Source organism: Crassostrea angulata, chromosome 5 (genome assembly GCF_025612915.1).
Source record: "Crassostrea angulata isolate pt1a10 chromosome 5, ASM2561291v2, whole genome shotgun sequence".
NCBI lineage: Eukaryota > Metazoa > Mollusca > Bivalvia > Ostreida > Ostreidae > Magallana > Magallana angulata.
Genome location: NC_069115.1, coordinates 37601338 through 37673426, shown reverse-complemented (window position 1 = coordinate 37673426; position 72089 = coordinate 37601338). Strand labels below are relative to the sequence as shown.

At 32.2% G+C, this 72089-nt stretch overlaps 2 protein-coding genes across 2 annotated transcripts; one reads left to right on the top strand and one right to left on the bottom strand.

Moving 5' to 3' along the window:
- Window positions 1-14779: 14779 nt before the first annotated feature.
- On the top strand, window positions 14780-41666 carry LOC128185399 (allene oxide synthase-lipoxygenase protein-like). The gene is made up of 16 exons (XM_052855001.1): window positions 14780-14998; window positions 18304-18348; window positions 19651-19773; window positions 20527-20577; window positions 28557-28651; window positions 29695-29824; window positions 35142-35231; window positions 35449-35560; window positions 37680-37797; window positions 38510-38602; window positions 38695-38782; window positions 38939-39032; window positions 39178-39278; window positions 39631-39795; window positions 40631-40785; window positions 40895-41666. Exons 1-16 carry the CDS (start codon window positions 14780-14782, stop codon window positions 41037-41039), a joined length of 1824 nt encoding a protein of 607 aa, XP_052710961.1. The 3' UTR covers window positions 41040-41666.
- Window positions 41667-45040: 3374 nt separating this feature from the next.
- Window positions 45041-56835, bottom strand: LOC128186365 (uncharacterized). Its single transcript, XM_052856169.1, has 5 exons — window positions 56731-56835; window positions 48699-50427; window positions 46357-47289; window positions 45612-45680; window positions 45041-45177 (listed from the first exon to the last, which is right to left on the bottom strand). The coding sequence occupies exons 2-4, from the start codon at window positions 50395-50397 to the stop codon at window positions 45631-45633; spliced, it is 2682 nt and encodes an 893-aa protein (XP_052712129.1). The 5' UTR covers window positions 50398-50427; window positions 56731-56835; the 3' UTR covers window positions 45041-45177; window positions 45612-45630.
- Between the last annotated feature and the right edge of the window lie 15254 nt (window positions 56836-72089).

Genomic DNA, 72089 nt, shown 5'->3' with positions numbered 1-72089 from the left:
TGTTTGTAACATGTCTGTCTGTTAAATTGTTATAATGTTGCCATCGTTGAGTCTCGTCCAATAATGTGGAATCCTGCATCAATTGCCTGTTTATTTCTCTGGAACTGTATACTGGTGGACCTTCGGGAATACGGCAAACCTACCCTTCGTTTTAGCTTACAGCCCACAGCGCGCCCCAACCTTTTGCCTTATACACTTTATGCCAACATTCCCTCACCCGGTTCGTACTGCACACGACCGATGCAGATCCAGACGAATTCTCTATCACCGTAAAATCTACACGGTCACAGAAATATAATACTTTGTTTCTCAGTGTTTACACATCTAATATTGTACGATGGTCAGCTATCAATGTTTTGTAATACGTCACAAGTATGACGCAGCTACGACGGAAAACCAAATCGTTGCTTGCAACGAGCTCGTCTCTAGTTTTGTCTATCTTTCAAAATCATTTAGCCAATAATGTAATGTATAATGTCATAATGTATAATGAGCATGATGCTTTAATATATAATGTTGACTAATTGTCTTAATGTTGCATAATGAGTGATGGATGATATAATGGTCATCAATGGTTGACATTCATAATGTAATGTATAATGTAACACATAATGTAATGTATAATGTAATGCATACTGTAATCTATAATGTAATGCATAATGTAATGTTTTAATGATAGGGCTAGCCATTTTACATACGGCAGTCCTAAGGCCGTGGCCACGTTCGCCAACAAAATAAAACATATAGATTAACATTTTACATTTGCCTTCAGTGTCTATGATAATAAAATTTATTTTCTTTTGAAAAATAAATCAGACTATTATAGCAATGAACAAACCTAACTGTACTATAAATAAATCTGGGAAATTTCATTCCCCGTATACATTGTAACGTCATACTTTTTTCTCATTGCGTCACATTCTACAACGGTTGTAAACAGATCAGCTGGGTAGACTGAGTGAAGAAAAATCCCACCCACCCACTCCACGTTCTAATTATAGTCAATATTAAAACTTCTACGTTTCTACATTTTTAATAACGCTTTCTGCCGTAGTTTTATTTTTATTTTCAGATTCCTACCAGAATACTCCAATAGATGATTTTCTGTTATTATATTAGACACTGTGTGTTGAACTTTGCAAAGACGGGAGGACACCTCAGTCCTGAGATCCTGTCATCGTCACGGCCTTGGAAGAAATAATGGTGTTACTTGGACATTGTAATTTCAATTCTTTGCGAATTTTCGCGACTCTTTTGGTTTTATAGATTTGATAGCAAATAATACTGAGTATCTGTTCCCAGTACCAGTATTGTTTTGTCTATCGGCGATTTTTCGCGACGCTTTTGGTTTTATAGATTTGATAGCAAAATGATACTGAGTATCTGTTCCCAGTACCAGTATTGTTTTGTTTATCTTTCAAAATCATTTAGCCAATAATGTAATGTATAATGTCATAATGTATAATGAGCATGATGCTTTAATATATAATGTTGACTAATTGTCTTAATGTTGCATAATGAGTGATGGATGATATAATGGTCATCAATGGTTGACATTCATAATGTAATGTATAATGTAACACATAATGTAATGTATAATGTAATGCATACTGTAATCTATAATGTAATGCATAATGTAATGTTTTAATGATAGGGCTAGCCATTTTACATACGGCAGTCCTAAGGCCGTGGCCACGTTCGCCAACAAAATAAAACATATAGATTAACATTTTACATTTGCCTTCATTGTCTATGATAATCCACGCAGTAAAGTATTTTAAACGAACCAATATATTAACATTTTTTCTTTGTATCTGTCATCTACATGTATGTGTCACAAAACACCATCTCCTCCCAATTGTAAGTATATAAATGCATTGCAAAAACTAGGTCAGTCCAAAAATAATAAGTAAAACATGTTTTATTCTTCTTCTTCATAATATGTTAAGCTATAAAACAGATTATCTAATCATTTAACATTTTACGTGTATTTTCTGATTTACAGTTCATAACGAGAAATAAATTACAAAAATATTTAGAGAAGGAAACGTTATACATACTCTGCAGGAAATATGTTTTCAGTCATTTTAAACTCAATGCACGCCATATACTCTGACGTTCACAGAGTAAAAATTTCAATAATAGCACATATTGAATTAAAACAGTAACATGTTTACACAAGCCGCAATTAAAATACAACCAAAACTACATTTAGCAAGATACACAGGTTTCGTATTCTCCGAAGAGCTGACTCGATTAACACTCCAGATATTTAGATTTGTTAAATGTGTATAATGAGTTCTCGGAATGTACCTTTGAATATATTTGAAAGGTGAATTAACGTGACTCTTTAGGATGGTTGTTTTATCAAAATGCGTGCATATCAAATTCGCCGACAGAATTATTTTCCAAGTACTGGTATAAAAGATATATGTCTTGGGATGGTTGTTGTATCAAGAAGCATGCGTATTAAATTTCGCTGACATAATGATATACCAGTATAGAAAAATAGCTTGAATTCCCAAAGTTTCGGATTTAATCACTTTGAAATTAAAAAAAAAACTGTCAAAAGAGTGCAATATGATCTTTTCTTTCAGGATATAAAAGCATAATCCAATCTATATTCAATTAAGCTCTATCAAGTCTCCTATCACATGTTATCTGTTTAAAATTCGTCACGTAGTTCGTCTGTCTCTAAACCCGTCTTTATTAACATACATACAATCTTCTTTTCTACTAAAAAAAATTAATTGAAAACATTTAAACCAGTAAAAAACCCTACTTTATTAAGAGATTTATATTAAGAGGTTATGATAAAATGGACAAAGGCTTTACTTCTTTTAAAATAATTGTTTATTTTTAAAGATTTGATTTTAACGCATCGATTTGTTTTTGGCATTGTATTTTATTAAGGAGAAGAAAGATTCATTCAGATGCTTTTAACTTTTTAGCTCACCTGAGCTGAGAGCTCGACTGTGCAATTCTTATCACTTGCTGTCCGGCATCCGTGTTTCTATCTCTCCGCCTGTCTCTCTGTAAACATTTAACATTTTCGACACCTTTTCACGAAGTACTGATTTTATTTTTTACATAACTTTGAACAAAACATTCTTAGGTAGGATAGGTTCAAACTTGTTAAAATAAAAGATCTCGCTTTTTTTTTCCAAAGAACAAAATTAAGAGATACTGTAAATTGATTGGTATCTTTCAAAAAGCTTTTGCTCTCAAACCAATTGTCCGAAAAGTTGTACCTTGTATGGAATCATTCTCAGGTAGGGTAAATTCAAGTTTGTTCAAATCATGATCCCCAGGGGGTGGGGTTTAGCCATAATGTATAATAGGATATTTTTAGAAAGGAAGGATCATTCTTATTAACGTAAATATCATAATTCATTGTTTTACAAAAATACGAGCATCTTGATATACATGTATTATTGATTTTCATTTGCTTAGAACCTAAACATTTTTTGTGTCCCACCAGGGGCTCAAATGTTGATTTAGGATCATAGATTTTCCATTAAAATATTTTAAAAAATTGAGATGCTCTTTCTGTAATATTGCTTTGAAATCATCATGTTAAAAAGTGAATCAATGTTCAACAAAACAACATATGAAGCGAAATTTTTAAACTGCAGTTTTTTTATGCATCTGTTTTCTACTACATTGCCCAGATATTTTGTATATGACTTCATAAATCGAGTTCCTTACGGATTTTTTATGTCTAGAATTGTTAATATAGATGTTTTCAATGCTTTGACAAAATTTGTAAGTCAAATATCGAGTTACAAGCGGATTACTGCGGTTAGACTTAATATTCTTTGTTTTATAAAGAAAGCTCGAGCCCTGTTAATGTTTACATATTTGTTGTATTGGTATAAGTTTCAATCTAATGTTGCTCTTTGTTGTGATGAAATTATTTATGAACCAATTGAATCAGTCTATCTTGTTTAGTCTAAGTTATTTTGATAAAGAAATGGCAATTTCTTTACATTACAGTATTTGTAAACAAATATAAGACTCGAGCTTTGTTTACATAACAACGACTTCTTTCCTCTGTATCGCGTTTGTAACATTACTTCTAAAGTCTAAACTTTGGTGAAATACAAAAGTAAACTATTTTATAATTAGAAATCAAAAATAAACTTTTATCTGAAATCGTGTCCAGGTCCCTTTAAATACAAACATGTCGTTCTTCGTTAAAACATGACTCGACATGGCATAGAGCAACAATTCCTCACAACCAACAAACAAACTAAATTCTTTTACTTTATGAAGATGATTAAAGTGCTATCAAAATTTTTTGAGACAATCTAAGTTTATTTTTTGGCATCTCTTATTAATATATTGGTACAATAAATTGATTTAATCATCATATGATAGCATATTATATAAGTTATTACAAAGTTTTATGCCCTATATTTTACGTTTTTTTTAAAAGTAGCATTCGTTTGTCTACATGTACGGCATATCTAGCAGGGTTAAGTAGAGTTTTCTTGGTAATTTTTTTTTAATGTTTTTATTGTTTACAATACTTTATTAAGACATTACTCATGATCAACCAACATTTTAGTCGCAGTTGTAGAGTTATGTGCAAAATACATGGCTCGCAATTTTTGAGAGTTGATTTCAATCAACTCTCGTATGCAGTTACTCTGACAAACCGAAGGTGAAACAGTGTTTGGACCAAAGCACAAATCATCACCGCTGACAAGACTTAGATCTTGAAAGTAATAGATAAATTCGGTGTACTACATTCTGTACCATTGTTTAAAAAACGTATTCATAAATACCTTAAAAATAGTCAAATTTTATATAGTACGAACAATTTGTTTGTTGTTGTTTTTTTTGTAGTCGTATGTATTCCTACGCCAGAGTTCAAAATAGTCTCGTTCAACCAGACGTTTGGCTGTATCCGTTAATCTCCGACGAGCAAAGAGTCTTTCTGGTACAATCGTAACTACTCGGCCATTTCCGCTGACGATAATTCGGAGACAGCCGAGCGTCTGGTTGAACGACACTAGAGTTCAATATTGCTTGGATCCAGACATGTACAATTTAAGAAACATTTCGATTACTGATACACAGTTTGATGGAATTAATTCTATCTTTAAATGTTACACAACATGATTCATATGGGGTTTTCTCGAAATTATTGTCTGAAAAGTTCGAGAATTCATATTATAAATATGTGCGTAATTCAAATACAGATTAGAAACTACTTTCCAAGCAAAATATCGTTGATTTTAGAATTGATAATAATCAATAAAATCAACTCCCGACAGTACTTCCGTACTTTGACTTATAATGTAAACAAGACTCGTGCCATGATTTTGCTGAAATTGTTTAAATTAACCATATTTTTTTTTCAAACTGATTTTTCTATCTGCTGATTAGCTGAAACATTAATATATTGTTTTTAGTATTTGTTACACTCATTTTCGGTGTATAAGCCTAAAATTCAAAATGTAAACGAAAAACTGACTTTACATTACACAGATTTGTGAGCTCTTTATCTCACTTATAACGGGACGACTAATGCTCAAATATTAATTGACGATTATATACATAAATAGAAATGCTTCACAAAAGCATTATGAACATTGAAAACAGAAAAAATACATTTTGATTAAGATTGTGACCGCCCCCTCAATATATCTAATATCTTTATTTATCAGTGTTAAAAGTAAATATCGGGGAAGTATTTCTTAATTATGTCTGTAATGGTGATAAAAAATACCATTGAACGTATTTCATTCATTTCATGCTTCAGTAAATCTTATTTTGGATTCCAAGGTTTTTAGATAAGGTAGAGATATAACCATTGAGGGTTTGTTGAATTCTTCTATAGGAGGTTATGAGTTCTTATAAAATAATATTTATCTGATTTATTGAAGGAAGGAAAACGCTCTGACTTAAAATCCTCCGATACTGAATGAATTTGCATAGAAATTTATAACCCTACTTTTCACATCTTTCTATGTTGTACGTATCATCCCAACAGTTCCTTTTGGAAACATATTACGAATTAGCTGGAGAAAGTATCTGGTACAGGTTTATCCAATCAAATCAAGATTGTAGAAGACATGGATGTTGATTGTATTAACATCACAAGTTTTCACAAAGTCAATGACATACGCCTGAACTTCTTTTAGATCATCACTATTCACGAGGCAACAAGGATCATAAAAAACACGAACATACTTATTGACCCGATTCTACTGTCCGAGGATGTCTCTTTTTTCACTTCGGATCAACAGACATTCAAAGCTCTATAAGCGACCACAAAGCAACTTACATTTTTGTGAAAACCAGCGTTAACTACAACAAAGCTTATAGTACACGTAACGTTTGGCTATATAAACATGCTGATTTTGATGAATTGAGCACACCTATTTCTGGTACAGACTGACATAAGTTAACCACAGAAGCTAACGATAGTAACCATGTCACTGCAGAATTACAATGATATCTATACTACTATATTAAAATAATAGACTCGAATTTTTGGGCTTTAATACCGAGAAATTGGAAGAGTACTCTCTTTCGTTTTATATATTTTAAACATCATTGGTAGTTAAAGATTACCGATTTGTTTTTTATTTTTTTCTCAATCAAGCTTCGCTAATTATTAATCAACAAAAATTCCGTTAGAAATCCGGAAATCATTTGGATTTTTATGATTTTACAATCTTGCACAATGTCATGTGCATTACCTTCAAGCTTAATCATGGTAGGCTCTTTATTTTATGTTTCCAAATATCACATTTATATAGATAAACTCAGAAACAATATTAAATATACTTGTAAATTTTCATTGTTCATCAAAGGATATACGTGAGATAACTCTATACTGAAATAAATTCAAAGTGAGTAAAACAGTCGGTGTAAAAGTGTTGAATTCTTCCAGTCCCTGATTTTTCATTCGTATAAATTAAACTTTTGGTGAAATTTAAGGTATTTACAACCTCAAAATGGTTTGTTATAAACAATTTGACTGTTATTTACACAGCATCTTCATTAATTATCTCCAGGATCGTTTAATTTCGGAGTGATTCTGCAATTGTTTGCTACATTACGGGTATATTTGAGGCATTTTAACTGTGGCAAAGACCTGCGCCGAAAGCTTGGTTATATAAATGTCAACAATACGGTGTGTCGATGTTTCTATTTCGTAAAAGTCCTATATCATATGCAATGTCAAACCGTGCACGCACGGGTCAAAGTCTAGTTACAATAAAATAAGTTCAAACCAACCTTGATGCATTACATATATCATACATAAACTGGTCAACATGCATGTGGGTTTTTTTTTTAATTTCATGCATGTACTTACCTGAGATTATGATGATGATTAATTTTATATTCCTGCAATTGGCACTTTAAAAAAAATGCATTAAAAACCTAACCTGTATCATACCTATTATGTTATTACTAAGAAGTATTTGCATATTCTTGATAAACGTTTTCTGGATATCAATGATTAAATCAAACTAGAGCAGAGCTCGTGGCAAAGCCACGAGTAGGTCTTCCGTTTTTCCCCGAGTTGAAAATGTATGTGATATGGTGTCAATAAATTATAATGACTAGAGATACAGTTCTGCTTTTGTTATAAAAATGTGTTGTGATTGAAAGCCTGTATATAAAACGTGTTTTGAAAAAGAAAGAAAGAAAATGTATTAGGAAAATTATCTGTCGAACACAGTTTATGTAATCGTTTCAAACATTCTTTAAAAAATGAGATGTTTAATGGCGAGTTAAATTTTCAGAGGATAGCAAGCATTGTTACATGTACTCATGATTCATGTCAGGAATTGTGTTTTTTGGGAGTTGATTTTAATCATATCTCCTATGCAGTTACTCTAGCAAACCGAAACTGAAACTGTGTTTGCACCTAAGCACAAATCATCGCCGCTGACAAGACTTAGTTCTTGAAAATAATCGATAAATTCGATGTTATGTACGCTGAAGCATTTTTTAAAAAGGAAGCTTATTTATAAATACCTTGAAAATAGTCAGATTTTAAATGGTACGAACAATTAGAAGTTTTTTGTAGTCGTGTGTATTCCTACGCCAGAGTTCAATATATAGTCTCGTTCAACCATCGGCTGTCTCCTTACATCTCCGGCAAGTAGAGAGTCAGTCTATATTTAGAGGTCGCATCATCAAGCTATCACGTGACCTGGTATCTCTTACTTGTCGGAGATTAACGGAGACACCCGAGCATCTGGTTGAACGATGCTAGAGTTCATTAACGAGTTCATGAACGAGACTAGAGTTCATTATTGGCTGGATCCATACAATTTTTGAAATATTTGGAATGCCAAAACATAGTTTGATGAAATCATATCTATTTCAAAATATTACACAACATGATTCATTAGAGGTTTCTCGTAATTCTTGTCGGAAAAGTCAGAGAAAATTCATATTATAAAAATGTGCATAATTCAAATGCAGATTATAAACTACTTGCTAAGCAAACTAGCATATCGTTGATTTTAAAATAAATAATATTCGATAAAATCAACTCCCGTCAGTACATCAGTGCTTTGATTTAAAAACCAAACCCGCCTACAAAATACGTAACCTTTTTTCTAAGATAACTTCTTTATTCAAAAATATTTCTAAATTTTTGAAAACTATGTGCAAGTTTAGAATTGTTACGTGATGACAAAATTTACAGACCCTGAAACGTACTACTAGACCAAAAAACGTGCGACTTACATGCGAGAAACGTTTCGTGTAAACCGTTTAGCGTTTCGTGTGATTGTGAAGCGTTTCGTGTAAACCGTTTAGCGTTTCGAGCAAAGCGTGAAAATCGTTTCGGGCAAAGCGTGCGAGAACCGCGTAAAACATTCATCAGAATTCATTCGGAACTCTCTGACAATTTAATTGTTTCAAAATGGCGCCCGTGTTTTACATTACTTTAAACTGCTTTTGATTGGCAAAACTCTTTTGTACATGTAGGTATTTTCATGAAAAAAAATCTACAAGAAATGATGAAGCGTTTAATAGGCATTTACTCCAGAAAAGTTGTTACGTAGTGTTTTGACTGACTTTTGTCCAATCAGATTGTAGAAGGCGGAGTTGAGACATTACCGGTCGTGACTTAATTTGAGAGAGAGAGAGAGAGAGAGAGAGAGAGAGAGAGAGAGAGAGAGAGTTAACTGGTTAATGGAGTAAATTACAGATGACGCAGATGAGTGAACTATCTATCAACTGTTACAATAGTTATCGTATAAAGTGACAAATCACGGTCTATAGTATGTCCCAAGTTATTGCTTCCATCAATTTTTGATGATTTTTAATAAAAATACACATACCTGTGAAAGAAACACAACTGAAATTGATGAAAGGGAATACATCCAAGATATCTTCATTGAACAATTTTCACTCATAAAATTTCACAGGAACGAAAACAATTTTCGAACGGAGATTTATAATGGGAAATGTTTACATCTTTTCTTCATTCGGAAGTAATCGGGATACCTTGCGCAATTTTTTAACGTTTTCATCCGGGCTTATTAATGGCTGATGCAATGCAAAATCCCCGTAGACTTTCAGTATTGGGATGTAATCTGAAGCGGTAGAGGGGCGTTTCAACACATATAATCTGGACATTATCATATAAGTGGATGAACGTAGTTTGAGCACAAAGGTATTTACTATTATTGAAATTTCAAGCAAAAGGTGGTGGAAGAAAAAACTCGGGACATAGTATAGTATATCTTATAAATTTATGAAACTTTGAAGTGTTTTGAAATTCTTCAACCAGGGAACAACTATGTCTATAGATAGATCAGTAATATGATAAGGTAATGTCAAACATCGAAGACTGTACGAATATTTAAGAAACTGTTTTTATTACAAATGTTACCGTTAATAATCAAATCAAAGTTTGCCGAGTCTTTCTGGAATTAAACATATATATACGTTGTAAATTTACTTTGTATAAAAACTTTCTTCATGGTTACTCAGTGTCAAACATTCTTTACCTTAGATGTTTTACTTTTCCACTAAGCATCCGCCTTCGTTGTTTTTTCTTTACACTACATCTAAATTCATCATGTTCATAAGTGATCATTCGTTCGCATTTCAAAATATTCAATGTCCGTATTCTCGGACTCCATGCTAGGAAATTTAGTTGGATATAATGATTATTCCTTTATCGGCACCACTTAGAATTTACTCAATTCTCTCTCTCTCTCTCTTTTCTTTCTCTCATTCAAGTCACGAGCGGCAAAGTCTTAACTCCGCCCAGCTACGATCTGATTGGACAAAGGTCAGTCAAAACATTAGGTAGAAACTTTTCTGGAGTAAACCCCTATTAAACGCTTCAATGTACTTCGCTGTAACTTCAACGATCATGTTTTGTTAAGCATATATATTTTTTTTATTTATTTACATCGATAACTCTTTCTGAGACCATTCGACTTTGTACAAGCAGCACACATAACCTCGGACATCGGGTGTCTCCTGCACCTGGCTGAACCTGTCAATCAAACTCTGTGTATTTGTTTTCATTGGATGGTCAAGCGTCTCTTTTTTTTTGTCAATAGCCAATGGAAAATTGATGACTTCAAGGTAATCGGAATCAGTATTTGATGAAGCATACAATTTAAATGACAAAAATTTATTAATTATCTGAAAATTATTTAAACCACTGTTAACGGAAAACAAAGAGTCTTAGAAGTAATTAACACACAGGGATTTGCCTACAATGTACACAGTCATGCAATTACTAGTCATCATTATGGGAATCTTTACGCATGGTATTTAATTCGAACAGATTATAATAATCTATACACTGTACGCCGTTACACATGTACGAAGCGCCGGTAATATATACGAATATTGAGTCAAAAATTTAAATCATTTTTATTTCTTGTTCTTTTCAATACAATGTGAAATTACTTTCAGTAAAAAATTCCGAAATACTAATTACAACTTTCTTTTTTGTGTAATCATTTGAATTTTTTCGGAGGTACATGTATATATATATATATATAAATATGTACAGAACATACTTATTTACGCGCGAATGATACGACATAGGAAAAAATAATCGGTTGTTCGTAGAACATTTTTATCTTACGAATGTGACTAATTTAATTTTAAATATTTTTCAACAATTTCAATGTAAATAATATCAGGTGTATTAACTGTTTGTGTTTTTACATCGTAATCTTTGAAACCAATAAAAATACTAATGTTAGCAGAAAAATCAAATCCCGCCGAATACTGAGAAACCCGATTTCAGTTTGCAATCATACGGATTTTATTTTTGGTATTGACTATTGAGTTACGGTAACTTTTTTTTCTGGATGATTTTATTATTTATTATTTTGTGTAAAAGCGCAATTTCAATTGTTACTCAATTATATAACAATTGATGACCAGGGGCTATATATGTTCCGAGCTGTGTGCGCTGAAGCGACACAAGATCTCGGTCGCACGTGGCGATTGAATTTACACAGACTGACCGAATAAACAAACGGATGTGAAAGTGAAACAAAATGTTACACATGAGAAGAAGCCACCAAAAACGATTTTCGATAGATCTTGACAATTAAAAAAATCCAGCGCAAGCTCCTGTCAGCGGGGCGGGAGGGGGGGAGGCAGCAATGAGTTCGCTTCTACAAAGAAACGAACGACCATGTAGAAAAACTGCCTCAATTTAGGACATTTTTTTATCGTGCTAGCACCTACCGCAAACATGTTACATGGAACTTTAATTATAATTTGATTTTAAACTACCTTGTACGCTTTCTGTAAATCAATGCTTAATCAACTGTACAAGTTTAATGAATTTATCTTTTCATCTTAAACGAATATAATAGTTGAAAACATAATAAAATATAGTTGTGTCCGTGCAAAATATGAAACATGAACGCGTGATAAGGTACATGTAGAAGAACACGAACCGACCGCGGATTACTTGTCCACTCGCGCCGGTTCTCCTCAGCCATGTGCGAGGGATGATCATCATTTAAAGCTTTACTATTTGTGTGTGTGTGTGTGTGGGGGGGGGGGGGGTTGATTTAAAACGTTATTTGTGCAGTTTTTAAAATATTTGACATAAAACACTGTGCCGGATAATTATGCCAGTGCCAAGGTGGCATTTTTGCACCCGCTTAAGCTGCATATATCGAAAAATTCAAATATGCCATATGATAGATCATTGCTTAAAGAGTTAACAACCAGTTATCAGTGTATCTCACCTGTCAGGTAAGATATTTACCTTTCAAAAATAAATTCCAATAGGAAAATAATTTTTCCCATATGAAAATCAATATTCCTATAGGAAATTTGAAATTTCCTATCGGAATATAAGAACTTCCTATAGGAATTTCAATTCCGATAGGATTTGATAAAATCCGATAGGAAAACTTAATATCCTATTGGAAAACTACATGTCCAAATCAAATTCCTACAGGAATTACCATTCTCCTATAGGAAATATAATTCCTACAGGACTTTTAAAAAATCCTATAGGATTGTCAATATTTCCTGTAGGAGAGTCAATTCTCCTATGGGAATTATCATTTTCCGATGGGATATTAATTTTTAAAGGTAAATATCTCACCTGTCAGGTGAAACACACTTAAAACAAAAGTGGTTATATACTGTCTAGACAATGGTCTATCATTTGGTATACATGGATTTTTCCTAAACTGCATCTTAAGCGGGTGCAAAAATGCCACCTTGGCACTGGCATAATTATCCGGCACAGTGTTATAAACAAACTAACCATTAATTTATGTCTTACGATGTTTACGATTTGGAGTAATATCGCTCATTAATGTTCATTTACACTCAAATGTTCAATTGAATAAATAGAAGATGGACACACTTTTATAGCATAAAATTAAAACAGTTCCTGTTTTTACGGCTATATTAACTCAAACACGTTCATATGCATGTAAGTGTGCGTCGCGGTGCGAGAATCTTGTGTATTAAATAACCGCGTAATTACCTCTAAATAGTGCAGCCGTGGCTGATTTCATCGTAAAGGTACATGTACAACGCACAGACAGGCACAGCTCAGAACCCAGGAATATTTGAAAAGTTTTCAGTATAATGACCACACTCTATCAAATAGAAGTTATTTATTTTAAACTTAAAACCCACAATTGATCTGTGTCTATTTTTGCATTAGATTGAGAATGACATTGCTTTTATCAATTAACTGAACGATTTCTTAATTGACACCCAATCGTTTAATCCATAAAAAACAAAACGAAACCAATTCTTGAGTTCGCGGCTAAATAAACTCATACGTGTATATGAGAGACACAGCTCTCGTGTATTAGATAACCGCTGACCGCTAGGTAGTCCAGCCGCGAGCATGGTGACCGATTTTCTCGGCCGCGGGCGAGGGAGAGCTTACGTAATGGTACACAAACACACAGCTCTGATTCAAGGTAGATTTTAAATGCATGGAGTTAATAAATAAAATGTAATGCATAGAGTTTTTTTAATTCCATATTTTGTGGTTTAATAGAAAAGAAAAAGAATGTTTTGTTTTTCAATTGCCGTTTTTAATGATTGTGCACTATAAGAACTTAACAACATTGACTTAAACTCTTAAAAAAAGCATGTACTCCAACAAAAAAAAATATTCTTATAAATTAATGCCTCCTGTATAAACCAGCATACTTTCTGCGGCAACTTTATGCCAGTTGTACGCACGAAGACTTTCGTTAACTTGTCAAATGAAAATAGGTACCTGTCAACATGTAAAGCTTTTTACACTCATACTACACAAATCACTTACAAAATAATATTGTTACGACCTTTATGAGATTCCAACAAACAACTTTTCCAGCGACAGCCATATCAAAATCCTAACCGTTTTTGAGTTAAGCAAAATGTTTTAGGGGCTATTGGCCCTTAATTTAAGGGACCAGCCCTTTTGTATTGGTGTCAAATGAAAGCCCTTGATATTCTGCACAACTTTTATTCTACACGTTTTAACAAAATATTTTTCGTTAAAAAGATAAAATGGAAAATATGTCTAAATTTTTGCACTTTTTTGAATCCTGTTTTTTGACCCCCTACCTTTTCCTAAAAAAAAAAACGTAATCTAAAAACAAAAACCGATGTGCACCACTACAATGTCTCTGCTATTCAAATTCGTTAGATTGTCATTCCCTGCATAATAGTCTCGGAGCCTTTGTCTGGAAACCAAAGGCCCTAAAAAATTTTAAAAGGGGAATAACTCGTTAACGGAAAGGGAATTTTAACTTTTATGAATTGATGAAGATAGTGTTTTGTAAAGTCCATTAGCCCTGAAAATTTGAGTAAAAACCGTTCAGAAATTAGCACGATATGAAGCCTCAAAGTTCGCGTCTAGGAAGAAAAAAAATAAGAATAATCTTAACCCGCACAATAATAGAAAGGTCTTCCGTTGGAAACGGAAGACCTTAATAAAAGATTAGATCGAAAGATGTAAAAAATGTTAGCTGATGATTGACAAGTTTATGTATAAGTGGATCTTACAATTACTTAAAACTCGGTAGGATCCTCCCTCAGTTCACTAGTATCCAAATATGATTCGCGATAAACTCAATGTTTAGCCTTTCTTTTGTCTGCGTAACCATAACAATTCGTTGCCAATCCAATCCGCTATGGTTTCAAGAATATAAAATACAAAGAGAAACAAGCATGCCATTAATCAAATAATAGTGGCTAAAAGAAGAATTTCTTTCCTTGAAACATTTTTTTTTCAATCAATCCGTACAGTCCTCTCAATTTTAACTGTGTAAAATTTTTTTCGATAATGTGGCGGGAAAGTCGTTTACTTTTGCGGTCTCCATTAGTTATTCAGCACATAAAGTGCCATGCTCGAAATGTATCACTCCTTCAAAATGATAAGGACGTTGATAATAGGAAAATGAATTTACAAAACGCAAGAAAAAAATACAAATTGGAGCAAAACACTTTCAATTTATCAGAGGACCAAAAGGATCAAGTCGACCTTGTCAATGTTCCGCCGTTGGTAAGTATTTACATAATTTTGTGATTCATTTTTAATCAAATTGCTTAAACGCTTTAAACAAACAACTTTGATAATATTAACGATCATGTTGATGATGTTAGAATATTAAAATGTTATGAAAAATGTGTCTTTGTTGCTTTTACTATGCAAACTGATTGAATTAAAATGTTTATAACATGAAAATATAACTAGAAATAAAACTGGACTTTGAACGGGATATTGTTGTACAAAATATTTCATTGTTGATAATTTTCTCTTTACTAATTAAAAATATATAGCCAAACTATATTTTTGTGTTCCTTTAAATGGGATCTAGTCTCGAAAGATATTATTAATAAGACTAGACTTTGTTCCGTTAACATTGCATATCGGACATTTACGAAATAGGTACATCGACACACTATATTATTGACATTTACATAACAAACCTATACGCATACAATATTGCTATTATTTTCACTACACTTTCCTTAGTTTGAGTAATCTAACTGTGTCTCGAGAAAGGCCCTCACCACATTTAAAATGGCTCCCTTATACCCGTCATGTTGCAGAAAATTGCAGAATCGCTCCGGAACGATTTTGGAGAAAGTAAATGAAGTTGCCTTGAAAATAACAGTCAAATTCATCACAACAAACCTTTTTGGGACGGCAAATACATTTCAACTAAAAATTTTAATCCATAGAATGGAAGAATTCAACACCTTTTCTCCAACGTACACGTATTTTCTTTGTAAAACTGGGTCCGTAGGACATTATTCATTTTTACGACAAAACATATTCTATCTTTACTCTCCTAACAAATATAATGTAACTTTTTTGCATGTAATCAAATATTTTTGTAATCAATAAGACAAAAGTAAGTACTAAGTTAAAATGTATATTTGTTATTTTATGCTTTCTCTCATAAGAAATCATTAATATATATGAACAGAATATATAGTAAAAGTCCAATGAAAATTTACCCGTATTTGTATTTTTATTTCTTAGTTTATTCATGCAGATGTGATATTGTGGAAACATAAACTAAAGATCCCGTTAGCGTTAATGTATTGCGCAAGCTTAAGATTATAAAATGCAAAAAATCCAGGTGATTTCCAGGATTTTTTGAGGAATTTTCGTTGATTATTAATTAGCGAAGCTTAACTGACAAAAAATAAAAACCAATTTGTAATCTTCAAGAACCAATGATGCTAGAACAGTATTCTTCCGATTTCTCGGTATTAAAGACCAAAAAATCGAGTCTATTATTCTAATATAGTAGTATAAGTGTAACTAGATGATCAGAAGACTATTTTTGATATGTTAAATATGTATTTTTTTGAATGTCGAATGGCCTAGTAATATAAACAATAATTGCATTATTTCAGGTTGGTTAATCAAAAATGAATATCTGTTTATAGTTTATTTTGTCAATATTGATTTATCAGGTAAAATTCAATTATATCTTACTAACATCGTATCACACATGTTGAAATACCAAATGTATAGTCAGTTTCTCTAATGCAGGCGTTTTCGTAGTTTACTGGCAATATGTGTTTTTATATATATATATATATATATATATATATATATATATATATATATATATATATATATATATATATATATATATATATATATATATATATATATATATATATATATATCATCAAACTACAAAACGTTGTATGAAATGCGTTTCTTGAGTTTTCGATCATCCTTAACAACATCTTTAACAGACTGATCATTAACATGACTCAACATTTTTCTATTACTTTCCCTAATTCAAGCAATAGGGTATTTAAATTTCTGTTGAATTGTAATATTTTGTTCATTTATACACATGTATGTACTTTTAGCCAAAAGAATTAATCTAAACACCTTATTAAGATATTTGGTACATTAATTACTTTCAATAAGCATGTTAATGTAAGCAAAAATGCAAACGAAAAAACCCCAAACAAATACTTGTTCCATACAAAAATTATTGTTTTAGACGACAGGTTTGCACAGACGACCGACAAGGAAGGTAGAAAAATAGAAAATTAAGCTATGCATTTATTGTTATATATTATTTTTTTTTTTTTGGTAACATATGAAACTTTAAGTCCTAGACAAAACAATTTCAGTAAACAGTTAGTAAAAAACCTTATACGTAATATTGTACGAAGGTAAACAAGTATGTCATTAACATACTAAAAAGTCAAGATAATATGATCAGCGTTCCTCGACTAGTCAACACACTGTTTTCAAACATGACTTGCAATCCTAGTATAACGATACCAGCAACCGGCTATTAGAAAGTTTTGCATTTGCATATTTTTGGTAACGTACATGTAGTATTGTCAGTCTTAGACAATGCTTGTTACGAAGCGTGTTTAGCTTTTATCTTCTCACATGTGAGTATTCATCAAATAAAAGGGTCATGTTTGCAGCATTGTAAATAAATGTGAAATAGGATTGACCCAATTTGCTTTGCACGGATATATTGCGCACCTAAATGAAGTGATTGTTAAGACCATAGAATACTCAATAATACGTCACAAACACCCAAAACCGCTTAGGACGCAATAGTTATTTTACGTCATCAATGCGCATTTTTCATAGTGCAAGTGCTGGCTGACCTTGCAAAAATGCTAAATATGTACTCTCTTCAACATTATTCAACATGCAAAACTTTCTCTTGGAATATCACTGTTGTAAGTTTATTTATAACTATTTACATGGATTAGTTAACAGAGTTTGACCAGGAGAAGAAACCATTTGCATTCTAACCCGCTTTAATTCTCGCATTGAATTAAAGTAAAATCCTCCCTTTGTATAATTTGTAAATTATCTTATCAATAAAATGTTTGAGAAACGCTGATATTTGTTTGTTTCCTAAATCAACCTGAAAATGATGTACATAACTTCTGAGACTTTCCGTACAACTTCTAATGAAAAATTGAAAATAGAAGTAAAAACACAACACTTTGGCTATGCTCCCGTAAAAACAAAGTCGATGACATGGTCATTTTTAAATGATATTAATTCAAAATCATCATATAAGTATCATATTTTGATTTGGATAGAAAACTTACTGCAGATTTTGATTTTTTTGTCTCTCACAAGAATGCAATCCCTATTATGTTCAACTGAAAAAAGGAAGTAATGCAAACAATTTCTGAATCAATAAACCCAACTTATTGCGATGCATATCTCAATGTGGGGACAAATGGAAAACGCGAAAATATAACTATCATCATTTAAATTCAATTGGTTTATATGTTTTTTATATTAACTTTAATAGAAATTTGTATTGTTAAAAAGATTTATTTCAATTTTAGATACACAAAGTTCCAAAGGAAGAGAAAAGGTCATTGGTACATGAGGTAAACATTCTATGTTAACAAATACTTTATCGAAGTATAATCTAAAAATATAGATGTAGCAACATCTATATTTTAACGTTATACTTCGGTACCATCTTTCAAAGCGATAAGCCGAAATCTACACGACATATATGATATCGTTTTAGTCGTGTAGATTTCGGCTTATCGCTTTGAAAGATGGTACCAAGACAGATATGCAGATAGCAATGACGTTCGAACTATATACATGTACGAGGGTTGTTAGAAAAATTCGCGGACAAGTTCGATTGACCGTTTCATCGCCGAATTTTGACAAACAAGACTTTAAAAAATGAGTCAAAAACTTTGACTTAGTGAACATCTTGGAGCACTTGGCCTTCATTTAATTTTTTGTGCACACAGGAAACTCTCCAATGGAGACCAAAAGGTTCCTAAATGCTGCTATTTTTATAGGACAAAGGTTTACAATTAGAATAACAGAGGTTTAAAAAAGTAAAAACCGATTTTTTAGCCTTGCCCCCCCCCATACCCCGGATCTTTGACCTATGGATTTCGCTTTTTTTTCTTATCTAAAGTCGAAACTGCGTGGACAGAGATATTATACAAAAACTTGACAAATAATGATATGAACGTGCATTTTATAAATCGGTTAAATGACTTGAAAAGTGTGTGGAACTGAAAGGTGTTTACTTTTCAACAATAACATGTTTGACTTTAAGTTGTTTGACGTCACCTGACATCGTGGAAATATGAAATGATGCTCCGTAAACCTACACCATGCAAAGTAAAAATTGCCTAATCTTTTGAAAAAAATCAAATTTCTATGATTTTTTGCATACTTATTTCCATTTAGTAATCATTTCATAAAACATACAAGTACCTTCAAAGTACACAGTAATTGTGGCGTGAATCACTTTGTCTGCAAACTTTTCTAAGAACCCTCGTACAATGCTCTTTAAAATATTTTTTTTTTTTGTGAAACTCGTATACAGTAAATAAGAACATGAAAGAAGCTACTGCATGTGAAAACATGATTCTGCTATTAAATGTTCTTTGAATTTTATGCATGTAAAATTTGATGATTTCATGATTTAGGTTACACTTTCATTTCATGGAAAATTACAGACTTTAAAAAACAAACTAACCAAATTGGATCAGGGGTAGACGGTGGACGATTAGAAATCCTTTTTAAATAATTGAAAACGAAGATACTGCAGCTGTAATTTAGACTTACACATTCATGGATTGCTAATTTCATAGCTTTGACATTTTTGTTGTCAAAGCAATCTTTTTTTTTAAATGTTCATGTGTTGTTGTTTCCAGCTACGGTTTTTATTTGAAAATGTTTTTTACGGAGAATACCAAAAACATTTTGGAAAAGGGAACTTGACAATACAGGAAATGATCAATCATTTTAGATCTAGTTGGATATTGACGGAACCAAAGGTAAGCAACGAAATCAACAGTGCATTAGTTTCACAACCGCGTCGGTAAGGAAAGGAAATTAAAAACCTACTATACTTGCACTGTTAATATTAGTGCGGAAACCGCTAGATCATTGAGGCACATGGAATATTTGCAAGCTGTGGATAACCTATAGACACATTTCTTTCTTGTTGTTCTACAGTATTATATCTGTATTAATTTTTTCGCTGAATCATATGATAAAATAATTATTGTTTTTCGGTCAAAACCTCGCTTCAGGATTGGTAAATATTGTACGTCCTGGATAGTTAAATCATCTTATTGACCTCAAAAATAATAATAGTTGTATATTATTGAGCGAGAGGTCGGCAATGATAACACAAATTAATTCAATAGGAAAATCATTCTACTATGAGATTGTGTGGGTTCTCTCCAGATATTCCGCCTTCCTCCAACACCAATGACCCCCTTGCGTTAATATAACATCCGTGCCAACGAGAGATATTGATAATTAATTGTAGAACTTGTTTATCAAACTTTGTAAAATATTAAATAGAATTCAGTTTAGATTGTAAAGCATCAACATTTCTTTATGATATTACCATTTTCTTTGCAATTAATTACAAATTATATTATTCATATGTACAGGTATTATCGACAATGTTAATGACATCTAATCTAATAGTGGTCACGAAGAATATATATTTAAAAACTTTTAAAAAGAATATCTGATTGATATTGGTATATGTGGCAATCAATATATTTATCATTTAGGGATGCGAAGTATGGAGAACAGAGGCAGTAGATGACTGTCATCAAACACCTGTAAGTAAGGAGAGACCATTCAATCTATATGATCTATTTGAAAATGCAATGAAAAATAATTAAAATTTTTTTTTATTTGGTTTGAACATATTTTATTGTATAATATAAAATACATAAACAAATGTTTCGGACACAAATTCTGACAACTTACTAGATGAACAAAATTACAATAACAAACAGTCAACCATCTAAAAAAAATCCATAAAACGAAATACAAATTTAAAGCAGAGCAACACGGACCTAAAAAAAACAGAGGTAGGATCAGGTGCCGAGGAAGAGTGGGCATGCTCTGCTGACCGGGTACACTCGCCGTTAGCTCTTTGTCGTAATCGTAAAAAAGGAAGTCCGTAGACAATAATGTGTTTAATTATGGTTATGGTCTAACAATTAGTATGCAAAACGTCGGTCAGCATGGGATCCAGTGGAATATTGTATTTTGCTGACAAGGTCGTTGTATCGACCATAGAAATTACGAAAAGATGAATTTAAACGAGACTGATAGTCCTGTCTTTACCATAATAACTTATTTTTTAAATAAGATATAAGCAAAGCGTGTTCATGTACTTCGTCGTCACGATCTCAATCACATAACCAATAGATAGTTTTGTACAATGACACTAAGAACAATTTGGACATATCTCATCGAAAGCAAGATTTTTGTCTTGCCTAGATGGCCGAGTCAGTAGCGCGGTGGCCGCTCACTGCTAAGTGCATGGGTTCCAGAGGTCGTGAGATCAAGCCTCGGTCGGGGCGGAGGTGGAGCTCCAACATAAGTGAATTTCCCTGTGCTTTATATATATCTATATCATTCACAATGGGCAGGTACATGTCTATGTCTTTCTGAGAGTTACTGCAATGTTTGTGCTTATTATATATGTGTATCTATGCAATGTGTATCGTTCCGATCCTCTCGAATTGTCGTTTAACTGTATTCCAGCTGTATCTCAAGCGACTTTGTAGTGCGCGGCCAGCGCCCCAGGTTCCGTTCGTCATCGAAAGCATTATTTTTGTCTTGCCTAGATGGCCGAGTCGGTAGCGCAGTGGCCGCTCACTGTTAGGAGAATGGGTTCCAGAGGTCGTGAGTTCAAGCCTCGATCAGGGCGGAGGTGGAGCTCCAACATAAGTGAATTTCCCTGTGCTTTATATATAGTTATTGCAATGTTTGTGCTTATATATATATATATATATATATATATATATATATATATATATATATATATATATATATATTGTAAGCCAATAAGACAAATCAAACGTCTTTTCCAATAGTTTATTTGGTACAAGTCCAGATCGTATGGAGGATCGTATAGTGGCTCTCTCGCAAGAGTGCCGTCAAGTATATTCATATGATAACATACATAACACACATTTACGTACAAAATAAACAAATTAATATTCAAGTAAACAAATTCCATAATTGTTTGTACTATAAAGTTCTATAATATATCATGATAAAATCCTGAAAACTCACAAAATAATTTATAATAAGATATAAATTGCCGCTGTCTTTAGATTAATGTCACAGTCTTATTTTTAAGTTAATATTATGTTAACATAAATTTTAGTAATGTTCAATTATTGTTCCTTTATCGGCACCTCTAAATAGATGTACATCCTGGTTTTGTTTACACTGTCCTTAATCCGATTAACAGTTTGTTTACTACTTTGGAAATGTCTCGGAAAAGTCTTGCACTTTCACATCCTGATCAGATTCCAGGTCAATGTACTTAATAGTAAGTACATTGTAAAAGGTCAATATATTATATCGTAAATATCTTATTAAAAAAATGATCAATATGTTTATTATTATTAGATTAAAATAATTGTCTCAAACCCTATAGGTTTACAATATATATATATATATATATATATATATATATATATATATATATATATATATATATATATATATATATAAAAAAAATAACAGAAAGCCGATTCAAAACTCTACCGGTTTCATTAAAATCTTCAGGAGTTTTGAACAATCACCATAGATACATAAGATACATACATTTCAAATGATCATTGTGACGTCATATAACATCAAGTATATGTTGCGCTTTTCAGAGTTCATTATGACGTCATAGTATAAGCGTTTTATAATAGTACGGGAAAAACATAAAATATATTCAAATATTCCATAATTGTACAAGAAAAACATAAAATATATTGAAACATTCATAATTATAATGCATTCAGTTTTGGTTTATATAATGAAATGAAATGTTTTTCTTTTGTTTCACGCTCTTTTTCGGTTGTTGCTTTATAAAATTTATAAATAGGACACACTGTAAAGTTCGGAAAAATGTTCTTGGCACAGTTTCTGAGATGTCCGCTAACAGCCGTGCACTGGCATTTTGTTTCACGAATTTGTTGTCGGTGGACGGTCATTCGATGTCTGAGGGTATCTCCGGTTTGACCAATATAGTTTTCTCCACATCCTGCACATGTAATAACGTAGATTAGATTGGAACTTAGATGTCATAGTATAATGAATGTTTCAATATATTTTATGTTTTTCTTGTACAATTATGGAATATTTGAATATATTTTATGTTTTTCCCGTACTATTATAAAACGCTTATACTATGACATCATAATGAACTCTGAAAAGCGCAACATATACTTGATGTTATATGACGTCACAATGATCATTTGAAATGTATGTATCTTATGTATCTATGGTGATTGTTCAAAACTCCTGAAGATTTTAATGAAACCGGTAGAGTTTTGAATCGGCTTTCTGTTATTTTTTATTATTTATTACTTGTGTGGATTAACTTTACTTATTTTGGATTATATATATATATATATATATATATATATATATATATATATATATATATATATATAAATAATAAGCACAAACATTGCAATAACTCTCAAATTGACATATACCTGCCCATAGTGAATGATAAAGATATACATAAAGCACAGAGATATTCACCTTTTTGGAGCTCCACCTCCGCCCCGGCCGGGGCTTGAACTCACGACCTCTGGAACCCATTCTCCTAGCAGTGAGCGGCCACCGCGCTAACCACTGGGCCATCTAGGCAAGACAAAAATCTTGCTTTCGATGACGAAGGGAAACTAGCGCGCTGGTCGCTCACTACACGGTCGTTTGAGATACAGATTCCACCTGTATCTCAAACGACCGTGTAGTGAGCGACCAGCGCGCTAGTTTCCCTTCGTCATCGAAAGCAAGATTTTTGTCTTGCCTAGATGGCCCAGTGGTTAGCGCGGTGGCCGCTCACTGCTAGGAGAATGGGTTCCAGAGGTCGTGAGTTCAAGCCCCGGCCGGGGCGGAGGTGGAGCTCCAAAAAGGTGAATATCTCTGTGCTTTATATATATATATATATATATATATATATATATATATATATATATATATATAAACTATGGATGTCATTCATTTCATCGGTGACTTTGATTTAGAATGTACACGAATTATACATTAGTTTACTACGAAAGCCGAGAAGGATCATTCGAGATTCGAGATTCGAAATACGAGATTCGAAATACGAGATTCGAGATTCAAAATTCGAGATTCAATATCTAAATTAACCAATCAAATCAAGGATCTGAAAATATTTATCCTAGCGACATCAAACTGTTCTAAATAAAAATCATACGTACATGCTCTTATATACAAATAAATGCTATGTTCACTTCTCCCTACCTTACTAAATAATTATTTGTATTTATTTCTACACAGAGTATCTAAGTAGACTAGTAATAATGGAGTGTGCTTCGCAGATTTAAGTGATTTTGTTTGCCCTGGTGCATTTCCACCTGATGCGTTTGAACCCTAAGGTATTTCACCACAAGTAATAGTTTAAAACCCGTGTTTGTTCACCCCTTTTGTGTAAAAATGCGGTTATGGTAGAGAACTTCATAAGCGTAGCTAATTTTTTTTGTAGGGGGTCCTAGGCCAATTTTAAAAATGTTTACTATGTAAATTTAATAAGCTCCAATTTTCCCGAGGAGGGGGTCCAGATCCCCTGACCCCCTCCTTTCTAGATCCTCGCATGAAGATTAGTACATGTATCTAAATAATCTAAATATAAATAATCTGTCCTGTTTCACTAATAAATATAAGCATTACTTATCGTTTTTATGTATGCATACAGTGATACACTAGTACTATGATTATAAACAAATCATTGAGATATTATCACATCATACGGAATTATTAATAAATACATTTTTTTCCTTTTCCTCAGTAAACAACTTATTATGAGTCTTACTTTTGGAATTGTTTTCAATATAGAAGGATACCTACTCTCTACAATTAAAGGTAGGGATGATAGGGTGCCAATTTGTTCACATTGCCGATTTCTTGTGCAGAGAACAGTAAAACCTTTTATTTGATTGTGCATGAATATTTCAAAATTAATTGTTGTACATATATTTTGTTATAATTCATTCATTGATATATCAACAAGAAAGAATAAAAGCATATGTTTCACAGCCAAGTTAAGTTTCTCTGTAGTTTCCTACCCCCCCCCCCCCCCGCACCAAAATTGACAATAATTACATATAAGTCATACAAATGTTTACTTTTTTGTAAGTAAATCTCTAAAGATGTAAATAAGCACTGCAAACAAAGATGTGTGTTTTAAATATACTACTACATTACACTTAGCCAGATAAAAGGTAATCAAGATGAAGCTACAAGGGGTGAGTGGTGCAAATTTACCAATTTGTCGCCATACACACAGAACACCAAATACAGAAACTGTGAGTGGTGTGTGGAATGCATAAAAGATGGCGGCAAATTATCTCAAATAATCAGTGCAAAAAGCCACAAATAGGCTGTTATTTGTTACATATCCTGCCAAAACATTGATAAAAAATGTTATCGTCCCATAACATAGCCGATTAAGTTAATGTGTACATATGGTCAACGTACATGTAATTCTAATATATAAGAAGGCGGACGTATCAGGCGGGGATCAAAAAAATTAAATTTCAAAAATGATCGGTTGAATTACATTAAATGCTTTGAAAATTGTTTTTAACTATCGCACGGGTCAAAATGCGTGATAGAAGCTATGTACAGTTAAGTTGGAAACTTTCAATTTATATCAATATGTACATGTAGTATTACCTATTATAACAAATGAGAGTATAGCACAACTGCCACAAGCAATACATGTCCTTTACCGGCACCACCTCCCTCCCCATAAAAAATGAAACAATTGTCGTTTTATTTGCTAAAATGTGTGTGGTTCAAGATTTTTCTAAAAGACATACCCGATTAGAATTGAAAAAGAGTCGGACGTTTAAAACTAATTTTGTCAAAATTTTTAGATTCATTTGGTTATATTTTGGTCCATTTGGATAAATATATGCACCAGCGCAGCTCTAATTTATATATAATCAGGCCATAAATTCAAAATATTTTCAAAAATTAATAGCTTTAAATCCAGTGGATGAAAGAAAAGGAAAGCAAGTCGAACTCGATGAGTGCTAATACCTGTGTTGAATGAATGGTACAGTAGGATATGCGCAAAAAAGTCCCGTCTACTCTTTCCTACCCTATAATTATTGGAATATTAAATCCGATTATAAGAGTCAAATTAAAAATCAAGTACGGATATGTACCTGTTTATCAAAAGTAAAAATACAAATATATATAATTTATCTACAGTGCATCGTTATGGAGCTACACAGAAAGTTTTATATTGATATGCCGAGCCAAATAAAAAAAACCCTGAAAAACGAAGAGAAAACAAAGTGGGGACAGAATAACTGACAAATTAATTAGGATTATATAGCCCCCCCCCCCCCCCGGTAATGTATATACTGTAAACAGATTATTGGCGTACAACATCCGCACACAATTTAAAGAAAATTTCATGTTTTTTTATCATTTTCGCTAGCTAATGTAAGACATCACAAATACCCCAAACCCCCTCACAGAAAAGGAAATGCTAGGCGATGAGAGAGAGAGAGAGAGAGAGAGAGAGAGAGAGAGAGTAGATGTAAATCACAGGTGCGCTAACACCGTTAAAATAAAAGCTTGCTAGTTGGTCTGCCCTACCCTAGCTACCTCCTCTCTTTTCTCGTTTTATAGGCTTACTTATTGTCTATATATGCTTGTAACAAATCAAATCAATTTCAAATTCTAAATCAAAACTGAATTTGACACTACAAAACTGTCTGTCTGTCTGTCTGTCGGTCGGTCGGTCTGTCTGTCTGTCTGTCTGTCTCTCTCTCTCTCTCTCTCTTTCTCTCTCTCTCTCTCTCTCATATCGACAGTGGCAGTGCCATACCCTACAATAAACTATTCTTATCTGGATTTCTGTCTTTGAGGTTGTAAATCATTATATCTTCTATGGTTTAAAACTTTATCATAACCTATATTTTGACATGTCGATTATTTTATTGAGTTTCGTTTCATAGCTAAAACATTTAGATTAAACAGATCTTTCTTCGCGAGCCGATTTTTACACAGTTGGGGCGAATACACTTTGGGTTAAAATTATTCGGGGGGAAATACATACAGGGCAACAAAACCACTTAGATTCGCAAAGCCAACAGTGTTATTTCTAATTTAATTGTTTATTCTGTGTGGGGTTAATTAATCAATGTTAATTTAACCATTTTATAACCACTTAATAAGAGCTATTAAGACATTTATTTGTAGGAAAGAGCATGCACGAATAATCTTTATTTAGAACAGTTTGATGTTGCTAGGATACAGGTTTCAGATCCATGATTTGATTGGTTAATTTAGATACTGAATCTCGAATTTCGAATCTCGAATCTCGTATTTCGAATCTCGTATTTCGAATCTCGAATCTCGAATGATCCTTCTCGGCTTTCGTAGTTTACAGATAGCGGAACAGCTATTGATATTCATTTATCACACATTCTTCGTTACTGTTACTTTAAGGTACATGTAGTGGAGGACATGTTGTGGCGTATTATTTATCGTAATAAACAATGAAATCAAGTGCAATTTTATAAATATATTATTTTTCAAAATTGTCACTCAACAGCGTAGTGCAGTGAGTTAGAAGATTAACTATGAATCATAGTCAAATGAAAATGAATAAGTCAAATGTTCGAATCCCGCTGGGAATTTTAATATTTTAAGCTTTCCAAAAGGACTATATATGATAAGGGCCTGAAATGGCCCCCTAAAATGAACATCATTATTTTACTATCATTCTTTGTTTTCTTAGTACAGATATGTATGTGATGTGTTTACATAATATTCATTTTGGTTCAAGTGCCCACAATTTAGAACAATGACATTGTAAAGACAACCTTTTTCCGCCATTTTTGCATTTTTAGCGTAAAACAGCTTGTTTTCAAGCTGTTTTTCCTTCCGAAAACATAGAGCGCATTCTTGAACAAATAAAAGATTTTAATCAGAGATGTATCTAGCCAAGACTAATAAGTGACAAAAAAATTTTCCTTGTTCAAGCATGCGCTCTATATATCCCATTTGTAAATAGATAAGAAAAATGTCAATTTTTGGCTGATTTTGATTGAATTATAGAAATGGCGTCACTTCTGACGTCAGATACTGCCAGTGAGTGCAAATAGATCAAATAAATAGATGAAAAATATATGTTATATCAACTCTTCTAAACAATTAGTTAACATTTCATTGTACCCGAAACACTTAAAAAATGGCGAATTAAGGGGGCCAAATTTAACTCTTATCATTCATAGTTCTTTAAAACGTATTTTGTTTTAATCAAATATCGCAAATTAATTAATTATAATGTACTTTTATTCAGATAAATATGGACGGATGTACTATACCTGAAAGAATAGATATACAGATTTAATCCTTAAATTTTTACATATGTAATGAAAAAGACGTATATTTTAAAAACAAGGAATAGTTCTTGAATTTCTGTTTTAATTCTATAAAAGCTATTATATCAAGTATTCCACAATTTTTGTAAGAAACCAATTACTTTTCTAATAGTTTTTTAAGTTTTCACGACTCATTTTAGTTACAGCGAGCTCAAGCTGACCACTGGTTTGCATGGCAGAGGCTGAATGGAGTAACTCGCAATCTCATCAAACGAGTTCATGAAGTTCCTCAAGAGTATGTATGGTTTAACTCTTTTAAAAGAGTGCATGCATCTGCTTAGCATACGCAGATGACGAAACATTTTGTTGGTGAACTAAGGCTATGTATAATAGATGTATCATGCAACTATTTGATTAAGGGTAATATGCGGCTTCTATATACACAAGGGTTTAAATGAAGTGTCCTTAAATGCTTAAATCAGATGTTACATTCTGAAATAAATATATCATAATGTCCTCATTATATGGTGCCAGCCATTTTGAGAACTAACAGAAAGACAAGCAAACTAGCATAAGTTATAATGTAAGGACTTAGGGCTATTGATTTTATAGAAAACCATATTGATATCATAAGGCGCATATTATCATAAACATATGACACAACTGCAAAAGTTAATGTTAATATTAATTAAATGAATATCATCAATTAAATTTCAATATGATAATTTCGATAAAAATTGCAATGGCCAATACATATTTGTCAAATTCTCGATGAAATCCACTTTTTTGTGCACTAATTACGTTTAGATTTTGTTTTGAATGATGTTATTGCAACTCAAATAAATAAGGACATTCTCAGAGAGAGGAATACAAACGGTACAAAGTGAGAGAGGGCTATATTTCACAATAAAGCTGGTGTTGATATTTGATTTTTTCATTGAATAATAGATATAAAACCTAAAAATCCAAATAAATTGGTATTTGTATATAATTTGCAAATTGCTTTCTGTCATCGTACTTTTTAACATAAATTACATTGAATAAAAACAGGTATAAGAATGTATAAAATACGATAATAATATAATTCTATTTTTCTTTAAAATTTTATAAGTGCGTTATATTTTTCGTAGGTACCTATATATTTTGAACATCGCCGTTAACAAACTGCGTAAAAAATAACTTTATGAGAATTGAAAATATAAACAAATGATCTCAAACAAATAAGAAAAAAAATGTTTAATAAAGACATTCACTTGCTGTATCACCCTTTGTAGCATAAGCACAACAAATATTAAAATACTTAATAATAATTTCTTTGTTGAACTGATGTCTTTAAAGGTTTGTTTCCTCTGCATACGACATACAAGATAAACATCCATATCTTGGGGGCATCTCATTAACAATGCATGCTCAAAATGGAACATTGTATGCAGTAGACCTGACAGACGTTGCAGTTGGTGCACAGACGGTAAGTTTATATCATTTCATTACGGGAAATATATGTATAAATTAGGAGTACTTTTTTGATATTCTATTATTTCACATACCTTACCAGGATATATTATGTATTATGTTAAACAGCAAATTAATTTCCATGCTGTTTAGGTTGTATTAATGATTTGATGTTCTGTTTTTATGTTTATATATATATTTTTATATATTTTTTTATTTTGTGGTTTAGCTGAAAAAATCACGTTGGTTGGATAGTCATTATTAGGGTCTTCCGTTTTCCATCGGAAGACCCTTTTTGTTTTTCTTCGGTTTCTTTCTATTATTAGAGTCTTCCATTTCCAACGGAGTGAAACAAATTTTTCGAAAAAATGAATTTTCTGATCAAATCAAAAATGACTATGTGTTTTGTAGAGCTTATTATGCCGAATCTAACACTGAAAGCCGTTTTAAAATCGGACGATGCATTACAGAGATATCGGGGTTTGAAAATTGATTTTTCCGGAAATTTTGATTCCGCGTACTTGGTTTAAAAAATAGCGTAATGTTCAAAGTAAATTAACTCGTACCAAAAATAATTGCTAAGTCGTACTTGAACACATTCGGATTTTTTTGTTAAGTCGTTCTTGAAATCAGAAAGGTTTTTGTTAATTCATACCTAAAATCATTCGGATTTTGTTAAGTCGTACCAGGAATAATTCGATTGTTTTATCTTTTTATTTTAGTTACACTTGTATTGGTTTAAGAGTTCTGCTTCTTACAGGAACTTCCAGCTTTACTTCCGACATTAACGGAAGACCCACTCGTTGCTTTGCAACGAGCTTTGCTCTAGTTATTATTATGATTATTAAGGTCTTCCGTTTCCAACGGAAGACCTTATTGCTTTTGTTCGGTTTCTTTTTAGTTCCCTATTCTTATTTTTTCTTACAAATTTTGTGTACACGATTTCTCAAAAACTACATGGCTGATTTACGTGAAACTTTCAGATCTGATAGATATTGCTCTGAACCTTATTGGATTTTTTTTTTATTGGGACGTCATTTCCAGTTTTGAGATATAAACAATTGAACGATTTTTAGAGGGTCGGCTTGTCCACGAAGGATCTCATAAACTAAAAAAGATTTTGAGTTCAAAATCTCAGGAATGATAGTCAAAAAAATGTAGATCTGCAATAGGGCATTTATAATTGTTTATGTGTTTTATTTGACAAATAAACGTGGTATTTGTGCGTATAACTGACATAATGGGTACCAGTTAACATGAGGAAAGTGTTTAAAAAGTTTAGTTATTTCTAGTGAAACACATTATGGATAAAAAGCTGCTTCTATGCAATGCATTTGAGTCGCATTTAAAATCTAGCTGAATTCCGAGCTGTGTATGTGAACATCTTTGCCCGCGGCCGAGAAATAGGTCGCGGCTAGCTGGACTAGCGAGCGTACTGCCGTTTTCTAATACACAAGATTTGCGTCTTGCTGTAATGCACACATGGGTTTATTTATGTAGCTGCAAACTCAATGTAATCCGATTTAACAATTTGAATAGTAAATTAAAAAAAAGATTATACCTCTACCTACTACCATTGACAGTGTATCAGCTTACATTCGGAAACTGTCTAAACAGTTTTATTCTTTTCTAGGGAAACAGGGTACATTTACATAACACGGGCTGGGAGACGCCGCGCAAGTGGACAACCGATTCGCTGTAGTCTAGGACACATGCTTCTCGTGTTTACTTGTATACGTTATCATACATTGATTCGTTGTTAAATTATTTAAATTTTCAATTATATTGGTTAACGATGCATCAAACCATTGATTAAATTCATAGTGCGTAAAATAAAGAAAAACTGCCATCAATGAATATAATACAGCGTTTTACAGTTGTACGAGTTGAAATGTAAATACATTCACCTGTGTCCATTTCTGACATTTTGCTGATGAGAATATAATGCATTACACCATCCATTTCAACAAAAAGGGCGCTTTTCACAACAGGATTATTCCAATCGAACAGATTGAGAGAGAGAGAGAGAGAATGAGAATTAAGTAGGGTGTAGAAAGTAACAGTTGAAATATATTTAATGAAAAGAGTTCGAGAAAAGGCAGCTTAAGTGATACAAGGATTGTGAACATTTTAGCGTGGTTTACACAAGAGGGTAAAACGACCACGAATTTTGACAGATTTGGCGACAAAGAGTAAAGAAGAGATTGATACAAACAAAAGTGCAATTATATATTGAAGGAGATAAAAAATAATAAATCTATGTTTGCCATAAATACAAAATTTTATCATAAGAATATTTTAACATTTAGATCCACTGGATATTTTCATTTCCCTTCAATGTTAGGTGCCCATTTAAGTTGCATGTTCCGATTTGTTGGCCATTACAGTATCAAATAATTTTCCATGCAAACCAAATGAATGATCTTACAAAGTTATAGACGTATTTACACGGAATTGCTCTCCTTTTAACGTTTAAAATATTCATAGTAATTTTAAAAAATTGGGTATAAGAAAACCCCAAAAATATATCATGTTAATGTTTAGAAAAGAAAACCGTTTGGTTTCATCTTCCGAATGATTTGTTTTATTCATTCTGCATGTTAAGCATCGATTATAAAAAACGTAAACTTAAAAACTATTAATCAACAAATGTACACTGCTTTATTTTTGTTCTTTTAATAGTCATGCTGTATATTTTATATGTTATGATAGATCACATAAAAAGGAAAGATGTCAAAGTCGTAATACAAGCATACTAGCTTCGAAGTAAGGAGCTAGTCTATACACGAGGCGAAATATTTTGTAAATAAATTTGTACATTGTACAGCAAACCTTGTCTCAGAGGCCGGATAAGACAACACCCGGTTTAGAGGACATTGTTGCAAATTAATTAGTATTAAATGCAGTAAGCCTCGATCGTGCATATTCTTGTAAAATTTTCAATTCTTCTGAAATATATTAGATTTCAGCGATTTTATTAACGGTGCCAATTTTCATTTTAATTTTTTTCGGAAAACCCGAACAATAAATCCATTACGGAATACATACGATGGAAATACTTTTTCAATCAAATCATCTTTATTGATAAATTCAAAAACATTCGATTAACCTGAAAAGTGCATGCCTTACCAGAAGTTGTTAAACAAACATTAACAAGTCAACGGATGGCTGAAATACCTAATGGCGAGAATTGTTTTGATGCAGGGAACAACTGATAAATATTAATAAGAATGAGAATCTTATAAAAAAAACCATTGAGCATTTTGACAGAATAATATGCAACTCTGTACGTGTAACCATGCAACGGGGATAACAAACGATATCGGCAGTCTTACTCCAGCAGTATCCTGAATCAAGGCCTAAAAAATGGGATGAACTATAACCTAATTATCTAATTTTGGCAAAAAAGCGTATTTTATATAACAAGACTTAACGGTATAAACTGAAATGAGTTGCTAGTTTGGATCTATATTCACATTTATTTAAATCAATATCAACGACAGAAAAATTGGTCGATAGATTATTTGAGCATTAACTATCTCGCAGAAGGCCGATCAATCGATAAGTGGCCGGACTACGGGAGATATCTCTTACTAATTATTAGCAGTCAGTTTTTTTCATAACGCCGGTTTACAGAATAGGCAGGATCCGGATTGCATAACATTTTAAACAAATATGAAAGGAATGTCAAAATAATGTCGCCGGATTGGACAGCATTCTGGAATACACATATCCGGATTCAACGAGGTTCAACATGTACATTATTTTTTTTTTTAAATATGACTTAATTTACGGGAAAAAACTACTGCAACGTATATTATTGCCCACATACTTAGCTTTTTAAACCATTGTTTAATAGCGTAGACTTTTTTTTAATTGAAAATCGGGACTAAGCAGCTTTAACATTAACTGTTATCATTCATAATCACGGGAGTTAAAGAAAATTTCAAATTTTGAATTAATCTCAACTGTTATGTATCCAATGAATCTATTGATTTTATCCTGTGTTACGTAGTTAGGTGATTAGGTTTTAAGGGGTCAAACGTCCAAAATTTTGATCACCCAGATATAATTTGATATTTGATTTTTCATTTGATATCAAGAAAAGGGGACTTGTCTATCAAGTTAGGGGACCAGACGGCTCTAAAGTTGTTCATCTTGAGCTCTTTACTAAAGATAATTTGTGAAAGGTCATAAAAGCAGATATGTTATCTTACAGTTATGTATCCAAGCAATGTAATGATTTTATCATGCGTTATGTAATTATAGGTTTCCAGAGGTCAAATATCCGAAAAATTAATCAGCCATATATCAGAAAAGAAAAATCTTTGGAAATGCAGTATGGAAAAAAAGATGCCCAAAATGCTATACTAAACAAAATTCAACTTTCAAAATGTCCTTAAACGGTCCTTATAAGGGGATAAGGGATCGGCCCAAAAAACTTTCTCTCACGCGGTAATGAATTTCTAAACACTTGTTGAACAAAATGTGTTTAAAGTTAAACGATCTTTCATTTGATATTAAGAAAAATGGATTGACTCCTCCAATTAAGAATCGAGATGAGCCTAAGTCTTTTTTGTTTTGTGATAGGATAAAAGAGAAAAATAAGGTATAATACGTTGTATATCCTAACAATATAATGATTTTTTCATGCGTTACCTTAATAGGGATTTTAGGGGTCAGAGGTAAAAAAGTTTAATCTTTTCTATCTCAATTGGAAGAAATGCAAGAATTTTAAAAAAAAGCAACGTAAGAGAACTTATAAAAAGCATTACAGGAAAGCATTAGTATTCAACACCTTTTCCAGATCATGTTTTTTTGTCGAAAATGAAAGCCGATGACGTCATATCACATTCTAAAAATCGGACGGAAGACCTCCTCGTTGCTCGCAACGAGATCGTGTCTAGTTATTATTATTTTTATGATAATCATAATTGTAGGTTAAAATTAAGTTTGATCTTTAAGCATGCAATACAATACAAAAAGAATTGGCGCAAATTGACCATTGCATGAAATAAAGCTAAACTTTATCTTTTGAACCTATCACACCCATATTGCAGGAAGATTCAACCAAGTGGTTATTAAATATTCAAAAATCAAACAACTTATATCTTAAAAAATAAACAAAGAGGTTTTTAACCCGACTTGATAGAATCTTGCCATAATTTGCATATAATAACAACCAAATGAGTCTCAATAATGGTACAAATTTTAAAAAGGGCATTACAATCACTACACGTTTCGGAATGCAATGAAAACTCTTCTTCCACATACTGACAAATGAACTGATTTGCAAACAAATATTTCATTAAGCATCATTTCGCTTCTTACAGCCAGAAGTTCCGATAGCTTTATTCACAGTATGGAAAGAAAAACTTATGCCTGTTGCTATAAATACATATGCCTGCGATGCAAATGGAAAGGTAACTAATATTTACAATATACTCTCAACCAACATGTACCAAGCATAATTTTTTTTTGCATTAAAATTTTCAGTGATATATTATTTCTTTCAGATTTTTCTTTCATAACAATACTTATATAAACTATTTTGGCGAAACAATTTTTTAAAAAAACTCAAGAATCGAAGTATGTATGTGTGCCTTCTCATTAAAAATGCATATTATCTCACATTACAAGGTACTTAAGCCATCTACGTTAGGCACTGCTGAAGATATTCGAGACTGGGTAAACGCAAGAATATGGTTCAACATGGTAGATGCTCAGTATCACCAATCGATCACCCATCTAGGTAATGCTCGTCTTGGTATCAATGTATACGATAGTGACAAACATGCATTCAACATTTAGAAGTTAAAAGCAAAAAGGATAGTAATGCGTATTGAACGGACTGTTTAAACAAAACGCTCAGGTTGAATTTTCTTAAAAAGCATATCACTGATCTTGGCATGATGATTAACCTCAAACATGATAATCTGATCGAGCTTTTCATACTTTATGTAATATACTTTATGGTTTTAGATTATTTGTCAAGATAAAAAATATTTTTCATTATTTATAGAAATAAATTCTTTAAAGATTGACATGCTTATTGTAGTCATGGTAGTTATAATAAGAATATTTTTTTTAAAAAGTTTTGATAATAATTGATATTTTTTTTTTTTAATTTATTTCACAAATCAGCCCATTAACAAAATCCAACTATCTCGGGCAAAGATAGGTAGTCATGGAGTAATATAACATGTATTATAACAATTACAGCATATCTGCAAACTTCACAATATTAATTCTAAACATTTGTATTTTTGACATATTTACAAGTACATCGATATTGTATCTGATATTGTTTTTCAAATATAAAACTAATTCATTATATGTCTCTGTTCTCTTTTGAGATCTACAACACATTTTATATTTAAATATATTGTATGCTATGAATGACACAATAGTATTAAAATAGCGTATTTTTGTATTTCTCTCAAAATAAAAACCCAAAATAACATGTTTCCACTGTATATCAAATCCTAAAACTATGCTTAAAGTTGACCATATCATCTTAACATGTTCACACTCAAAAATCAAATGTTTAACATCTTCAATTTCGCTACACATATTACAAGAAGCAGAAGACCTATACTTGCATTTAAAAAGAAAGCTGTTACAGCACACTGTATTGTTAAGCATTTTGTAGTTAAATTCACATATTCGTTTGTCATATATATCTTTTACTTTGTTTTTGTATATGTCATTCCAATATTCTTTTCCCACTGAAAACAGTCTTTTAAACATTGCCTGGTGACAGGGAGGCTTGAATTTTTTGAACAACAAATTTTCGTAAAAAAATTTACATCTTTTGTCTTCAATACAATGTAAACCATTAATAAAAAGAAAATCACAATTGGATACTTTTTGTATATATTGACAACATTTCATATCAAATTTTAGTGATTTTTTATATATTGAATTTCTAACTATTCTATATTCACACATCCAGTTAGTTTTTTGTTTTAAAGTAGATGACAATTCTTGAAGCGTTTTGAATTGGCCATCAGCATTAAAAAGGTTCTTTACATACAATATGCCGCTTTGAATCCAATTTTTATGACAGATTGTTTTATTATCAAATTGAAATAAAATATTGTTCCAAATTGGTTGTTTAGCAAAATTTATATCAGATAATTTATTAATGTCAATGGATTTTTTACAATCATTGAAACTACAAAATACTTCTTTATAAAAAATAGGAAGTTTAAAAATTATTTCAAAATTTGAGTTATTAGTCTCCGATAAGTTTAATACATAATTGATATCTACATTTAAAATTCTTAGATAACTATCAACTATTTTGTTAATTATGCATGTTTTGTCAATCAATATTCTACACAATGCAGCTTTCAAGGCCTTAAACTTCGATTCAATATCAACAACTCCTATACCGCCATCTTCTTGTCTTCCAATTACAGTATCTCTTTTTATTCTATCTCTTTTATTCCAAATGAAATTAAATATGCTCTTTTTCAGTTGTTTAATATACTCAGGGTCAGGCATAGGTAAAATAGAACCCACATAAATTATTTTAGATATAGCTAGTGAATTAACAATGCATGCTTTTCCAAATATAGTTAATTTTCTTTTTTTCCAAGACTCGAACAGTTTTTCCATATTTTGAAAAGAATGTAACCAATTAAGTTCATAGCATTGATTTTTATTATGTCCAATTAATGATATTTTACTTTCCAATAAAGTGTCAAAAATAGTAAAAACATAAAACCTTCAGTTATTTATGCTATGTTAAGTTGAATTAAGTAATATTAGTAAATTAATGTTGCCTTGGTGTAAAAGATTAAAATGTTGAGGATAAAAGGCAATTAAAAAAAAAAATCTATATTCTGATGTCTTATTCTCATTAGGTTTCACGCACATGCTTATGGATGGTGTGAGTGTTTGTATGCATAGAAATCTCTCAGACAGACACCCTATCTACAAGTTGCTCTTGCCCCATTTCCAGTACATGCACATCATAAACAAGTAAGTACCCATAAATGATTTGAATCGGATTTCAGTTTTCTATATAGTATAAAGTCACTTGCATTCGCTTAGGTCACACTGATGCCATATCTGTTTAGTTCTTAGTATATTTTATTTTTGAAATCTGTGTGACCAACGCATTAACTTTTTTATCCATACAATTAAAACAACACAATTTTTTTTTAAATCATATTTTTAAAGATAATTATTCATCAATAACTTTAAAAAGGTTAATATCTTTATTCGTTATTTTAATTGAATATAGAATATTTGTACCAAAAAAATCTAATCCTTAACAAAGTTTGTTAATTTATATAAATCAGGCTTTTTTTCATTTGATTTTGATTTGTGTTTTTTTATTATTATTTATTTTTTATTTTGGAATTTTTTTGTTTTCTTCCTTTTCATTTCTTAAGGGGGTGGGGGATTTACATTGTAAATAAAGATTAGAAAGTTTGGATTTTAAGCAAAGGTTTTTTTTATCTTTATTTCACAAAACTTTAACAATATCTTTATAACAAGATTATTATTATTATTACGACGTTCTTAAATTAAAAACATTATAATTTTTTTCATATAAAAATTGATTATAGGTAAATATGAAATTTGTAAAATTAATTGTTAAGCTACATGCATCTGTTCATTTCATTTCGTATAATTATATTCATACATATTCGATTTTATAGCAATTTGTATATGTTTCTTTTTTAAGAGATGCTAAATTAGCATTAATTAAACCTGGGGGTTTCGTGGACAAAGATATGTACTTTGGACATGTTCATATGCTGAAACTCATAGCCATCCTGTAAGTTTTAATATTAGAGCAATTGTGTTTGGAAATTATGGATAAAACAAGATCGTACATTTGTTTTAAATTATGTATATCCATTCTTTCAGAAACAAAACCTGGACATATCAACAAAATGCATCCATTCATGCTAGCCTGAATTTGAGAGAAGCGAATGCATTTATATTTTGTTTATCTCTCTCTCTCTCTCTCTCTCTCTCTCTCTCTCTCTCTCTCTCACAGTTATGTCTTAATTTCTTTCTTCATACATCTTTTGATAACTATTTGATCAAAACATTTAATCGAATTGTAACATGTATTCATCATGAATAAAGTTTGCGATTTTGTATAAAGGAAATACCGGGATATTTCTTCAAAGATGACGCTTTACGTCTGCATGGGGCTATACAACAATATGTATTGGAATATGCAACACACTATTACAGGAGTAAGTATTCAATAAATCAGTATCCTTAGAATGTTCAGGATGTTCCAAATTACTTTTATTGTATATCAACCAAAAGGAAAGAGAGAAAATAACATAATCATTGCTCATCAGATTTTTTAAAATTTTTAAATTCCAACCTTTGTAGATAATGATCTGAATGTGCGTGATGATCAAGAGATTCAAGCATTTAGAGAGGAACTTGTTCGTCCGAGATCAATGAATAAGGGAGGAGGATGTGGAATGAATGTGATGTTCAAACATATATACCGTTATATAATCATTCATGCGTTAAATGCTGGTTTTAGTTGACACCACGGGCTTAATTCAAATCAATGTCGTATCATAAACGTTTTATTACTTATTTTTAACAAAGAAACAAGAACTTTGAAGGGTTACTTTTCATGATAATAAAATTAGGATACACATGCATATGTATAAAGGTCAATGTTACTTTTTTTATTTCGTTGAATGGAAAGATAAACTTTATGAGTACATGTACATTTGATTAGCTGTACCCGTGTTGTTATATATCAAAGAGCTAATGTTTAGCTAAACTTATTTTGTTATTTATTAATTTGTTTTTATATTTCAATTAAAGGGTATTCCCGAATTCGACAATCTCCAAACCCTCGTAGATGTTTTAACTAATTTCATCTACATCTGTAGCGTAGAACATTCTGCGACCAGTTTTCCAGCGTATGACCAATACGCTTTTCCACCTAACTTTGCAGCGACGTTACATGGCCATCCCGATGATGCAGTGGTAGTTCATTTTTTTTTGGTTAAAGTTTTACCCAAACACAAAAAATCACCTTTGAACGTCTTTTGTTTTGACTACTACTTATTTTTATGCCCCTATCACTCTATAATTCCGCCCTTCCGTCATTCCGTCCTTCTGTCAATAATGCAATTGTTTGAATAAGTTATCCTAAGGAATGCTCTGGAAGGTACAATACTTATATGTAACTTTTAAATTACATTTCAGGTATCTTCTAATTTTATAAATATTTGATATAACATAACAGAAAAGCATTTCTAAAACAATCACTAATATGAAACATCTGCTTTTTAAATTTCTTTTATTTTCCCATCAATATTAATGTGCGTTTAAGCCAGGTTCGGGCAGTACTAATTTTCATTAAGCTAATTTTACAATTTATCACGTATGCCAAGTACTACAAACGCATTCTTAAAAAAATACATATTTAAACAATCGCATTAACACCATATATGTATCACGTATTTTTCGTGATAAAACGTTATACAAGTGTAAATAACAAAGTGGTCTAAAGTAATGTATTAACATAATATGATTAAATATGATCAACAGAATCAAACCTTCTAAAATGTAAATAAAAAAATAAATTAATGCAATGCAGTGCATTGCAAAATTGTAAGTTTTGGATATTGCATAAACGCAGACTCTGTGATTAAGAAGAGTTAGGCTAGAAAAGTTTGATTTGTCTTTTTATCTGAGACGACAGTACGTTTGGTAGTTGTAAGTATTACCAACAATATGTGGTACCTTAACTGAATGCTTCAAGAATTTTATGGCAGAAATATCTTATCAAAACATGTATTTATTTTTTACCTAACAGATTGGTCTCAATGTCAGTATGCCTGACAGCAAGGAATTCTTTTCCGCAATTTCAGTTATGAAGATTTTGACTCTTGTACTCACAAACAGTCTAGGAAACTACAAATGTACTTATTTGAAATCAATGGATATGGACGGAAGGATTTTTGTAAAAAAGTTCGTATTGAAGGCTCGTGTTTAAAAATGTTGCTGCATAATTAAACAAATGACATTCGTTAATTATGAAAGTTTACCGTTAACATTTAATATTTGAATTAATTTTTAGTTTTCAGCAAAACTTGGAAGTCATTCGAAAAGAAATATATGATAGAAACGCCGACATTATTAAAGGGAACAATAAAAACCAAGTCCAGGAATACACGTATGAATGGCTACTTCCAGACAGAGTTTTAAACTCCATTAGTATCTAACGAAAACGAATATATACATGTAGACTGTAAGATTTTGTTATTTAGCAACCAAAAACAACTGATACAACTAAACAACAGTTCAGGAGAGCTTAATGATCAATGACAGAACACCGTATATACATGCATCTTTACTCATGTAACATATCTGTTACCAATTTTGTGCAACATCTTTTGGTTTTTTTTCATGTTATTATAATATTTTTTATTTTTTTTTACTTTTGGGCGTATTTGATTTAAATGTTTGGTATAGAAATATTCTAGAATTTTCTTTTTTGTTAGTGAACATATACATTTATGGATTATCAATGAATGAAAAATATAATGAATTATATATATATTTTAAGTGTATTTGAATACACACCAATTACGAATACTATTGAAACTCAATAAAGTAAAGATCTAAATTAATATAAGCTGCAATTTTTATATCGAAAATTTTAACTGTGAAATTGTAATTTACTTCTAAAATGACCACGTTATCATGAACTTATGAAATCAGTCTGCATGTTTAAAAACATGATATGTTTATGTATGTGTATGTGCAGATTAATAGATGTTGCATATGTATGAGATTAATGATTTTGTAATCGCTGTAATATTTGATAAAAAGGGATAATAAAAAATATGTTTATCATTTTTTATTATGGAAAATGATTTTCAAGGCACTGGTTGCAGCAAATGTTCAATTTTTTGTATAAATATTGGTTTCGTTAACACTTTTAGTAGACATGTTATCTTCTGATAAATGTCGAGGAATTATTTTAATTTTATTTATCAGAAAGGTTTAGGTTACATGCATCATGTTCTTACTACATTTTTGGCAGCAAAAGGAAATTGTTAAAAACCCCAGCTCATACCGTTTAAAAAAAATAAGACTTCTGATTTAAACATACTAAATAATAAGTTTATATTGTATTTCTTGAGTGCAACACGTACATGAACTTCGGAAATAGATAACTTTTCGATTTAATTCAACAGAAAATATAGTGAAATTATCTTATGATTTCTATATAATTTGAATCGCCTTATTGAATCTTACCAGTTTTATTGCTATTTCCGTTATCGACTTCACAAAATATGCAGTTTGAAATTTAAATTAAAGAATATGATTTTATTATATCAAAACAGAAAAATGGATAAAAAAATTAATTTATGCTTTATAGTCACATTGATATCAATATTCTTTCATTTCCGGGGAAGATATTGCGGAATATTGTTACCAAATGAACTTTGCGGGCGCTAGAGTTTGATGGTACGTCACCTTACTCAGAGTTTAGTTCTAGCGAGTGTATGTAGACTGGCATTAAAAGTTTCATAAAAATAATAAAAAAAAGAACAAAAGAACATTGTACGAAATGCAGGAATTGCCGCCTTAATCCGACCATTGAGGCAGAGCTTGGGACTCCACACAAGAGGGGTCGACATTTGGTGGCAGGGCTATGGAGGTTGCGATTTATTGATTTTCATAGCAATATTACAATTATAACTAGACTCGTTAAAGAAAGGAAATACAGTTTACAACTATGAATGGCAGTAAATCTAAATCAAAACTCAGCATTAAATATGTAGTAACAATTTTTAAAACTATCCCAGAACGAATTTTCTCAATCAAATTTTAAGTTTAAATCTTAAATTTGTTAGCAGACCTATATAGACATTGATGGTAACCTAACAACAAAACTTTATGATAAACGCGATGACTTCAATTTTTCTATGGTTAACTTTTCTTACTTATGTTGCAATATACCATCATCTCCTGCATATGGCGTTTTTGTCTCTCAGTTAAAGTGATACGCAAGCGTATGCTCTTCGTATGAACAGTTTCTAAGGCTAGCCAAGCTACTGACAAACAAGTTGATAAAACAGGACAATCAACAGTCTCGTTTAAAATCATCGTTTCGATGGTCGATACAACGACCTTGTCAGAAAATACAATTTTCCACCGTGTCGCATGCCGACTGACGTTGTTCATACTAATTGTTAGACCATAATTAATTACCTAATTGTGTACGGGCTTTTCCGTTTTTTCCTGAATACGGCAAAGAGCACAGGGCGGGTGTGACCGGTCAGCAGAAGATGCTCACGCCTTCTAGGCACCTGATCCTACTTCTTTTTGGAGGTCCGTGTTGCTCTTCTTTGAATTTTTATTTCGTTTTATGGAGTTTTGAGATGGCTGACGGTTTGTTATTGTACTTTTTTCATCCCTACGCATGTTTCAAGATTGTTGTATTTCTTGCCATATGATTATTTGAAAGATAAGTGAGATTAAACCAACAGAAAATATGCAAAGTTATATTGATTAAAAATGAAATTTAACTTTAATTTATAACAAAATAAGTGACAAAAATGTTTTAGTTGATAACAAAATTCATTAGTAGTAAAGATATCGAATGTTATATCAATAAACATTCATTTTATAAAATACATTTTGTGTTTAAAATATTATTTTTACTTGAAAGTGAACATTATACATGTAACAGCCGAATTTGAGAATTCAGAAGTAAACAACATCATGATCTAAAGATGGAAGCAAACACATACATGTCTTTTTATGATAAACAATCAGCTTACAAGCATGGTGGCTAGGCATACAAACTGCACAGCTTTTACACCCTGCCTCTGACTTGCTACGTGCTATACTTTTTAAATACCACCAGCTTGTAGCCATTCCTCCTTTTTGCAGAGGTAGAAAAGGTCTGAGCAATAAAATAGTGCAGACCCCAAGCAGTTTAAGAACACATTACAAACATTGTTCAGAAGCATTTAACTTTAAAGTCAACACAATGCTATGAGTTCCCTTCCTGACTTATGCAGATGGGCAGAGACAACGAATTAAACTTGAACAGAAAGCATGTCTCCTTTGACCCCTCCACTAACATTGATATGATGTTCCCCACCAAAAACGTTGCCCCCTTGCAGGACCTATGTCTAATCAAATAACAAGTGTACTGCATCATAAACAAACAAATGAGTCATAACAAAATCTTGCCCTTTCCCTTAAATTGAATTCTATACTCCTTTCAATATTGTTTAAATAAGCCTTGTGTCCCCTTTCTCATAAATGGGTCCATCATACGTAAGGTGAACATAAATATTCTTGTCATTAACAGTGTAAGCTTTGTTAACCTTGCGCCAAATTAAATCAATCTTAGCCCCACCCTTGTCTCGGGAGAGGATGCCAGTAGAGACGGGGAAACGTAGTTGACAAAATAAGTAATGTTTTCGGAAGCATTACATCATGGCGATTCAAACCACATTTAATTTCATGTGATTTATTGAGAAGGTTTACATAGGCATTGCCTGCTGCCTAATCCATTTATGTAAATTTATATTTGCATAATGAAAAATATGTTCAAATCAATACTTTCAAGCGAAATTCGCAGTTTCGTATTACCAGCTGTTGTAAGATCACTGGGTCCAACATAAATGACCAATACATCTGGGTGTGGTTTGTGTTAAAATTCATCAGAAATAAGGTTATCCTGGTATTCCCAATATAGTCTCCTTTTAGCCCTCTCCAGATGATGTTCATGCCAAGGTCCAGGTTCATTCCACAAACGCAGCGATGTTAAGGCGTCCCGCGTCATCGAAAAAATACTTCGACCGGGAGAATTTCTCAAAATCTATGTTAGATTTATTGACACTTAAAATCGCATCGGCGCAGGTGATTGATGACATTAAATCATACATATTTAAAAGAAAAATCCTCTGTAAAGTCATATAATATGAAGTTTATGCGTGGGAAAGAAATAGATATTTCGTTTATGAAAGATATTGTTGAAACATTCCACAAAATCATCAAAATGATGCACATTTTTACTAATCAAAACCGATTTACAAAAAATTGGTATCTTAAAGACAGGCTCTATATTATTAATCAGAATTAAACCTATACTGTAGCAACCGTAGTGAAATTGTTCAAAGAAAAACAAAAGGCGGATGAGAAATACTTTAATGTTTTCTATTGGCAGCTATATATTGTTAATACAAATAGAGATTGATACAATCAACGAGACTTGTTGCGCTTCAATAAATACATTTCTTGTTTTTGTATAGAAAGTTACAGTATTGTTTGAATATGCAAAATTCTCCAACAATGGTACACTTTAAAAGACGACATCCGCCCGATTACGTTCGCCTAAAATAAGACAACAGAGTAGACAAATGATTGATTAAGTTAATGATCAATACCAAAATGATTTTACCTAGATGAGGACATGTCTAGGAGAAAATATATTTTTTTTAATTTTTAGAGAGCATTCAAAGTTTTATTTGTTCAATAATTATAGGTTTCACATGGATATCTGTTATATGATAATTCAAATTTAGCAAAGGAAAATTTCTATAACATTTTCACACTTAGCAACAAATTAAACAGCCATGGTTCAGTGATCACAAAGTGTGAAATAAACAGATGTCAGTATTGTAATTAATGTGAATTAATTAGCGGTCATTTTCAGCTGCATACTAGTATTCTGAAGAAAATGACAATGTGGGGTTATGAGAGCAGATTAGGTGAATACAGAAACATTTATTCTAAAACTCTAAAAAAAAAATCCAAATTACAGGTACCTCCATTTTCAGGCTGGACTTAGGCTGAGAAAGGCATCCCGTCCCCATCAAAGCGTTGTGTTTGTTTATCTACAAGGCATCATTTAACTGTTTATATCATAGAGGATACTTATTGATAGATCAACCTCTAAAATTAAATGTTTTAACTAACTACATAGACATACTGTTATATTTATGTAATTGATTTAATATATTCAGTTCTAATGTAAAAAAAAATTCTGTCAATACATTTCTGCGCTATTATGATGATTATAAAGTAATTAAATTAATATGTGACTGTAGTGTTAAATAATCATCTTATACAAACTATGTAATGATTGTTACTTGTACAAAAAATTAGATTTAAATTTATAACATTACATGACTCTTACCGTATCATTTATGTGCATGTAATAGATTAAATCAATTGACTTATAAACGTATTACAAATGCTTGTATAACTATATTTTCTAATCAGTTAACTAAAATGACCTGTTATTTTAAATTGAATGCCATGTGACTGTTTACCTAATTAATGAAATTATGAATCAATTTTCTATTTATTTCATATGGACAAATTAATCACAATGACTGGAAGATACAGTAAATCCTGAAAAAATGTCATGTTTATTATTATTGACAAAACAACCACGTAGATAAACATGTCTTACATTTATCTTTTTGATTGATAAATAATACGAACTCTGTGTTAAGATTATCTACATGTATGTTTAATTAATATGAATGATAATGAATTCAAACTAACCTGTCCTAGTGTCCTGTCTATTGATATACTTATAGATACACAACCTATTCTTGTTCAACCCCAATCCTGATCCGACCCAAAGACGGTGAGTGTTGACATCATAACCAATACCTTGTGTCTGGTATATCCCTGAAGGTTTTATAAGTAGATTTGTCAAGAACTGACCGTCCTTATCTAACATCTGTATTGTTTTCGTGATATCATCAGACACCAGGATGTGTGACAGCGCGTCAGTGCAGATTCCATATGGCGTAAGTCCTGATCCTGATGGATGTCCAGTGTAAGTAAAACGATGTCTTCCTCCACGTTCTGTCACCACTACTGCACTCAAGTCAGACACAACAACATCCCCATTGTTGTTTTCTGTTATATAGATGGGCTTACTATACAGTTCCAGTCCTGTGTTGTCGTGCTCTATGCTTTGATTCAGTTGTCCGCTCTGGTTGTACCGGTTAACCTTGCCTCTTTTTAGTTTCTCTTTATACATCCCGACTAGAAGACCCCTAGTGGATGGGGTCCAGTATACACACAGTGGTTTCCATGCAGAGTCTGTTCTCTCTATAAATGTAGTGGTTGTTTTCATATCCTTTGACAGTTTGTTAATGTTATAATTTTTATCTATATAAATCAGTTTGCTCTCACTGTTCACTGTGTGTATTCCATAGTTAAAAGAACCACTAAAAGAATCCTTCACATGATGTAAAGTGTCACCTGTTGTGTTTGTCAAGATGATATTATTTTTATAATCACTTACCCAGACCTGGTCTGATGTCACATAGGAAATGTGATAACAACATGTAACACCTGTCAGTGAGAGGGAGTGAAGAAACTCAGGGGGAAATATCACTTTTAGCAGATACTCCTGTTCTTGATGTGGTTTTTCTGTTTCTGTTGTTTTGATTTCATTCAGTGACTGCATTACATCAGCACTGGCTAGATTTATATTTAGAAACATCAGATATAAAAACAATATCGATGTAACATACTAATCATAAACATAAAATTTGTTTTTATAATAAATGTTACAGCAGTTTATGTCTATTATATCTATCAATATAGAGTCAGTACATGTATAACAAGACCATTGCATAGACCTGTCTAATTCATTGTCGAAACATTGACATCAACAACGGTGGTCAGATTCTAAAACCTTGCTTTTAACATCTGTGCAGATTTTGTTCTAAACCAGCATCATTTCAAAAGTACACTTCATGTTTAAATGGATCTTTTATTTAAAAATACTAGACTTTGACCCGTGCGTGCACGGGTTGACATTGCATACGATATCGGGCTTTTAAAAAGTAGATACATCGAAACACCGTATATTGTTGACATTTGCATAACCAAACTTTAAGCCTACAATAATGCTATTAATTTCACTACACTCTGCTGAGTTGGAATAATCTAACTGTGCGTCGGGAAAGGCCTTCAGCACAGTTAAAATGTCCCCATATACCCGTAATGTAGCAGAAAATTGCAGAATCGCTCCAAAACGATTTTGGAGAAAATTAATAAAGTTGCATTGAAAATAACAGTCAAATTGTTCACAACAAACTATTTTGAAGCTGTAAATATCTTTCTTCGAAAAGTTTAAATTCTATAATTGCAGAATTCAACATATTTCAACAACGTTTTTTACACACTTTGTTGACATTCGAAACTCTCGGGATTTTTTTTATAGTAAATGCACTGTGTTTGAGTTATCTCCCGTATTTTCTTTGATGAACAGAAAAAAATTTCCAATGAAAATTAACACGCATTTGTTATATCGTTTCCAAGTTTATCCATGAAAATGTGATATTGTGGAAACATAAAATAAAGAGCCCCCCCCCCCCCCCCGATTTAGCGGGAATGTAATGCGCATGTACAAGATTGTAAAATCAAAAAAATTCAGATGATATCCGGAATTTTTTTAGGAATTTTCGTTGATTATTAATTAACGAAGCTTGATTGAGAAAAATAAAAACAAATTGGTAATCTTCAAGTACCAATGATGTTTAAAATATATAAAACAAAAGACACTACTCTTCCGATTTATCGGTATTAAAGCTAAAAAAATTCGAGTCTATTATTTTAATATAGTAGTATAGATGCACATAAATTGATTATGAATGACAGATGTGTTTGTTTTCAATTAGTCAGATTAAATTGATTAATCGCATACATGCAAAGTTTTTTTTATCTTTCTTTCTAAAATCGTTTGATGTTGATTATTGAATAACCAATTAGTGCTTACATTTATTTGACAAATTATAATTTGTAAAAATTACAAATTATTCATAGATATTATGACTTATTAATAACTACATGTCTAATGTACGGTTACAATGAACCAGACATACCTGTCAAAGCGTCCTGTCTAGTTATATACCTGTATATAACTACAGTGCTGTTGTACGCTGATCCAACCCAAAGACGATGAGTGTTCACATCATAACTCAGGCTTTGTGGTGTGATTATCCCTGATGGTCTTATCAAAAGGTATGACAGGAACTGACCGTTCCTATCCATCATCTGCACTGTGTTGGTGTTTTTATCACACACCAGGATGTTTGACAGCGCATCAGTGCTTATTCCATTTGGACGTAGATTTGATTCTGATGGATGCCCTGTGTATGAGAAACGATATCTTCCTTCACGATCTGTCACCACTACCGCACCAGACATAGAGTAATGGTCAGAAACGACAACATCCCAATTGTAGTTCTCTGCTATGTAGTGAGGTTTTCTATATAGCTTGAGTCCTGTGCTGTCGTGTTGTATGCTTTGAGTCAGTTGTCCGCTCCGGTTGTACCGGTCTACCTTGCCAATCCATGTGTACGTTTTTAATTCTGGATGGTCCGTATCGTAATAGTACACATTATCCTTTTTATCATCCTTATCGTCTGATGTCTCTCTATTCATCGCGACCAGTAGATCTCCAGTGGACAAGGACCAGTACACACAACGTGGTATCCATGTAGAGTCTGTTCTTTCTATATATGACGAGGTTGTTTTCATATCCTTTGATAGTTTGTTGATGTTATAATTCCTATCTATATAAATCAGTTCACCCTCAGTGTTCAGTGTGTGTAATCCATCACCTTTCCATATATCCTCTGCATTATGTAAAGTGATACCTGTTGTGTTTGTCAAGATGAGATTGTTTTTATCACTAACGCAGACGCGATCTGATGTCACACAAGAAATGTGAACACAACCACCAACACCTGTCAGTGTGAGAGATTGACATAACTCAGGACCAGACATCAGTTTTAGCAGAGACTCGTTTTCTACGCGTCGGTTTCCCTTCTCTGTGATTTGGATTGTGCTCAGTGACTCCATCAAATCCTTTTTGTTCAGTGACGTAGACATGGAGGACTGGCTGGTGTGGAGGGTAAAATATATCTGAAGACGGACTTTCTTTATGGTTGATAAGAATTCTAGTGCACTGAATGAGAATGCTGGTTGTTCATATATGTTAAGATATCTCTGTAGGCTGACAATATGTTTCTGCATATCTATCTTTTCTTTTAAACATCTGTGTTTGAAATCAAAGTCACAAGACACATTGTTTAAAAGATCATATAGCACATCGTCAATGAGATCCTTTAGCGTATCTGCCTTCGTTAGCATCTTTGATGGATAGAGGGAGAATTCTGCCTCGCAGGTTTTGAAATCGGTTTTGAGTCCAGTCATTAGAACATGTCTGTAAAAAAGAGCCTCACTTCTAATGGTCTGAATTATTCCTCTATGTAGCCGTCGCGCAGTTATATAGGCTGTTCTGATATCTAAAGTTCTGTGTTTTCTATGTTTTCTGCTATGATAACTGACAGGAATTTTACAAGGTTCACAATACTTTCTATAGATCTCTTGTTTTGGGATGTAATTGATTTTCTCACGACATAACTCAATATTATGGTCTATCGTTTTAAGATCTTTCACATGGGTCTCTTTACACTGGGGACACAAATTACAAGGGCACGATAAACACTGGTACTTCGTATCCCCTGGACACTTAGAACACTGATGCACTCTATACAAACTATTTGCGTTGTCCATGATGTCTAGATCTTTAAATCGCCATTAAACCTGTTATAAAGATAAATGTTTAAGAGTGATATCAACCACATTCATTCAAATTATTTAATAATTGTATGGATATAATATCAAACTTTAAAGGAATTTGAATGTATACACTCAGCAAAACTTCTAAGTCTTCACCCTGATAAACATTTTTTTTTGTTTTTGAAAATACGAAAGAAAATGATTTAAAATTTTGTTCATTTCGTAACTGATATGTCTTCTCATCAATAGCACAGATAAATAAACCGACACCATTCGAAATCACTTATCTGTGACGAAACGTTAAAAACACTAAATTGGTATTTTTATGCCTAATATGATTGACAATTTTTTTGTGATTAATTTTAGTCTTATTTTAATTATAACAAATTTTAGTTTGTTGATAGTTTGAAAAAAAACAACTTAACATGACTTATACATGTATGCTCACTGATAACACAGGCAGAGCCGTTGGAATATTAGTGACTGTATTGTTTTCACACCAGATTGTACTCACTTTGCACTTTCTGTTTATTTTGTACTCGACATTGTTTTCAATTATATGAAAACCGAAAACATTTTATTTTGATATATTTGTTTTCTATTTCATAAGGGGAACATTATTATCATTGGCAACTTAAAACAATTAAAAAACTCTGAGCGAATTTCAACCAAGTGTTTTTGTCATTTAGCTGTGGTGAACATCTCCGTTTGCAGCCAGAGGTCAATTTGAAATTTAATTGGAAATCAGTCACACCGACGGCAAAATTTTTTTCCTAATATTTCATACATGGACACACCTAGGTGTAAAACGCAAAAAACTACTAAAAGTTGGTTGCTGGGGGTAACCGTTGCCAAAAAAGGCCAAAAATAAAGAAAAACCGAGAAATTGAAGATGATTTAGATATGCTTTCATTCCTGATTTTAGAATTTATTTGCAATTGTTTTAGTTGGAACTTGTAAAAATATATCTAAATTTTCTTTATATACCACAAAAAGCTTTGTTATGCAACCGAGAAGTGTTGTTGTTATGGAAAATTAAGTTGCATAAAAAATCACATAGAAATTCTTACTTTTTGAAAAGTCCATAGGAACGGCAGTCATTTTTAGAAAATTTCAGATTTTTTTCCAAGTGTTATTTAAGTGTTATTTAAGGTCAGACGACTTGTTCCTCAATTTTATATAATTTTTTCCAGGAATTTGTGATTGATTTACTACTACTTTGAAAAACGTTCTTGCTGAGGTTACCTTACCAAAAGCATGGCATGGAAGAAAGGAAGTTGATGTGAGACTTTCAAAAGGTTAACACATGTAGGATTTTTACTCGTAATGTCCTTGTTGGATTATACAATGACTGTACACTCACGTGCCAAAGTATGATTTTTATCCAAGATGGCCGCCGAAAAAAAAGTTAATCAATGTTTAACATGAATTAAATCTTATTTAACAGTTACGATTTTTGTCACTAACGAGCCGCTGTATGCTATATCTATCCTTTGTAAACCGGAAAAAGTCATAAATTCTGCTATATTTACATCGTCAATGTAAACAACAAGCATAGGTAGAAAGGACAGAGAACTCACACTCGATGAGAAAAAGGGGCATTTTTTCACTTATTGAAACTGAATAAAAGTCGGCAAAGGTAGCAGAAATTCTGCATTTGACTCCTTCACCCTTCAGTAGGTTTTTGAAGCAATTTCGTGCGCGAGGCAGCGTCGAAAATAAGCATCGAAGTTGGCGACCCCGATTCATCACAGTTCGCAACCAAACAACACTATCAAAGATTGTAAAAAGAGACAGAAAAACTTTAGCGGATATTACTTGGTATTTTAAAGCTGCTTGGTACGATTTTTTTGTTATTACAGTATCAAAATTTTTCCCATACAAATCATTTATCTTAGAAAGTTATGGACTTTCTCCTATTTACACAAGCAGAATCAGTCTCCTTTCAAAGTTAGAAATATTCAAAGTAAATAAAAATAATTTCTTTGTGGGCAAACGAAAAAACAAACCAAAATGCATCACGAGAATGTTTAGAAGAAGAAACAGTTTGGTTTCGTCACCCGAATGATTGGGGCTATTCAACACGCATGCTATGCATCGATTGTAAAGAAAGCAAACTTTAGAAATATTAGCGAACAAAACGTACAAATGTTTATTTGTGATTTGTCTGATCATTTCGACCTTTATTTAAAGCGTTGTCAAAGTCGTAATAGAACCATACCTGTCTCGTCGTCAGGGGTGAAATTTAACATGAGGCGAAATAACGCAGTACCCTTTGATGTCGTTTGTTTTTTTAGCAAAGTTTGTACGTATTTTCTTTCATTGAAATATGTAATATATTAATTGACTGGGAAAACTACTCCAATGTCTATTATTATACATAACTGAGCATAACCATCGTTTAAAAGCGTGCATAAAATTTGATATAAAATCGGACCAAGCAGCTTTAATAGATCAGTGCCTAAACCTGTTTTGTGTACAACTATCCAGCGATAATTACATTGACAAACATATCGTCGGAGGACCGTAGCAAAAAAATGGTGGTGAGGGAAGTTAACAGGAAAAAAAACTTTAATATTGCAGGGGAAAATTAACCTGGAAAGTTGAGCAACACTGGAAAAATGTGACTTTCAGTGATGAAATGACAATTGTAATAAAACCTGACAGTAAAATCAAAGTTTTAGAAAAACAGAAGAGAAATGGAAAGGCTTTAGTTTGGGATACCTCGGACAGGGACCAACACGAAGTTTAAAACTGATGGTTTGGGGGATTATAACTTACCATGGAACGGGTATTTTGGCTTTTGTTAAAGGTAATTCGAACTCTCAAAAATATATCAGTGTATTAGATGAGCATCTATGGCCTGTAATTGTTCAGTATCTCGGAAATTTGCCTTGGCATTCCATGGACGACAATTGCCCAGTTCATCGCTCCCAGGAGACGAAACATTAGAAAATGAGAAACAATATCCCACCTTGCTTTTGCCCCCCCACAATCACCTGACTTAAATCCGATTGAGAATGTTTGGCTTGGTTTAACAAACCATGTGAAACGCCGTATTTTCAACATCCCTACAATCGATGACTTGAAACAAGAATTGTGTGCTTGGAATAACCTTTCAAAATCTTACCTCCGATCCCTGTATTCTAGTCTTCCGAAACGATGTCGGAGAGTGATTGAATCCAAAGGATTCATCACAAAATATTAAGTCAAAATACGAAGGAATAAGGTAAGTGCTTTACTTTAATTCAAGATGTAAACAAAAGTTTTAGCGGACATCTTGGAAAAAAAATTGACATTCTTTTGGCAGGTGAGTGTATGCAATTTAAACTTATATAGTAAATTTGATATACTGTGGTTTCATTAATATTCAAGGGCATCAATTTTCGTGGATAAAGTGAAAATCACTGTTTCAAGGATACGTAAATTCGTGGCCAATGACCCTATCAATACAAAATGTTAATAAAAATTGCACTTCAATGAACATTCAATTTTGTGGATCAACTAAAATACGAAATCCACGAAAATTGGTATTCAACGAATATTGATGAAACCACAGTGCATGGTATTGTATTATTTTTGAATTTATATTTTATTTTAAAGATATACAAATTTCTTAAACAAGTTTTTATTGTAAGGCATTGAGACTTAATGTAAAGTACATTGTATTGTACTGTGTTGTGTATGATCCAGTATGTGATTTCAGAGTGTTCAAACTTTTAAAGTATTTCAAAACTTTATTATGTTCTTTGGAAATTGGTGCACACTCATTAGAGTATTTGAAAAACGTGCGAGAAATTCTTGCAAGGGCCTTGTCGTCGCGAATATTTCACGACGCAAACAAATTTTCATTGTAAGTTGTCATAAACAAAAGGGGTGTGGATATGGCTTGGTCGCGAAAAATACATTGTTGGAAACCAGATTATCATCTGCAAATCGCAGAATAAAGTCATCGCGCATAATAGTCGGTTTACAGTATTCCGGGGGAACATTTATTTCTGCTCTGGTCCCTATCGTTCTGCTCTGGTCCCTCTCGTTCTCTCTCTCTCTCTCTCTCTCTCTCTCTCTCTCTCTCTCTCTCTCTCTCTCTCTCTCTCTCTCTCTCTCTCTCTCTACCTAAAGGACTCATGACAGGGACACACGTTCTGTTCAATTCATTATTTTTTTTACATCTGATAGCAATGTGCAAAAAGTTCCCTCCTGCTCTGCTCCTTCTATAATAGATATCACTAAAACATTGCGCTGATAAGACGCGTAACTTCAATATGCATATTTCAACTCGGAAACACTCAGTGATATGTCAGAGCAGAGATGCATGTAGGTCAGTGAAAGAGATACATAATCTTTTGATCATTTATCTGAATTCCTGATCTTTCTATACTGCTGGAGAATGCAATGCAACAACAAGAAAATTATAAGAGTTTGTGATAACATTTATCGTTATTTTTAGCATTTTTCGGGAATGAGGATTGACAAATACATGACTGTACATGTGTGCTACCAATAGAAGCCATGCATGAACGTTTTTGTCCTCAGTAAGAATTAGTATTACTACATGAGTCTAACTAATGTTTACTTCTATCAGTTAACATTTAATCAATCGCTATGTTTAAAAAGATTGGCAGATTAATGCTCATATTTGAACATTATCTTTATAATTCACATTATGACTTTAAAAGTTCTTGGCTAATTATACATACTGACTATTCATTTTTGTTCATTTAATCACTAGGGTCTATCTGGTATAATCAATAAACTGATATTTAGTTAACGTCAAAGGATTTATACGCGATACCACAATCTCATAATAAATATACTCCTAACTGAAGAATATTTACCAACTATTTATAGAGGTGTCATTTGACTTTTGTAAAAATAATTTGATGATGACTTGTGATATCATAAAAATTCAGGCTATATAGAATATGTGATATTTTAAATGCTGGTAACATTTGAAAAAAACAAATTATGTGTAACCTTGCACAATATTCATGCGACGTATTTCAACTTAATAAGTTCTAATTCAAAACTACTGGTACTTGCATGGTATGTTAAGTTTAAAATGCAAAAGCCAAATAAATTGCTCAACTGACGATGATTGAGTTGTGATGTTGGATTTTCGTAAGTGTTATAAAATTTAAATTTCTTTTTTTCTTGAAATGATATAAATCATACAATAGTACTATAGTTGTGGTACAGGTACCATATTTTTAAACCATGCAGTAAGTTATACATCATCTTGTAACTTTAAACTGTCTGCTGTTCCAACTGCCTGCATGTTACTCGAACTCGCGCTTGGTATTGTAATCTGATTAACTTTACATATCTGGGTACCTATAAGTTGACATCTCTCTCTCTCTCTCTCTCTCTCTCTCTCTCTCTCTCTCTCTCTCTCTTATACAAATTAATATTCTTCCATACAAATAACCTATCTGTCCGAAAAAGATAGCTAATTCCTCCTAACAAGTATTTTATTCGTTTGAAAAAAATACTTATTTTGTCCAAACAAATAATTATTTCGTCGTCCGAACAAATTGATAATGCGCCAGATCAAATCCTTATTCGTCGCAAAAAATCATTATTTGTCCGAAAAGCTAAATTTTTCGACCAAACAAATAACTTATTCGTCCGAATGAATACATAAATCGTCCGAAGAAATACTAATTCGTAATCTTTATTCGTCCATATAAATAACTTATTCGTCCGAAAAATAGCTTATCCTCCAAACAAATCTTAATTCGTTGCAACCTATCCTTATACTTCCGAACAAATAGCTCATTCGTCGTATGATTTACTAATCGTTTGTTTCATATGGCTCTTCCACGCCGCCGTACTGTTTTATTTTTTTAAGTACATGCGATCCTAATGAGATGTCGAATGCTAAAGGAAATCGGCTAATGTCAGCGTGTTAATCAAGATATTCACTCTTTTCAGATTCCCAGCTCGTAACAGAGAAAGCAGTTTTTAAAAGAAAAATGCATGAGTCCTAAAAATAAATCTCAAGGAGGTGTATTTCAGTTCCTCAAGTGGATTCTTTTAGTTGCCTTTCGTGAACAAGGAAATTATAAAGAAAAAAAGCATGGTTGGCATGTAGTAATTACTGTTTAGAAACTCGTAGAATCAAAAATTTGTACAAATAATGCTGGTAGAGGAACTCTGACTGGCAATATTCGACTGAGATTATGATAACTCTGGATAAAAATGTACATAAACTTGCAATTACTTTGATTATCTGTTAAGACAGATAATTTTACTTTCATATTGATATTACATGCAAATGCAAACTTGTACTCCATGTCCACTGGAAAAAAAATTCATATCACTTACCACGTTAAACTTTTTGAAGACATCACTGCATGTCTACCTCTAGTAAACAATAAGGTTTTTGAAGCTTCTGCAGCACAACTAGGTCACGGCTTCTCTGTGTACATCAAATTCTGATAGCCGGAAATTTGAACACGTGACCGGAATAACGAGTAAAACTCGTTAAAGGAAAATGCTTGTATACACACCAAATTGACGATAACAAACTGGAAATAAAGTATTAATAGCAGTATTCTCGTTTTTTCCAACAACGTGTGTTGTAGTTGTGTATTTTTATGTGTTTGCAATTTGTACGGGGATACGCGTGTAAAAGGGCCGGGGTTTTGTTGTTGTTGTTAATGTATAATTATATTCAACGTTTATTTAAATTGATCAGTGTAGCTCATGTGTGCATAGATGATTCACATTTAAAGCAGATTTTTAAGGTTTGTTTTTCTGTGTCTTTCATCTCCCATCTCATGCAATTGTTGTGATACAACGTAATAGAAATGGCATATTGAGAAAAGAACTATTACTTTTTTTTTAATTCATTAACGGATTTTGGTTTTATAAGTCAATGTGCTTTAGAAAGTGTGAAATGCAATAAAAACGAGAACCCTAATTATCGATAAAAATAACTTATTTTAGCGAAAAAAAATTAAAAAGTGGTATATGTAGCAATGTCTAAGATTTTTGTATAACTAATAATAAATAGTTTATGTGAACAGTCATTTCAAGCTTGTTTTGTAAAATGTTGGGTAAAGAGACTAGGATGGACCTAAAATTGCTTAAGAATTTTTTTTTATGTCTTTGTACGTTTATTGTTATGAAATAGACCGATAACTTCTAATATTTGGTTAAATTTAACCAAAAACACTCATGATTATTATTTAATCAGACATACTATTTTTGCCTATTGTTGAAACAGATGTCTTGGTCTGATTATATGTTTGGGATTCTTTTTATTTTACCTAATATATAATCGAAAATATATGTTTTCATCTCAAATACATCGGGTGGCGGGGGTGTTGTTTTAAGGTCTCTCAGTAATTCTAAAAAAAAAAGAATTTATCTCAAATAACTGGCTTAGTATTTTTGTTTGAAACAAGTTAAGTTTATGTTCAAAACATATTAACGAAACCCCTATTCCGAAAATAAACCGATTTCTGTTCTGCTATTTTAATTTAATAAAACGTACATAATTGTTATTGCAAATAACGCTAAAATACATGTATCAAAAATGGGTACTTGTACATATATTTAGTAAACCTAATTTAATTAGATGCCAAACATTTATTGTTTTATTTACATTAGAGGCAGAGCTTATTGAAATCAGCTATTTTATGACATTTTCAAAGTTAAGTGTATGGAAACTGAGAATGTATAATTTTGTACGAATTGTCAATTGGTCAGGATTTCATGGTTAAAATAACTGAACGTCGGAAAGTGAACACACTTGACCTAACAAACTTTAACAATTAAAATGTGTTTTTGTAGAATGTCAACCGGAGAAATGCTATATCTATAAATATATTAGCGTTCCTCGAAAAAAATAACGTTACTCCTTCAAACCGACGCTCGGCTGTCTCAGTAAACCTCTGCTTGACGACGACAACCGGTTGAAAGATACGAAGATAATTAAACGATTGAGAGAACTTTTGTTTTATCTAGAAATATTTTCTGCAAAGATATAAGCACATTATACAAATGCTAGGATTATAAATGTACGACCATATTGCCAAATGGAACTGTTAACATTTATCCACATTGATCAAAATTCAGTTGCTTTTTGGCATAATGGTGTTTAAGCCTTTAGGTGGCACGACACACATGTGCATTATTTCAAATTGATGGATCGATTTAGATTTATTTTTTAAATATAATTTTAATAAAAAAATTATTAGACCAATATCGGCTGTTGGTTATTTTAAAGTATTTTTGGGGGTATCCTTTTTTAGAAACTAAAAATATGGTTTGGGCCGCGAACATGATATTTCAATTAACATTTTGTTAAACCAAGAAATCATTTTTTAAGATTTAAAATACCCTATTTGCAGTCGCAGCGAATTTCCCCATTTTTATGAAAAAAAAAATACAACATATATTCATATAGAATAATAAAAAGCCGTATCGATCTCTTTTTTCTTTTTTAGAAAAAAAATTAAAAAGGGATTCTTTATTGATAAACAAAATACAATTCTTGTGTGTTGAGTATATAACATTAATGTAGGATCTGTACTAGAAACAAAGCAGTAGAAAACATTGACAATTACATAAACAGTACATGTACATCTGTATAAAACACCTTAAAAGTCTTATTTTAAATATAAATATTTTCGATCTTTTGGTAATATCATTACAAGTTACATAGGGTCCTCACTTGTCTTCTAAGTCAATATATCCATGTATATCGACTTATCACTTATACCTTTTTGTCAGTTTATTCATCTGTCTGTCTGTGATATTATATATACTACCTGTGTGATAAACCTTTGCTTAATCAAACGGGTGATGCTTTATCAAATACTTCCGGTCCAAACTATTTTTGCCCATCGCTTATACGCTTCAATGACATATTTTCGAAGATTTGATAGTACTCTATCTCAACATACATGTTACTACATGTTTATCTAGTTTACCAAAAATTGATATAATTGGATTTTGTCAAAACTTTAAATTACAAATATGAAGGAAAACACATAGCTGTGTAGTTTATGAAACTGCAAATTACATTAGCTATCATTGAGTTCATCCTGATGACGCGATGAGAACAACACGCTTTGCTTTTGTTAATTTAAAAGAACGTACCGAAATAATGAATCTTCAGACTTTTATTCCACCAACAGTAAGAATCCTATTCAAGGTTTTCAACTTCGAATCATCAGGCTAGTGTTTGTTTTATAAATCATCAATAAGTGTCCCTTGTTTGAGTCAATTCAAAGTAACGAGCGTTCGCAACTTTGTGTATGTCAACAACTTGATTATTCAAGTCTTCTGATCAGCATTTCCATTTAATTAAGTGATTAAGCTCTATAACAAAATTAGAGCCGTAAAAATCATTTCAAGGTTTATTTCAGTGAAACTGTGCATTAAAACAAAATTATCTTCGAAATGACGTACTTAATTGTATTGCACAAGGTCATACACAAGATGAAGCAGTGCTATTCAGTCAACTGACAGTGACTGAAAGGTTACTAAAATCTGATTGAATGGAACAGCTGTGCATAAGTTGCGCATGCGTAGAGAAGGGCGGCAGATACAATCTACAGCGAGTGATTTTTCTATTACCTTGTAAAATATATACTAGACTGTGTTCGAAACTATCAACATATTTATGAAACAGCTTGTGCCAGTCAAATGACACACTCGAATAAACGAAAACTTCACGTGAGTAATCCTCAAACATCTGTAGTCCCAAGTATCCATGGTATAGAATCTCTGATAAACAACAGTATTAATAACAGTTCTATTGCACAACAAACACAGCATTCTACGCCTAATACAGTAATGATGCAGCAAAACAGTGATGTTATGTGTACCTCTTTCGCCCCTTATGGGTCCCAAGGTCTCCAAAGTCAGTTTGCTGGAGTTATATCTCCAATACATGGCCAACAACAACAGCAACAGATATCCTTTAGGTCCTTGTCAAGAAATATTGATCAAATGTCTGCTAAACTAAACAAACTCGATACCATTGAAAAAAAGACTCACTGATCTGGAATGGAATTCCACAAGTGTAAACACAGAACTAAAAGAAATGAAGGTGAAGGTCGATGGAATTGAGAGCAATATGTCATTTATCAATAATAAGTATGGGGACCAAAGGAAAGAAATTTCGGATATTACAAAATATGTCTCAGAAATTACGAATGCTAACAATACCATGATGAAGGAACTGAATTCTATGAGATCAGATTTTGAGAACTTAAATGAACGCCACCTTGACCCCCAGATGCGATCGATGAGGGACAACCTGATACTTGAATGGATCCTGGAAACCTAGGAAGAAAATGCATCAAAAATCCTGAAGGAGTCCCTCAAGTCAGAGATAATTATAACCGACGAACCTCAGTTCCATAGAGTTCACAGAATGAGAAGGAAAACCCAGGGCCGTCCCCGACCAATTGCAGCAAAGTTTGTACTGTATACAGAAAGAGAAAAGGTCAGAAAGGCGGCATCTACCACACTCAGAGGACAACCGTTTGGGATAAACGAACAATTCCCAAAGAAAATAAATGATAGAAGGAAACTACTATATCCCCAACACAAACAAACCAAACGACAGGGTAAAAAAGCTGTAATGGTAGCTTACAAACTTTACGTAAACGGTATGCAAGTTTTCGCCCACCAAACCCAGATCCCGCACCAACCTGGCTTAGAACGCGAACAACAACCCGCATGGCACAACGCCGCACACTCTGAACCCCGTTTTGCGACAAAGCAACGCTATATGTAGGACAACCAAAGGGAGCGATCGAACAATGTAAACAATGCGAGTGACTATAGTAACTCTCTCACATCTTCCGACCAAACCAGTGTAAAACTGGTTTGTATCAATGTGTGTGGTCTGACTACAAAGCTACAATCTTCTGACATTTTTGACTTTATTAATAAATACGACATAGTTTGTCTAACAGAAACGAAAACCGACAAATGTGATATAATAGAAATTCCAAATTTTGATGTCTTTTGTAAACATAGGTCTAATTTATCATATCGAAAACCCGGTGGTATTTTTGTATGTATTAGGAAATCTTTTTCTTGGTTTTGTATCATGGTTAAAAATGAGTTTGATCATGTACTATGGATCAGATTAAAAGGTAAAGCGTATCAATAAACATATTTTGCTAGGAACCGTTTATATGTACCTCCTATGAGTTCTAGGTTTTTATCGGCTGAGATTTTTAATGATATAGAGAATATTTTTTTTTTACTTTTATCCAAAGAAAATGAGTTTGTTTGCCTTATAGGTGACTTAAACAGTAAAGCGTCAACATTGAAAGACTATAACTAATATGATAAAACAACACAAATATTTAATAACACAAAGAGTGTCATTAATTTTAGGGTAGTCCTATACGCGGCACTAAATGGGCTCAATCATTAAAATCTTAGCTTTAAACGATAAATATACATTCTAGCAATACATATACAAAAGAAAATATGCGTGTTTACATGCTAGTTTGTTTGTTATCACCTCTCAGACGGATGTACCCCCTTGCGAAAATTATTGACAATTATGAAATTTTTCAGACGTCCGTTTTTCCTAAAAATAATTACCAATTTTGGGAAAATTAGAACTGAACATACAAAATAGAGTATAAATATTTATTTAAGCCATATCTCATCAATAATTTTGCGCAAATTGTAAGTAAGTACGCTTTGTGGACCTGATGTATCAAAATAGAATACAAAAAATGCAATGCTAGTATCGCATTTGGTAAATTTATTTTTACTATTTTATGGACTCTAAATTAAATTCATGGTGTTTATTCTGTAGATTGACATCTTAAAAAAAAGATTTGGTAAAATAAATTATATGTTGACGGGTTACTTTTCATGCTATAAGCTCTAAACCAAGTAGACCCTGACGAAAAAATCCGTAAAAATCACATTTTGCTACAGTTTTCTGCCTAGATCTGTCAACAATGTTAGATATCATTTAAACATTAATTAATTGACGATCGTGGGGGGGGGGGGGGGGGGGCATCAAAACAAAGAAGATATAAGCATACCTGAGATCCTGGTTAATCAAAAACTTCGTTTTCCCTTTTACTTTAACAGAATCGAGTTTTTCAACATTAATCATTCCTATCTCTCATAGAATACATATATTACCGTTCTAATTGGTTATTATTGCCATTCTTTACAACAGCGATGAAGAGCAAAGTCAATACCGGGTATCTAAAACGCTTTGTAAAAGTCGAACCAATGTTGTAAAATCCGTATTATGACGTAGTGCAATACTCGGACTACTTTAACTGGGTCTCTGATGAACTAGATGTACCTTCTTTAGAAAAATATGGGTTTTCTATTGAAAGAAAATCTAATGATAATATTGTTAATTCTTATGGGAAAAAGTTTGTTGAAGTTTGTAAACACTGTAATATGATTATTCTTAATAGTGGATATAGTAGTGATTAAGAGGGTGAGTTTACATGCAAGAAAACAAGTGTTGTTGTTTGCTGTATTTCTAATGCTTAATTTTTAAAACATGTTCAAGATTTAAGAATCCTACCATTTTCTCCAGTTCTATCGCATGAACATAATCCTATTGAGATACTTTTAGCACTTGGAAACCAAGATAACATTGATTTAATAATTATATTAACAGACACAAACAAAAGAATTAGCAAAAACATGGAATCCTGTAATGAAAGATACATATCATAACTATGAAGAAGATAAATCAAGAAAATATTTCGAGGTTAACAAATGAACTATCAAATGAAATATATCAATAAAGGTAATAATGTTGAAAAGATCTGTGATATTTAAATCGGAAGTGCTTTAGATGTTTTTGGTGAGAAACCAATCTATACCAATGATAATAATAATGGAGAAAATACTTTTAAGAAACCATGGTTTACATACGAATGTAAAATTGCTCGACGTAACTTTAGAAGAACAAAAAGGTTTTATAAAACGAAATTTGGAGGCGATATTTTTAAAGAAGATTTGTATAAAAAAGAAAGGTTATATAAGCAAAAAACAAAACAGTGCAAATTTTAGGCACAGAGTTGAAATGAAAAAAACAACTGTATAACTTAAAAACAAAAAATCCTAAAGAGTATTGGAAACTTTTGAACTTTAATGTTGACAAACAAAGGTGTAATGCGGATTTGCATGGTCTTTTTACATTTTGAAAGAATGGTGTAACTGTAACAGAAGCTATTTTTATCAAGAGGAATCTAAGAACAGTGTCTTTTCCCTGGAAGAGCTTGATATGTTAGCCAATATGGATCTTAATATTGAAATTAACCTACCTATAACAAGTGATGAAATTTTGAAAAGTATTAACATGCTGAAGAATAACAAGGCATGTGGAGATGATACAATATATAATAAATATATTAAAAGTACACATGACTGAATGTTGAAATTATATGCTGTATTATTTAACATAATATTTGATTTTGGCGTGATACCTACACAGTGGATTTAATTCTTTTTCTGGATACTGTAAAACTGGCATCTTAAGGTCAATAGTAAAAAAGACAAAGTTGTCATGTTCGATAGAAGTAAAAGCAGTAACAAATTTAATTTTGGAGGCTCTCATTTGGAAATAGTTATCAATTTTAAGTATTTAGGTGTAACATTTTGAAAAACAATTCATTTAATTTAAATTTGAATGATGTATATGAAAAAGCTATTCAAGCAATGTATAGTTGTATTGGAAAATGTAAAAAGTATTATTTAGCAGTTAACTGTAGTTAGACAATGTTATAAGACATGTTCGACAAAATTTTCCAGCCAAAATTTTTATACGGCTGTGAAGTATGGGGTTTCCAAAGAACAAAGCTAATTGAGAACCTTCATCTTAAGTTCTGTAAACGTATATTAAGTTTGAGTACTGAACACAAAACAATATTGTGTACAGTGAACTTGGAAGGTATCCGCTTATTATTAATAATAAAGTTAGACTGATTTCATTTTGAGGTAAAATAATTAATTTCCAGAATTCTAAAATATCTTCAAAACGTTTTCATTTACTCAAAAACTAAAAGAACCCATGGTGTGAATCTGTTAAGGACATTGTAGATGATTGGGGATTGTCCTTTTTATAGCAAGAAAATTCTATAAATATTCCTTGGTTAAAAATGAAAGTTCGCAGCATATTATTAGATCAGTTCAAACAAACATTGTATAGAGATGTTCAAAATTCACCAAAAAGTATAAATTACAGACTTTTTATAAAATCATTGGCTTTTGAGGAATATTTTTGCCAACAAAACTTTTGAAGAAATATTGCGTTTTTAGAACTAGTAATGCTAATTACCTATTGAGACAGGACGATGGTTCAATAAACTTATGCTAGAAACATGTATTTACCGAAATATTATATATCAAACATTTGAACATTGAAGCATTGTTTAATGTATCAAAGAAAACACAACTTATCAAGATTTGTAAATTTATTTATACAATTTTTGAGAGAGTAAGCTCTCTTGGTTAATGTACTAATCCTTCTTCACAATGTAAATTGTATATATTTTCTCTACACTGTAAACACAGTTTATTGAGAATCATTGTCATTGTTTTGGAAATGAAAGTAATTGTATTGATACATGTAATAGAAAGAATTTAAATGTAATTGTAATTAAATGCATGGTTACAATTCCAAATGAATGACCCAGATCTGCATGATATGCTTAATTTGCCATGAATTTCCCCCAAAATACATAATATTTGGTTAAATAGATTAACATTGTTATGGCAGGCACATACCTACGCTGTTATTCCTTGGCACGTATTTTGTGCTAGATGTCTTTGTGTCATCATACAACTTAACAGTTTGAGCTTACTTTTTTCACGAATTACATGATATATGCATTGACCTGACCAAAAATGTCACACTTATTTATCCACTATATGTTTGGTTATGATAGTCTACTTAATTATGGAAGAAAATAAGTGAGTTTTAAACGATTTATACAGGCGACATTAGAAATGGACCCAGGCAATAATGTTCTAGCTTCATTCAGAGCTCTATAACGATAATTATTTTGATACAAGTTGAACTTAATCATGAATTTAATAACACTGTTCACAGAAGTCTGACATTGATAAAGGTGCCTTTTAAAACTGAAAAAAGCCATGTATATGGACTGTTTCTTTGTACTGTCTTTCCAAGATGCTAAGAATATACTGGTAGCGTTCGATGAAGAGCCGGGTTTTTGAAGTGTTTCCCGACGATCGACATGACAATATCACAATGGAGATCATCAATGGATGAGGTTCATTAGAATGAACAATAGAAGATCCTCCAGTCGAAGCAAGATTTGCGTGTGTAACGATAGAGAGTTACAAAAATATGTTTTATCACACTCGAGTCGTCCAAACTGGCAACACCATAATGCACCTTGTTTTATTCTCCATGATCTTCTGCAAAACTTTTCTAATAAAAATGAAAGGAGGGAATATGTTACTGAAATATTTGCTCTGTTCAACTGTAAATATATAAACCAAACTCGCATTGGGGTCAGATTTCCATAAACAATAAATGTCAAAAATTGGAAAAAAAAAGTTCGAAATTTGTGTCTTCTTCATATTTTATTGAAAATGACAGTTTAAAACATGATCTTTCCATGTGTTTACCAAACATTTTAGCCCCGGTACACCCTATCAAACAACTTAAAGCTATTGTTATGAAGAATTCATATCTTAAATTTTAAAAACCTGTAGACCACCTTTCATTTACTAGATCTTGACCTTAAGACTATTCGCAAACAAATCAATATCTAGCTTTTCAAATAAACTTGTTACAAAACATTACTATTAAATCTCAATTCCGTTTGATCATCAACTATTTTAGATTTTCTATCTGCAACCACATTATCTACTTTAAGTATGAGAGCAGCCATTAGGCAAATGTTCGAACATGTGCATGTTGTATCAATAGACAAGGCTATCATCTGACTTGCTATGTTATTGCATAATTGAGAGTGATTACCACTCATTTTTATTGTATATTTAACAACAGTAACATTATTAGTAATAACTTTAATTAATATATCATACTGGTCTTTGAAAAGGATTATGATGCATATAAACATGCGACCAGATCGAAGGCATTATTGTGATAAGATTTTTCTATGTCTGAACAACGACCACTAATTTCTTGATTACTGAAGGTTGCACACAATCTTATCAATGAAGTGACAGAATAAACTGTAAACTGGACCGATTAGGCCATGACATATTTGTCTACATACAGCATGTAGATGTACATTGTTCATCAACTTTAATTATTTATCCTTCATTTCTTCACTTATACACAATATAGAACCAAAATTACCCTTAAAATATGAGTTTCATTTTTTTTTATAGGGATCTATAATATAAAATCCAAGTTCAATGGCTGGGAAACTGAACACAATGAAACCAATAACTATAGCTACATTTCTGATCGAGGCTTAAGAATTATAGTGCAATTTCTTGCATTCACAAAATATATTTTCTTTTTTCTCATCCGTAAAAGTAATATTTATTTGAACAGAGTTAATAATATTGCCAGGAAAAGTCACGACATGGTCACGATTTTTGTCAAAAATTATTTTTTTCGATTTTAAAATGCTTCAGTAAGGCATTTTTAATAGGCAACCCAAATTTGAGTGACATTTGTTGAGTTATGAGCAAGTTACAGAGTTTACAATTCCTCGCTATTTAAACAAAGCTTTTGTTTACATTTTGAATGTTGAAGTGAAAGTTCCAGTTTTAGACGTAAAATGAATGTATTATAAATGGTTAAGAACTGTTTATTTATGTTTAAAATGAATAAGAATTTTGACAAATCATCTTGAAAAAGATTTTTTATTGGTATATTGAACCTATGTAAACAAAAACAGGGCACGAGCCTTGTTTGCATGACGAAGAATTGTGAGCCCTGTATCTCGCTTAAAACTCATCGACGGCCACCCAAATTTCACTTGATCAATAGAAATGCATTCAAAAAGCATTGTAAATAATAAAAACAGGAAAATAAAATTTGACCAAAATCGTGACCATTCCCCTCTTAAGATCCACAGGTGACATAAAACGATTAGTGGTTATACCTTTCAGCAAACTTTTGAATATGTCCATTTTAAAATGACAGTATTTTTTAACTGCTTTAGCCCTTTAAACTCAAAATCATTCTTCATTTCCAATTACGATTTGATTCTGGAAGTACAGTTGAAACAAATTTATAATTTTTCAAATTAATTTTTTTAATAACTTCCTTATAAGCTTTCTTGATTAATAAACTTAATTAATTTAGAAATAATTGAGATGGCATACAGTCATTGTCATATTTTTAAATGACATGACAACGTTTGACAATATCAAGAATGCTGTCATCTGATGTAAGTTAAAGAAAACAAAGATATATACCTTACCGCTTTAAAATTTGCTTTAGAAATTTGCAATGCTAAGCTCATGGCGTCCTTAAAGAAGTGAGAACCCATGCTATTAAAATGACGCTCCCACAATTTTACTTTTTTAAACAAACTAATTCGTTACATCCTGCGACATTGATTTTGTATCCATATTTGAAGATGCTATTTAACTTAAACAATACCGCACGAAAGATAACTCGCGCGAAAATAACAGAAAAAAATTTCAATTTAAATAAAACATTCATTGAAAGCTTTAAACATTTTTTTAAAGGTATTTGTTAAAATTACGCTACATTTTTGTTATGTTTTATTGTTTTTAAAGGCCCTGTCACACCAAGCTGCGTCCCCACGGCGTGTTCACGGCGTTGTAGAATTCATGGAATCGCCGTAGGATCGCAAGGAAAATTCAGAAAAAAATGCATAGTTTTATTTGAAAGTTTTACAAGAGGAGATGTCACGGCGTCCTGACGGCGACCGAGGCGTTCTTACTGAGCTCCCACGGCGTGTAACTGCGTTTCCACGGAGTTCTACTTGGTGATTAAGTGCACTCTCGCTGAGTCTCCGCAAAGCGCTCATAGCGTGCTAGGAGTTTTTACCGCGCGTCCACGGCGTGCTCTGCGCGCTGACTGCGCTCACAAGACGTTCTTGACTTCTTGGTAGGTTAATATTTGATTTAATTTGTACAATTGTGTGAGAAACAAACAAGAACTTACAACTAGTAAATAAATGATTGAAAATTGTTTTGATTTTATGGAAAGGTACATTGTAATTGAAACATAACTACTTCTGAACAATTTGTGAAGTACTAAGACAAAGTAGTTAGGTCTACCAAAAAGACCCGTTAATATTAGTTGTTAATAACATAGAAAAGATGTGAAAAAATCAGAACCAAATGGCATGAATTCCATCTACGTCCATTGATAGGTCTTGGGATATTAGCAAATGCTACTTTTTACATAGTAATCTACATCTAGTTTAATAATTAATAATCGTTTGTTATTGTACAACAGCCATTGTTAGAGCTTTTGTGGTCTTGATAACAACGCACTTGAAACGCCGTGGGAGCGCGGTATAAACGCAGAAGAAACGTCACGAGAGCGCGAAGAACGCAGCAACAGCTCTTTGGGGTCGCTGTGTGAACGCAGCCAAATGAAAAACAACTCGTTCAAACGTTGTGGATGCGCTGTGAGAACGCAGTGAAAGCGCGATAGAGACGCAGTAAGATCCCAAAGGACTCCGTGAGGTCTCAGTGCAAGCGCAATTGACTTATCACTGCGTCTACACTGCGATTAGCTGCGTTCCTTGAGCGCGCCGACGGAGCTCTCGTGGCTTTGTTGGTGATCTTACGGCGCTGTCACGACGACCTCACTACGCTTCTACGGCGTATTTATCAGAACGCAGAGCCACGGCGCGTACTTTGTGCATGTTCAAAGTGCGCGCCGTCGCATGGCGTTTTCAAATCTTCAAGGCGATCCCACCGCGACGGACGGAGATGCCGTTGCGTTATTACGGTGCTGTAGGAGACCCTACTGCGTTTACTTTGGCGTTTTACATTATTTAAGGACGCAGCGGGATCGCAGTGAGGACGCAGCTCCGGTGTGACAGGGGTTTAACAAACCTGTATATTGTCACAGCTTTGGATTAGTTTTCTAACTCCCCTGGAATGTATTAACCCCAGGGAACTTGAACAAATGGACTTTATAAGGAAGAAATGCACTTCATAACAAAAGAACTTAATATGATTTGCAAGCACTCAATCCGATCGTTGGTTCCTTTTGATTTAAAAAATATCGTTTAAGGAGGCCGATTTGGGTTTTTTTGCGGAAAAACTACAATAGCATAACTCTTTATTTTTTAACCATATGTAATTTAAACCAACTCTAGTTTATTTGCGAAGGTTCATGAAAGTCGACAGTCTGGTTCTTTTTAGGGACCATCTCAAAATAGAGGTACATTTACTATAGGAATACAAAGGAAACTGCACTTTCCACACATCAAAGCAGATTTTAAAAAAACTACAAATACTTCAATAGCTTTTTTTCTCAAATTGTTATATATGATTAGTAATAGCTTTTCCTACCTTATATGTAAAAAACACAAAATTCTACCGTCTGGTTTTTAGTGGGGACCATCTCAAAATATTAAAATGCACCAAATTTTGCTATATATTCGATCATCACGAATGATGATTGATATAATGGATTAATTAAAAAAATAAGGAAAATGTCCTCGAGGATAGCATCATTCTAGATATGAAATTTCAACAGCGTACAATTTTTACTTTTTCTTTTATTTCATTTCTTATAACGTACTCCTACAAAGCTTCATTTTATCATAACGTCATAAAAGCGCAATGACAATGCTCCCCTACCGCACAACGTAAAAATCGTGTTACAAATAAAAATTTCCTTTAACAATCTAAATATTTTATCTGTATTTTGTTTATTGTGTTCAATTTTATAAATGATATCGAAAAAAACTAAAGTCGGCCTCCTTAAATAGAAGTGTTGTCTATAATTTGAGGTGGAATCAAAAGTTAATATTAAAATAAATGTCTTTTAGTAAATCATAGGCAGACGTGTCTCCCTTGTTTCAAAAATGGAAATTTGAAACTTATATACTTGATCCCCCCTCCCCAAAAAAATAATAAACAAGAGATGTTTGTAAAACACTTATCTCCATCCCTTAGACCTAAAATGTATGTGAAAAACATAAATGGAAACTGCGAAAATTCAATTTTTTCAAGTCCAAAAGGTATAAATCTGCCAAAATTTGTTCAACCGTAACCCAAATTACACTGGATCTAGATATTTTTGTAATAAATTTGTATACTAAATTTCTTTTCAGTATTTGCAACCTCTGCGAAAAAATGAACGGAAACTGCAAATATTTGGAAATTTTTTAAGTTCAAATTAAAGGGCATGAATCTGTCTGAAATCGTTCGATCGTAGTTTAGCCAAAAATATCAGTTTTGAGAGGGTTCACAGGGCTGGACCTATTGACAGGAAAAAAATAGGAAAATTGTGGCCAAGTTCAGTAAAAACTGGGTAAGTCTAGTTAGAAATGAACTTTATTGTCTGGGACTTGAAATATTTTGGGAACAACAAGAAGTTACTAATGTTAAACAATTTGTTTTACAAGTTGAACAGCGCCTTACGGACTCGTTCATACAGAATTGTTGTAGTGTTTTTGAAAATTCTTCAAAATGTATAGTGTACAAGGAAATAGCTTCACATTTTTGTTTACAGAAATATCTTTTGAAACGGTTGTCACATAAAGAAAAGTCTCTGTTATGGAAATATAGAATATCAGCGCATTCCTTAAACGTTGAAAACGGAAGGTATAAAAACATACCTAGAAAAGACCGTAAATGTACTTTGTGTAATTCTCAAGAGATAGAGGACGAATTTCATTTTGTTCTGATCTGTCCTGCTCTTTTGAATATTCGAGAAAAATATATAAAACCTTACTACTATAAGAAACCTTCCTTTTTCAAATTTATACAGTTGTTTAGTTATGATAACTTCAAATCTGTTCAGAAACTTTGCCAATATTTATTGAAAGCTTCGAAGCTGAGAGAAAAATTAATATGTTAATTCCTTATGATATTATCTGTCTTACGTATATTTACATATCTATTATATATTAATAATATTGTACACCATTTGAGATATATACCAATTAGCATCCCCCGCCATTCCCCTGTTAATTGTATGTATTATATGCCTATGAGCCACATGGCTCCTTTGGTCAATAAAGAACTTTAATTTAAAGAACCCAAAATCGAACTTGACTAAGATATTCTAATAATAATTCTGTATGCTAAATTTCATTTCATGTAGAACCTCTGCGACGAAAATGAACGGAAACCATTTGTGGACCGACCTAGCGACAGACCGACAGACAACAACAAAGCAATATGCCCTCCCTTCCTGGAAGAGGAGACATAATAAATAAACATTATTTTCTGACAATGCAATACAAAAAAATGTTACAAGTTAAAGTGCCTGATAAGCGTTAAATGTAAAACTATATAAAAAAAATGATATGTGTCAGCTTAAATCTAGAATTCATCGGTCAAGAAATGTTCAAATAATGTACATGTATTTTCATAAAGAAAAACAAAGTCACTAATTACTGCAAAATGTCCAGTAATTCAATCCGTTTGCAAAAAAGAAAAAAAAATATTTTCATCCCCAATTTCATCGCTTGTTCTAGTGACTTAGTACATGTAACGATAACAAGAAGAAATCAACTAAGGTAAGTTTAGGTATATGTATATGTGTA

Bases quoted from the DNA above. Each gene is read 5' to 3' on its own strand.
- LOC128186365 (XM_052856169.1), bottom strand. From the start codon at position 50,397: ATGGACAACGCAAATAGTTTGTATAGAGTGCATCAGTGTTCTAAGTGT. The intron at 47,290-48,698 runs GTATGTCTGGTT...ATATAAATCTAG, and splicing joins TAGACAGGACGCTTTGACAG to CCAGTGCTGATGTAATGCAG. The intron at 45,681-46,356 runs GTTAGTTTGAAT...GATGCCTTGTAG, and splicing joins TAGACAGGACACTAGGACAG to ATAAACAAACACAACGCTTT.
- LOC128185399 (XM_052855001.1), top strand. From the start codon at position 14,780: ATGTGGCGGGAAAGTCGTTTACTTTTGCGGTCTCCATTAGTTATTCAG. The intron at 29,825-35,141 runs GTAAGTTTATAT...CGCTTCTTACAG, and splicing joins TTGCAGTTGGTGCACAGACG to CCAGAAGTTCCGATAGCTTT. The intron at 39,796-40,630 runs GTAGTTCATTTT...TTTACCTAACAG, and splicing joins GCCATCCCGATGATGCAGTG to ATTGGTCTCAATGTCAGTAT.